The 60,948-nt window shown below is 49.0% G+C and overlaps 2 protein-coding genes across 3 annotated transcripts in view; one reads left to right on the plus strand and one right to left on the minus strand.

Moving 5' to 3' along the window:
* Nucleotides 1–5,099, plus strand: part of LOC119966604 (tripartite motif-containing protein 14-like) — a 60,471-nt gene extending 55,372 nt beyond the window's left edge. For both annotated transcript variants that reach the window (XM_038798574.1, XM_038798575.1), the window contains one exon: nt 4,462–5,099. In XM_038798574.1, the coding sequence (XP_038654502.1) occupies nt 4,462–4,982 (521 nt within the window). In that variant the 3' untranslated portion in view covers nt 4,983–5,099. The remainder of the gene's footprint in view (nt 1–4,461) is intronic.
* Nucleotides 5,100–12,297: 7,198 nt separating this feature from the next.
* On the minus strand, nt 12,298–59,691 carry gars1 (glycyl-tRNA synthetase 1). The gene is made up of 17 exons (XM_038798576.1): nt 59,445–59,691; nt 49,801–49,902; nt 44,960–45,062; nt 41,021–41,162; nt 38,861–38,949; nt 37,768–37,844; nt 36,893–37,038; nt 33,711–33,860; nt 31,340–31,502; nt 30,545–30,709; nt 28,895–29,002; nt 26,133–26,278; nt 23,004–23,089; nt 19,097–19,206; nt 17,018–17,111; nt 14,884–15,074; nt 12,298–12,598 (listed from the first exon to the last, which is right to left on the minus strand). The coding sequence occupies exons 1-17, from the start codon at nt 59,664–59,666 to the stop codon at nt 12,482–12,484; spliced, it is 2,211 nt and encodes a 736-aa protein (XP_038654504.1). The 5' UTR covers nt 59,667–59,691; the 3' UTR covers nt 12,298–12,481.
* Nucleotides 59,692–60,948: the final 1,257 nt, after the last annotated feature.

The raw sequence follows: 60,948 nt of genomic DNA on the forward strand, positions 1-60,948 counted from the left end.
AGAGGATTTGAGTACAAGAGCAAGGATGCCTTGCTGCAATTAAACAAGGCCTTGGTGAGGCCACACTTGAGATATTATCATAGAGTAAGAGAGTCATTGAAGTCTACACCACAGAAAAGGCCCTTCGGCCCATCATCTCTGCGCCAGACAAAAACAACCGCATAACCATTCCAATCCCATTTTCCAGCACTTGGCCTAGCCTGCCTTGGCATCACCTCTAAATACTTGTTAAATGTTATGAGGGTCACTGCCTCCACCACCTGTGGGACTTGGTTGAAAGCCTTCTGAAAGATCTTTTATCCCCCGGCTCCGTTCTCAGTCTCGCTCTTTCTCACTCTCTGTTACCCTCCCGGCTCCGCTCTCAGTCTCGCTCTTTCTCACTCTCTGTTACTCTCCCGGCTCCGATCCCAGTCTCGCTCTTTCTCACTCTCTGTTACCCTCCCGGCTCCGATCTCAGTCTCGCTCTTTCTCACTCTCTGTTACCCTCCCGGCTCCGCTCTCAGTCTCGCTCTTTCTCACTCTCTGTTACCCTCCCGGCCCCGCTCTCAGTCTCACTCTTTCTCACTCTCTGTTATCCTCCCGGCTCCGCTCTCAGTCTCGCTCTTTCTCACTCTCTGTTACCCTCCCGGCTCCGCTCTCAGTCCCGCTCTTTCTCACTCTCTGTTATCCTCCCGGCTCCGCTCTCAGTCCCGCTCTTTCTCACTCTCTGTTACCCTCCCGGCTCCGTTCTCAGTCTCGCTCTTTCTCACTCTCTGTTACCCTCCCAGCTCCGCTCTCAGTCTCGCTCTTTCTCACTCTGTTACCCTCCCGGCTCCGCTTTCAATCTCGCTCTTTCTCACTCTCTGTTACCCTCCCGGCCCCGCTCTCAGTCCCGCTCTTTCTCAATCTCTGTTATCCTCCCGGCTCCGCTCTCAGTCCCGCTCTTTCTCACTCTCTGTTACACTCCCAGCTCCTTTCTCAGTCCCGCTCTTTCTCACTCTCTGTTATCCTCCCGGCTCCGCTCTCAGTCTCACTATTTCTCACTCTCTGTTACCCTCCCGGCTCCGTTCTCAGTCTCGCTCTATCTCACTCTCTGTTACCCTCCCGGCTCCGCTCTCAGTCTCACTCTTTCTCACTCTCTGTTATCGTCCCAGCTCCACCCTCAGTCCCGCTCTTTCTCACTCTCTGTTACCCTCCCGGCTCCGCTCTCAGTCCCGCTCTTTCTCACTCTCTGTTATCGTCCCAGCTCCACCCTCAGTCTTGCTCTTTCACGCGCTCTTTTGTCCTTGCAGCACATTCTCTGTCTCGTTCGTTCTTGCGCTCTTCTATCCTCCCGGCTCCGCTCTCAGTCTCGCACTTTTTAATCTTTCCTTGCAGCAGCTTCTCAACAACAAATGAGTTTAGCATTTTCCTGTGATGTCTCCTCCTGGATTCTTTTAAAAATCAGCTCACTGCCAGTAGAAGTGTTCCCTCGCAGGTCCCCCAATCCCCGAAGGTGAGTGAAGGCCCGAGCCTCACTGTGTATTTATCAGCTGCCCAATAGCTAGTGTGGCTGACTCCACTCCAGGAAGGTGTGTGAAGGTCCAGAGCCTCACTGTGTATTTATTAGCTGCCCAATAGCTGGTGTGGCTGACTCCACTCCAGGAAGGTGTGTGAAGGCCCAGAGCCTCACTGTGTATTTATTAGCTGCCCAATAGCTGGTGTGGCTGACTCCACTCCAGGAAGGTGTGTGAAGGCCCCGAGCCTCGCTCTGCATTGATCAGGTGCCCCAGGAGAGGAGTTCCCCCCCAGGTCCGGCTGTCTCTGTTCCGGAACGTGAGGAAGGCCCCGAGCCTTGCTCTGTATTAGTCAGCTGCCCCAGTAGAGCTGCCCCCCCCCCCCCCCCCCACACACACACACACACACACACAAGGGTCTGGTTGTCCTAGAAGGTGAGTTTTGTGCTGTTTGAAAAGAACTAGTGGGGAGATGAGGAAACTTTTTATAAAACTCAGTTGAGTTGCTATGATCTGGAATGCACAGTATGAGTGAGTGAAAGCAGTTTGAATCGCAACTTCTAAAAGACCACTGATAAATACTGCAAAGGGAAATAGTTTTATAAATTTCTTTATAAATTTGGAGTCGCCAACTATATTCCTTTTCCAATTAAGGGGCAATTTAGCGTGGACAATCCACCTAACCGGCACATCTTTGGGCTGTGGGGGTGAATCCCACGCAGACACGGGGAGAATGTGCAAACTCCACACGGACAGTGAGCCAGGGTCGGGGTTCGAACCCGGGTCCTCAGCGCCGCAGTCCCAGTGCTAACCACATGCCGCCCCAGGCAAAGGGAAATAATTACACATGTATGGGGAAAGAGCAATTGGGACGAATTGGATAGCTCTGCCAATGTACCAGCACAGGAATATTGGACCAAATGGCCTCCCTCTGTGAAGAATCATCCCGCGATAAACACACAAATACATGCATACATGAACAAATTATAGCTGGGAACGTGCACAGAGGTATCGGCTAAAACACACACACTAAGATATTAATGTAGACACAATCGGACATGGAGATTCTAGATGAAAACATCAGAGACAGATGCAGCGATATGAATTGTTATGGTCAGGAATGGGAATGCCCATGAAGAGACAGGCGTTTTGATTTGCTTCCTCCTTTATAAGCAGTGGCATGTTTCCCAACCCTCCATTTTGGTGTGATCCAATTTTATATTAATAATGCAGGTTCGGCTGGTGGTCGCAACATAATCTCCTGTACGTTCACGCAGTAAGAGAGGAATAGAGTCCAGAATCAAAATCCAATTGAGAAATTCCTTCGCAGAGGCCAGCAGGCTGAAGTCTGATGATGTATAATTTGCTTTTCAAGTGGAGTTGACTTCACATGAGAAGATAGACATGCAGATAGGAATCAGTCTTGTATGCGATGGTAGAGAAGTTCCAGTAGAAACGGCGTAGGTGAGACCAGGTATTCAATCTAGTCGGTGCTGTTGCTCCAAGATGTTAAAATGGCAGAGTGAGCTTTGGGGAGGCAATAGAACTAGTTCCACCAGCTTAGAGGGTCACGTCACATGACTGCCACCTCTTCCCAGTGTCTTTGACAAACGGTGTGCATCCACCCAACCCCAAGTACGTTCTCGAGATGGTGAAATGTTCAAAGCATTGAGTCTTTGAGGGGGGATTGTGGGGTCCTTTGTCCTGTCAGATGGATAGGCTCCAGCTGGCCAGCCTGGTTTATGAAATCCCTTTGTATAGTTCTCTTTGAATTTAGTCTCTGCAACCCACAATATATTGTCAGTGACTCTTCTGAGGTGTCGGTTTCTTTGAAATTGTCAGATTTTGTTCAGGGGTCACAGACATAGATTCAGCCATTTTAAAAGGCCTTTGTCCAGTTTTTTAAATTTTAGAAGTTGCCATGCTGATATCTATAGCTGTGTGATGGAACCATCAATTCACCAGACACGTGTTTCCGATGTGAATCTAGGCTTTAATCGACTTACTTCAGAGCCAGCCTGTTACCTGTCGATGAACTCATAGTGAACTCAGGCTGACTCTGGACACGGGTATTTATACAGCGGTACTAGGGGGAGGAGTCGTGGGCGGAGCCAAGGGTGGAGCCCAGTACAAGTTCCTGAGTGCTCCCAGCGCTACCCCTAGTGGTAGGATAGCGCTACTGCGCTTACAAAGACAGTGTGAATTAACATATATACATCTATATTACATTCACCACACTGTGATATTCAAAAAATATACAGGGTGATGTCTTAGCCTCTTTACTCAAGAGAAACTCTGAGATTCCTGGGCCAGTATTTGTTTTAACATTGAATTTGCAGCACAGAAAGAGGGCATTTGGCCCAACTTGACTAGGCTCATGTTTATCCACATGCCCCCTCCCATTCTATCTACTTAACAGCCTTTCATATTTCCTTTTCGCTCATATACCTGCCTAGATTCCTTTTGAAATCATTTAGGGGCAGCGCAGTGGTTAGCACAGTTGCTTCACAACTCCAGGGTCCCAGGTTCGATTCCCGGCTTGGGTCACTATCTGCGCGGAGTCTGCACGTTCTCCCCCGTGGCTGCGTGGGTTTCCTCCGGGTGCTCCGGTTTCCTGCCACAGTCCAAAGATATGCAGGTTAGCTGGATTGGCCATGATAAATTGCCCCTTAGTGTCCAAAAAGGTTAGGTCAGGTTGTGGGGATGGAGTGAAGGCGTGTGCTTAAGTAGGGTGTTCTTTCCAAGGGCTGGTGCAGATTCGATGGGCCAAATGGCCTCATTCTGCACTGTGAATTCTATGATTCTATCCCTTCCACTATTTGGTGGAATTTGTCTATAGTGCTCCTATTATTAAATTGTGCCTGTCTGGTAACGGGGAGTGGGTGGATCGATATGATTGATGGACCTGCTGATGGCGTTTACCTCTGGGCCACCTATTGAACATACCACACCTTCTGACCTCTTTGTGTCTCCCTCCCTCCCCTAGATCAGTGGTCGATTCTGTCCCTGGACCCAGATTCAGCCTATTGGCTCCTGAACGTCTCCGACGATGAGAAGACAGTCATGTTCGGGTACATGGGAGAGAACTCCTGGCACAACTCCAAGATGTTCGAGAACATGCATCAGATCCTGTGCGCTCAGAGCTTCACCGCCGGCTGCCACTCCTGGGATGTGAAGACTGGTGGCATTGCCTGGGGGGTGGGTGTTGCCTACGGGACCATAGAACGGGGTGGGCTGGACTCTTACTTCACCAACAGCAATAAGTCGTGGTGTCTCTATTTCTATCGCGGTTCACTGACAGCTTGTCATAAGAACCAGCAGACTTTCTTAATCAAGTACCCAGCCATTAGCAGGATGCGCATCCAGCTGGATTACGAGGCCGGGACCGTGTCCTTTTACCAGGTCAATGAGAATCAGCAACACTTACACACGTTTAAAACCACCTTCACTGAGCCGGTGTTTCCAGCGTTCTCTTGTTCCGGCAACTCCTCCATAAAATTGTGTTAAAGCGGGAGATTCAATAACGGGCCCCAGTGATCACTTCAACCCAAATTCACCAAATGGGAAAGACAACATTTCATATTCTCCAGGATATTAGTCTCCAGTTATTTCGATAGAATTTGGGGGGGGGGGGGGGGGATGTGTTGGGGGGGGGGGGGGTGGGAATGTGTTGGGGGGGGGGGGGAATGTGTTGCGGGGGGGAATGTGTTGGGGGGTGGGGGGAATGTGTTGGGGGGTGGGGGATGTGTTGGGGGAATGTGTTGGGGGGTGGGGGAGGGGTGATGTGTTGGGGGGAATGTGTTGGGGGTGGGGGAGGGGTGATGTGTTGGGGGGGAATGTGTTGGGGGGTGGGGGGATGTGTTAGGGGTGGGAGGGGGGGATGTGTTAGGGGTGGGAGGGGGGGATGTGTTAGGGGGGGATGTGTTGGGGGTGGGGGGATGTGTTGGGGGGAATGTGTTGGGGGGTGGGGGAGGGGTGATGTGTTGGGGGGGGAATGTGTTAGGGGAGAGGGGGGGATGTGTTGGGGGGGGGGGATGTGTTGGGGTGGGATGGGGGATGTGTTAGGGGGGGGTGTGTTAGGGGGGATGTGTTAGGGGTGGGAGGGGGGATGTGTTGGGGGGGGGGGTGTTAGGGGGGATGTGTTGGGGTGGGAGGGGGGGATGTGTTAGGGGGGGGTGTGTTAGGGGTGGGAGGGGGGATGTGTTAGGGAGGGGGATGTGTTGGGGGTGGGGGGATGTGTTGGGGGGGGAATGTGTTGGGGTGGGAGGGGGGGATGTGTTAGGGGGGGGTGTGTTAGGGGTGGGAGGGGGGATGTGTTAGGGGGGGGTGTTAGGGGGGATGTGTTAGGGGGGGGGGGGGGGGTGCGTGATTCCAGAATCGTACCCTGTCCCATCAGGGAACCGGTGGGACGGTTACATTCAGATTGCCTCTGGCCCACTGCTTTGACCTCGCGCCAATGCACATCCGGTAAAAACAGTCAAATGTCTGTGACTTTCTGTTCAGACGTATTTTTGGCAAGTCGCACTTTGGCTTTGAGAAAATCTTAGAATGGCGATGGCACCTTTTAAAGTCCTGCTGCACGTCACAGGAGTGCGACAGGGTAGAATATGACCCCCCCCCCCCCCCCCGGCCACAAATGGTGCCGTTAGGTTAGACGGCCAAAGACCTGGTCAAAGAGGTAGGTTTTGAGGAGCATTTTGAAAGCGGTAGAGAGATTGAAGGAGCCCCTTGGCAGCTGAAGGCAGGCCTACCCTGGTGGAGTAATGAAAATTGGGGATGTCCAGGAGCCCAGACTGACAGCAGCGCAGGTATCTCAGCGCTTCGCGGGGCTGGATTAGTCAAGTGGCAGAATGACCTCTGACCTACACATCTTTTTGGCGGCAGCCAATGCTTGATTAGCATTTTGACCTCTGAACCACAGAGATCCCTGGGGACGGTCAAATCGAATGAGATGGGCACGGGTGGAAATTCCCCGCCTCCCGCCCGCTGCTCAGGATTGATCAGGCAAAGGCTGCGTGACCAAGACACGTGCAGTTCCTTTTTTTTTGTTTGTTTGTTCTTTTTAAAAATAAATTTAGAGTACCCAATTCATTTTTCTAATTAAGTGGAATTTATCGTGGCCAATCCACCGACCCTGCACATCTTTGGGTTGTGGGGGCGAAACCCACGCAGACACGGGGAGAATGTGCAAACTCCATACGGACAGTGACCCAGGGCCGGGATCGAACCTGGGACTTCGGCGCCGTGAGGCCGCCGTGCTGCCCCACACACGCGATTCCTGGAGGACGATTTGACAGCGAGGAGGAAATGAGACGGTTGAGGTGTTGGGGAAGGATACGGACTCCGCAGTGACTGTTTTCAATAGGGCCAGATGGCACCATTCTGTCAGAAACATTCACAAACTTCCAGGCGATCTTGGAGGTCTGGCACTGGAAGGAGATTAGTCAAAGGGCCCCTTTTCAAATGGATTAGGAATCACTGACTCCATCGAATTTAAGATCAATAACTAGTGCTCATGGTGAATGCACAGTGCTTATAAGAAAAAGGATGCTACAAAAGGTATAAATTACACACAATTGGCTACCTGTCAATAAAATACCCTAACATTTCTAGACTCCGTCAAATCTGAGAACGTTGCTCTGCAGCAGGGTGGCACAGTGGTTCGCACTGCTGCCTCGCAGCGCCCAGGACCTGGGTTCGATTCTGACCTTGGAAACGTATGTGTGGAGTTTGCATGTCTGTGTGGAGTTTGCACGTTCTCCCCGTGTCTGCGTGGGTTTCCTCTGGGTGCTCAGGTTTCCTTTTATTCCAAAGATGTGCTGGTCAGATGGATTGGCCGTGCTAAATTGCTCCTTAGTGTCCAAAGTTAAGGGTGGGGTTAAGGGGCTAGGGAGGGGGAGTGGGCCTGGGTAAGGTGCTCTTTCGGAGGGTCGGTCCATACTCGGTGGGCCAAATGGCCTCCTGCACTGTAGGGATTCAATGATTCATCGCAATGTGGTTCAACTAAGAGTTGTGGGTAGAATAGTTCACACTGGGGTCAAAGGTTATCATTCCTAGTAATATATATGGGAGGTTTAAATTCCGGAAGAACCTGTTCTTGATAATCCAGTGGTGTGTTGATAATAATCATCTCTAATTTTGATGGAGGAATCTTTCCGACACACAAGACAATATTATGAGCTTGATTTGAGTTTGATTTATTCCCCATTCCGATATCCTGTCTGGATGGACGAAGTGGGTTTTTCTTTTACTGAGCTCCATCACTGTCTCTGTAACTGATGGTGCCATCAGCAGATTTCTCTGCTCCAGATATTTTTACTGATGCTTTTTGCCAAGTAAGCTCTGTAATATGCTCTGAGATGTTCTGTACAACGTCTGCCATCAAGATTTTCTTTGGTAAATAAACTGAGTCATTAAATGCATCTCTGTGTCTGTACTAAATGGAAAACAGATCAAGAAAGATCTTGGGCGAGATTCTCCATTGGCTAACGCTGCAATTGGGAAACGGGATTGGGCGGAGAATTGGCTCCGATGCCAAAACTGGGGTGGGCGGCAATTTGACGCCAAAGTGTAATTCTCCGTCACCTTGACAGCGGCGTCAATGCGTTCCGGAACGCACGTACACTAAACACCGTTTCCATATCATTCGGGGGCCCGACCCGGTATTCTCCGAAGCTTCCGCGATGCTCCGCCTCCAATGGCCGAGTTCCCGAGTTCACTTGTGCTTTTAAAAATCGTGAAACCGGCGTCGTGGCTGCTGAAGAGCAGAGGCGGGGTTACAGAAAATGTCCAACAGTTTGCTGACAGTTGTGCCACTGGTCGGGGGGAGTGGCGGGGGATGGCCAGGAGGTGGGCTGTGGGGTCGGGGTGGATGGGCACGGAACACCATTGCCGCAGCTGGCAAGGCAGCCATGCGGCTGCGCACGCCGCCAACAGCCCACTGTAAACTTAGGGCGATGGATCGACTCCATATCCTTTTATAGAAATCTAGCAAAAATCTATCTCTCAGATTCAGTTATTAATTGAGCTAACATCTCATGTCTTTGAAGAGAGTGCTACACTTCTACCATCTTTTCTGCGAAGCATTTCCCAACTTTCCTCCCCAAATGGTCTGTCTCTTGTTACAATCTCTTGTGCTTAGACTCCCCACGTGTGGAGATTCTCCCGAGCTACCTCATCAGTTCCTTTCAAAATCCTAACAAAACCTCAATTCAATCACCTTTTCTATTCCAGGTAATCGACCTGGTTTCGCCCAGTCACGAGGCAAAGGTTGAGAGTCCCAGTGTTTTACTTGTAGACGTGCAATCTTCAGGAACAGACAAAAAGCTTCAGGCCTATCCAGGGATGTAAATTACAGAATCACAGAATTGTTTCTTCTCCTTTAACAACAGAATGGTTGTGGCACAAAAGGAGGCCATTCAGTCCGTCATGGTCAGCCATGATCATAATGAATGGCGGAGCAGGCTTGAAGGGTCCTGGTTTGAGACTATTCACACCTCTTTAACCTGTGATTATCCCTCTCTCCATTTGCTCCGTCTGGACTTGTATAGACTTAATTATCTGCAAAGACTCACATTCAAAGTATTGTCTTGCATCATTGACTTTGTCTATATATGTGGTTGTGGAACCCAGCTCTTCATTCACCTGATGGAAGGAGCAGTGCTCCGAAAGCTAGTGATTCGAAACAAACCTGTTGGACTTTAACCTGGTGTTGTAAGACTTCTTACTGTGTACACCCCAGTCCAATGACGGCATCTCCACATCAAGATTATGAGGGGCATAAATAGAGGACGGGCAGGCACTCTTTCCCAGGGTGGAGGGGTCAGGCACCTGGGGGTATAAGTTTACGGTCTGTGGGGCAAAGTTTAGAGAAGATGCGCAAGGCAGATGTTTTTTACACAGAAGGTGGTGAATGCCTGGAATGTGTTGCCAGGTGAGGTTGTGGAAGCAGATACATTAATGCCATTCAAAAGGTATCATGACAAACACATGGATAGGATGGGTATAGAGGGATACGGCACAAGGAAGTGCTGAGGGTTTTGGCCAAGGGTGGTATCATGACCGGTACAAGCTTGGAGGGCCTGTTCCTGTGCTGAATTGGTCTTTTGTTCCAACATATTTTCTCGAGTGCTCTATAAAATCTGGGGGATTCCTCCCTGACTCCCAGAGGTTGGCCAAAATGATTAATTGGGAGGCACACACGCAATGCTCCAACCACCTTCCCTGCACAGTGGCATCAGCCTCAGCTAGAAACTTCTACAATTCCCTCACTGTTTCAGTGAAATCCATACTCATCACAGGAGCCAGTAACTTTCCACCAGTCGACAATCCTCTGCACAAGTAAAACCTCCTGACATCAGGCCTGGTCCTAAACGTGCTCAGCTTATACACACATGGGCCCAACCTGTCTTGTTAAACCAATTTGTCCAGAAGCAATCTCGACCATTCAAACAAATCTCCCCAAAGTTTATACTTGTATAAAGCCATCCATACCCAGCAGCACAAACCTAGAAACTGAAATTGTTGCAGTGGACCGTCCAATGAATCCATTCCAGGACAAGGGAAAATGTTTTATTGACTGTAAGTCAACAGTTTGGTCCAGTTCTGGGTCCCGCACTTTAGGAAGGATGTGAAGCCATTGGAGAGGGTGCAGAAAAGATTCACACGAATGATGAGAAACTTCAGTTTTGAAGCCAGATTGTAAAAGTTACAGTCTGTAACTCACTCTCAGGTATCCATTACTCTATATATAAACCACCCGGACCCCTCGACTAGATTCCAGTCTGTAACTCACTCCCAGGTATCCATTATTCTATATATAAACCACCCTGAACCCTTCGATTAGATTCCAGTCTGTAACTTACTCCCGAATATCCATTATTCTATATATAAACCTACCTGAAGCCCTCGATTAGATTCCAGTCTGTACCTCACTCCCAGGTATCTGTCATTCTATATATAAACCTACCTGAACCCCTCGATTAGATCCCTCGATTAGATTCCAGTCTGTAACTCACTCCCAGGTATCTGTCATTCTATATATAAACCTACCTGAACCCCTCGATTAGATTCCAGTCTGCAACTCACTCCCGGGTATCCATTATTCTATATATAAACCACCCGAACCCCTCGATTAGATTCCAGTCTGTAACTCACTCCCGGGGTATCCATTATTCTATATATAAACCACCCTGAACCCCTCGATTAGATTCCAGTCTGTAACTCACTCCCAGGTATCTGTCATTCTATATATTAACCTACCTGAACCCCTCGATTAGATTCTAGTCTGTAACTCACTCCCGGGTATCCACTATTCTATATATAAACCATCCAAACCCCTTGATTAGATTCCAGTCTGTAACTCACTCACAGGGTAACCATTATTCTATATATAAACCACCCTGAACCCTTGGATTAGATTCCAGTCTGTAACTTACTCCCGAATATCCATTATTCTATATATAAAACGTCCTGAACCCCTCAATTAGATTCCAGTCAGTAACTCACTCCCAGGTATCCACTATTCTATATATAAACCACCCTGAACCCCCTCGATTAGATTCCAGTCTGTAACTCAATCCCGGGGTATCCATTATTCTTTATATAAACCACCCTGAATCCCTCGATTAGATTCCAGTCTGTAACTCACTCCCGGGGTATCCATTATTCTGTATATAAACTACCCTGAACCCCTCGATTAGATTCCAGTCTGTAACTCACTCCCGGGTATCCATTACTCTATATATAAACCTTCCAAACCACTCGATTAGATTCCAGTCTGTAACTCACTCCCGGTATCTGTTATTCTATATATATAAACCACCCTGAACCCCTCGATTGGATTCCTGTCAGTAACTCACTCCCGGGTATCTGTTATTCTATATATAAACCACCCAAACCTCTCGATTAAATTCCAGTCAGTAACTCACTCCCCCGTATCCCTTATTCGATATATAAACCGCCTGAACCGCTCGATTAGATTCCAGGCTGTAACTCACTCCCGGGTATCCATTATTCTGTATATAAACCACCCTGAACCCCTCGATTAGATTCCAGTCTGTAACTCACTCCCAGGTATATGTTATTCTATCTATAAACCATCCTGAACCCCTCGATTAGATTCCAGTCTGTAACTCACTCCCCGGTATCCATTATTCTATATATAAACCACCCTGAACCCCTCGATTAGATTCCAGTCTGTAACTCACTCCCCGGTATCCATTATTCTATATATAAACCACCCGAACCCCTCGATTAGATTCCAGTCTGTAACTCACTCCCGGGTATCCATTATTCTATATATAAACCACCCTGAACCCCTCAATCAGATTCCAGTCTGTAACTCACTCCCAGGTATCCATTATTCTATATATAAACCACCCGAACCCCTCGATTAGATTCCAGTCTGTAACTCACTCCCGGGTATCCATTATTCTATATATAAACCACCCTGAACCCCTCAATCAGATTCCAGTCTGTAACTCACTCCCAGGTATCCATTATTCTATATATAAACCATCTAAATTGCTTGATTAAATTTATTATTCATCATTCTGTACGCGTAAGTATCAGTTTTAAAAGGGAACTTTGAAATATGAGCACCCATTAGGGAGGGTTATTGTGGTAAATGTGGAGTTAAAATTGAATGGGAGAAGTTTTCTCAGTTGGTTGGTGACCTTTTCTCCAATCATTCAGTAAATTGCTCAGAAACTTTAGTGCCTGTTACCGGTCATTAAAACTGAACAGTGTTCCTACAGAGTTGGTAATCCGTTGTAAAAGCAACTAGAGTTCAGGGTTGGCAGAGCAGAAAAAACACAAGCAGCCAGTTGATTATCAGGTTTTACTGTACAGAATCTTATTTAATTCTTCCATAATCCTGCAGTGTCGGGCTGGCGTTCCATGGGAAGAACAGTCACTGGGTCGTGAAGGTCCTTTCAATCTGGCCTGTGCGACCAGAGCTCACTGTTTCCGGGCTGTACGGAGGTGGAGTTACTGGGAGACCACATTCAAATTTCTTTCTTGCTTGTTTCCTGCCCTTCAAACAAAGGGTACTTGGCCTCGATATCAGCCCAGGTCAGGGAACCATTGGCTAAATCTCGGACAACTTGTGGCAGTTCCGAAACCTGCAAAGAAAAAGTCAAAACAATGAATAGTCCGAGTGGAGGGGCTCACGCTCAGATTCATTTCTCCAACGTCAGCAGGCGCTGGCTCAGTCCGAGAAATACATCATCCAGGTTAAAACTGAGGCAGGCCTGGCTCAGCTCGCGTGAGTGCCATCGACACCAGACCCCTGCCAAAAGGCAGCATTGTTCGGAATCACTTCAACTATCTGATGCCGTATTATTTTACAGAGGCTTTTAGACAATGCTAAAGGTATAGGAAGCAAGGGCAGCAAGGTGGTGCAGTGGGTTAGCCCTCTTGCCTCACGGCGCCAAGGTCCCAGGTTCGATCCCGGCTCTGGGTCACTGTCCGTGTGGAGTTTGCACATTCTCCCCGTGTTTGCGTGGGTTTCACCCCCACAACCCAAAAGATGTGCAGAGTAGGTAGATTGCCCACACTAAATTGCCTCTTCATTGGAAAAAATGAATTGGATACTCTAAAGTTTAAAAAAAGGGTATAGGAAGCTGGAAGGAAAACACTGAACGAGGACTAAAGTTAGAAGAGAGAGCTGGTGTGATAGAGACATAGGCCAGGATTCACTGAGCCTCCACGCCGCAATCACACTCGGTGCGGGGACGGAGAATGGGGCGTCAGATCCGCGATCGGGTTCGACGTCTTTCCCCGATTCTCCAGGGACCGAAGAATTGCTGCCCATCGCACCCGTGCAGTTGACGCAGCGCCGGTTGGGGGCTATTGAAAGAGGCCCCCGCGACGATCCTCCGCCGACAACTGGCCGAGTTTTGGATGATGGGATTTCCCACTCCACCATACAGAGCGTCAGCAGGGAGCGCATTGCTGCCAATACGGGCAGCACGGTAGCACAAGTGGACAGCACTGAGGCTTCACAGCGCCAGGGTCCCAGGTTCGATTCCCCGCTGGGTCACTGTCTGCACGTTCTCCCCGTGTGTGCGTGGGATTCCTCCGGGTACTCCGGTTTCCTCCCACAGTCGAAAGACGTGCAGGTTAGGTGGATTGGCCATGCTAAAGTGCTCTTATTGTCCAAAAAAAAAAGTTAGGAGGGGTTATTGGGTATGGGGGTAGGGTGGAAGTGAGGGCTTAAGTGGGTCGGTGCAGACTCGATGGGCCGAATGGCCTCCTTCTGCACTGTTCTAATGTTCTATGTTCTAACACTGGCTGCCTGGCAGCCCTTTAACTCTCCAAGGAGCATTCATTAACTGGGGACGAAGCTCCTGCCCCTCAATCGGGAAGAAGCCAGGACTACAAGCAGTCCCCAGGTTCAAAGTCCGGTAGTCCAGGACCAGGTAAATGGTGGGTGGTGGAGGGGGAGTCCTCACAATGGGGAGGGGATGTGAGGCCCAAGCGGGGTGAGGAGGGGAAAGGGTTTCTTAATGGATGCCACTGAAGGAAGTGCAGCCCCCCGCAGTCTGAGCAAGGTGACTTTCCAGACGTCTCACCAGCCCCAAAACACCTGCTGTCAGCCTCAAGATTGAGGCTGGGCAGGAAGCACTTCAGGCCTCATGTGGGGCAAGTGCCCTAGGCCTGGGCTTCATCTGTCACCTTGTAACATTACGGACAGGCAGGAGGGCGCTGCAAGGCCAGCCAGCAATTTTACAGAATTTTAAAGCAATTATACACATCCGAATGAGGAAGGAACAGAGGGGTCAGGGGACAGGGTGTATGCTTGTATAGAGAGTCATAGAGTTTTACAGCACCGAAAGAGGCCCTTCGGCCCATCGTGCCTGTAGCGGCCATCAAGCACCGATCTACCTTTGTCCCGTTTTCCAGCACTCTGTCCGTAGCCTTGTGCGCTACAGCATCTCAAGTGCTCATCGAAATACTTCTTAAATGTTGTGAGGGTTCCTGCCTCTACCACACTTTCAGGGAGCGAGTTCCAGATTCCCAGCACCCTCTGGGTGAAAAAGATTTTCCTCAAATTCCCTCTAAATCTCCTGCTCCAGTTTAAATCTCTGCCACCTGGTTATTGACCCGTCCACTAAAGGGGAAATGTTCCCTCCTACCCACTCTGTCTATGTCCCTCTTGTACACCTATGTACACCTTGCATAGCTGCCAGCAATGAGCAAGCAGCCCGCTCCTCTGCAAAGCAGTAATACACCACTTCCCAAGCTCTGCAGTCAATACTCTGCTTCCCAAGCTCTGCAGTCAAAGCTTCCCCATATCTGGACACCCTCAACTGTATTAGTAAAGTAGGTGTACACCCAGCGATGGAAGAGGGGGGGGGGGGGGGGGGAGAGAGATGTGAACAGTGAAGCTGCTCCTAGCACCTACCTCAGCACGGATCTGCCGCATTGAGTCGCGGTCCCTCAGCGTGGCTGTGTGGGGCACCTTGTTCACCGTGTCAAAGTCAATGGTTATGCCAAACGCCACACCAATCTCGTCTGTTCTGGCGTATCGTCTGCCAATGGAACCGGAGGAGTCATCCACTTTGTGGGAAACGCCATGTTTGGTGAGTGCTTCAGCTGCAAGGGGGGGGGGGGGATCATTAGGAGAGGGTAACAGACACAGTAAACACCACAGACACCTAGTTATCTCCTTTGTAACATCCCCGCGGCCTCAAACTGTATCCCTCCCTCAATTATAATGTTCACAAATCAGGGCTAACTCGGCTGGCCCTCTCTGCCTCAGTTACTCAGCAAACTCTAGTTTACATATAGATTCATTACATCACAAAAATGATCACATTAAGCAGTTAAAAATATTCATTCTCAGGACATGAGTATTGCTGGCAATTGCCTAATTGCCCCTGAGAAGATGGTGGTGAGTTGCCTTCTTGAAACGCTGCAGTCCATGAGGTGTAGGTACACCCACAGTGCTGTTAGGGAGGGACTTCCAGGATTTTGACCCAGTGACAGTGAAGGAACGACAATATTATTCTATGGCAGGATGGTGAGTGACTGGGAGAAAATCTCCCAGGTGAGGGTATTCCCAGGTATCTGGAACATTTGCCTTTTTAAGCGGCTGATGCACTTGGAGCATTTAAATAGTAACCAAGACTCACCTCCATTCACTGAGTTGCCAGCACCCTTTTAAAAAGGGACACGGTTTATTCCCAGGGGCTACATGTACAGTGGAAACAGCAGAAATCTTGAGTGAGATCTACCATAAGGTAAGAAATTATGGGATGGGCCACCTGCCTGTTCGAGCCTGCTCCACCATTCAATAAGATGTTGGCTGATCTCACTGTGGTCTCAGCGCCACCTCCCTGTCTGCCTCTGCCACTGCAACCCCCCCCCATCCGGCCTCCCAGAACCCTGAACTCCCTTCTCTAATGACCCAATCTCCACTGCTCTCTGGCAAAATTTATTTGCTTAAACTAAAAGATCCCTTAAGTTTGAAACTGGGGGGGGCAGCACGGTGGCACAGTGGTTAGCATTGTTGCCTACGGCGCTGAGGACCCGGGTTCGAATCCCGGCCCTGGGTCACTGTCCGTGTGGAGTTTGCACATTCTCCCTGTGACTGCGTGGGTTTCGCCCCCACAACCCAAAAGATGTGCAGGATAGGTGGATTGGCCACACTAAATTGCCCCATAATTGGAAAAAATAATTGTTTACGCTAAATTTTTTTTAAAAAGAAAAAAAAAGTTTGAAACTGGGCCCACTAGTTCTCGGGGCAGCACGATAGCACACTGGTTAGCACTGTTGCTTCACAGCTACCGGGTCCCAGGTTCCGTTCCCGGCTTGGGTCACTGCCTGTGCGGAGTCTGCACATCCTCCCCCTGTGTGCGTGGGTTTCCTCCGGGTGCTCCAGTTTCCTCCCACAGTCCAAAGATGTGCAGGTTAGGTGGACTGGCCATGATAAATGAAATGAAATGAAATGAAAATCGCTTATTGTCACGAGTAGGCTTCAATGAAGTTACTGTGAAAAGCCCCTAGATTGCCCTTAGCATCCAAAAAAAAGGTTCAGTGGGGTTACTGGCTTATATGGGTCGGATGGGCTTGAGCAGCGTGCTCTTGCCAAGGGCCAGTGCAGACTCGATGGGCCGAAAGGCCTCCTTCTGCACCGTAAATTCTATAATACCCCAATGAGGGGTGTCATCCTCTCAATGTCTACCTTGGCAAGTCCACTCAGAATCTTCCAGGCTTCAATAAGATCACCTCTCATTCCTCTAAACTCCAAACAGCAAATACCCAACCTACTCAACCTTTAACTCCTTCATCCCAGGAATCAACCAAGTGAACCTCCTCTGAACTGCTTCCAAGAATATCCCTTGTTAAATGAGAAAACCCCAGAGTAGACATGGAGAACAGGGCTCGAGCAGCCGACGTCTCCGCTCCAATCACTGCTTTACAACAACCTCAATCAACATCAGAGACACCCAATAGATCAGAGGCCGATCGAACAGATTTGAATTGAGTCGTTCACTAGTTAATATCAATGTGCTCTTTAAAAATTGACTACTCACCAAGCTCTTTCACAAATGGAGCAAACTCCTGGTTCTGACTGAGGGGCAGAACAGAACATTTATAGGGAGCCACTGTTGCTGGGAAGCTGAAGTACTGTCAACAGAAATGGAAGGCAGGGTGTGAACATTACATCGTTAACAGAACAGGGACCTGAATTCAGGCTTGTACTGGTGATATTCCAACAACCCCACATCACCAGCACATTTCCCGGTCTCACATTCCCCCCAATCTCTATATTTTCTTGCTAAAAATCTACTGAAGGGTGATGCCTCTCACTGTGCCAGCCCGTCTCTCTCTCTATCACTCTCCCTCTGTAATTGAAAATATGGAAGATGTGTCGTTTGAAAAATGGAAGTCTGGCAATACCTGATCCAAGAAACATGAGAGAATGTAGGGGGAAATCCCTCAAAGGGTTAACAGCAGCCGCAGAAGAGGGCTGTGAAATGCAGATAGATAGCCTTGGTCAAACAGGCTTAGCAAACAAAGCAGGCAGATCTTTCAAGTCATAACCAAGTGGATTTTAGCATACAGCTAAAAGCAATGTTCCACACTTTCATTGAAATTAACCATTTTAGTAAGCAGCTGGAAAGGAAAGGATGAGGTTTTCAGTTGAATTAGGTGACAATGTACAGGTGTGAAGCTCTGCTGACATCCGTTAAATTAAAGAAAACTGGAGACAACCTGTCTACAAGAACACAAATTAGACCCAAATCAAAGTCAAAATTAGAAGCTGGGGACACAATTCGATAATAAAACTACAGAAATGACAGGAATCAAAAGTCACACCATCTTTGAAATCAAAGCATTTTTGAACATCACAAAGGAAACAATGTAATCAGATCTATGAGACGAGGTCATGCTCAAAATTAATACTTAATCGTGTTAGAAAAATTTAGATTAAAGGTACCTTTTACAATCCAAGTGAAATAAAAGTTACTTTACAATGAAGTCATAAAAACATAATAACTGTTAAAAAAATATATATACCCTGAGAAAGGGGCAGAGAAGAAGAGAAGGAACAAGAGTCAGCTCAGAGTCAGCTCTCATAGCTCGGTCATGGGAAAGGGACAGAGCAAAACAGCCGAGCTAAAACAGCTAATACATCTGAGAAAGACCAAAAGCTAAAGGAGAGAGAGAGACAGCTCTCACAGCTCGGTACATGGGAAGGGTAGAGCATAGCAACCGAGCTCACCAGCGAATGCGTCTAAAGAAGACCAGATTTTAAAAAGTCGATTGATTGTCAAGTTGGGCCTGAAGGTCCCTTCAACCAACCAGAAGGATCCAGAAGCAAGATCCTTTTACCTTTCTGTAAAGACAGTGACTGCATCTTTTAAAAGAAAAATATATAATAATAAAATAACTTAAAATTTTTAACCTGAAACAGTGGTTATTCCTGAGCCTACTTTACTTACTTAGCAACGCAGGACCCAGGACATCGACACTACTAAGTGGTAAGTAGGTAAAATTCTTCTATGAAGATAGGGGTATACCGGGGGATAACTTGAAAATATAGTTTGACCTGAATAGCACCCACCTAAGTCTGCATAGGAGTCAGGGAGTGAGAATCCCTGTTCACCATTTAGAATGTCGGCCCTTTTTTGGTATAGGGGACTTTTAAGAATAGTGGTGAGTTTTCAACAACACCTCTTGGTCTGCCCGTCTCTCTCTCTCGGTCTGCCCGTCTCTCTCTCTCGGTCTGCCCGTCTCTCTCTCTCTCGGTCTGCCCGTCTCTCTCTCTCTCTCGGTCTGCCCGTCTCTCTCTCTCGTTCTGCCCGTCTCTCTCTCTCTCGGTCTGCCCGTCTCTCTCTCTCTCGGTCTGCCCGTCTCTCTCTCTCGGTCTGCCCGTCTCTCTCTCTCTCTCGGTCTGCCCGTCTCTCTCTCTCTCTCTCGGTCTGCCCCGTCTCTCCTTCGGTCTGCCTGTCTCTCTCTCTCCCAGTCTGCCCGTCTCTCTCTCTCTACCCATCTCTCTCGCTCTCGCTCTCTCCCGGTCTGCCCTCCTCTTCCCTCCCTGTCTGCCTCTTTCTTGGATCCTTGGTCTCTAATATTAAAGATTGTGCAGAGAGAACGTATGGACTTACCGTTCTCTGCTCGTCCCCATCTCGGATGTGAAAGGTGTGCTCAAAAACCGAGTACATGATCCTGCCGATGCCGAAGGACGGCTCAATCACACTGGGAGTAATTTCCTCAACTGAAGCACCAGGAACAAAAAATAAGATTCATTAGTGCGAGAAAGTAGGAAAAGGGGAATTCGAGGAGAGCGGGTAAAACCTGCTTCCCTCCCACAGAACCTCTGAAAATATTCCCTTCTGCCCCAGTCTCCCCCGGGCCATTTTAGATTCAGCTTCAGATAAAGTCCCACTCCTGATGCTATATCTGAACATGGTCCACCCATCGCATTCATATTTGTGGAGTCTCGCTCCGCACAAAATGACATTTGCCTGCGGAGCTTCTACATTTACTTTTTTTAAAATAAATTTAGAGTACCCAATTTATTTTTTTCCAATTAAGGGGCAATTTAGCGTAGCCAATCCACCTAGCCTGCACATCTTTGGGTTGTGGGGGCGAATGTGCAAGCTCCACAAGCACAGTGAACATAGAACATACAGTGCAGAAGGTGGCCATTCAGCCCATCGAGTCTGCGCCAACCCACTTAAGCCCTCATTGCCACCCTATCCCCGTAACCCAATAACCCCTCCGAACCATTGAGGACACTAAGGGCAATTTATCATGGCCAATCCACCTAACCTGCACGTCTTTGGACTGTGGGAGGAAACCGGAGCACCCGGAGGAAACCCACGCAGACACGGGGAGAACGTGCAGAGAGAGTGACCCAGCGGGGAATCGAACCCGAGACCCCGGCACTGTGAAGCCACAGTGCTATCCACTTGTGCTACCGTGCTGCTCAGGGCCGGGATCGAACTTGGGACCTGTGCTAACCACTGCGCCACTGTGCTGCCCTGAGCTTCGTACATTTAGAAACAAACTGATTGTGCACAAAGTTCCGGATGGAAGCGCGAGTCTTTCAGTCTGGCGTCTGTGTTCACCGTATGTGTGAGGCTGTTACAAATATATGGAACCCAAGCCACAGCACAAAGATGAATTATTTTACATGTGTCATTTGTCAAGAACAAAGCTATCAATGATCATAATGTTGGGGAGCGGCACACTGACATCTTCCCATCTTTAGATAACTCTGAACTGGGGGTGTACATGTATAAAGGACAAGATGATAAGACAGACAGCTAGTGACCATAAATTTATATCAATCGCAAGAAAATCCTGTGCAGGAATTCTCACTTCAAGCTTCTATGTCCCAGAATATATTTTAAATGACTATCTTATCACCTACATTAATATTGTGCTGTATCTGGAGCCTGCCACCTGACATCTACTGGAAAGTGATTCAGTATGTCAGACTTGGGGTATGTCAGACTTGGGGTATAACTGACAGGTTTGGAAGCAGAGATGGTTTCAAATATTCACCAGCAAAGCATTACAGAGCTACTGAGGAACAAAGAACAAATAAAAGTACAGCTCAGGAACAGGCCCTTCGGCCCTACAAGCCTGTGCCGGCCATGCTGCCGCCTAAACTACAATCTTCTACACTTCCTGGGTCCGTATCCCTCTATTCCCATCCTATTCATGTATTTGCCAAAATGCCCCTTAAATGTCACTATCGTCCCTGCTTCCACCACCTCCTCCGGCAGCGAGTTCCAGGCACCTACTACCCGCTGTCTAAAAAAACTTGCCTCGTACATCTCCTCTAAACCTTGCCCCTCGCACCATAAACATATGCCCCCTGATAATTGACCCCTCTACCCTGGGGAAAAGCCTCTGACTATCCACTCTGTCTATGCCCCTCATAATTTTGTAGACCTCTATCAGGTCGCCCCTCAACCTCCATCGTTCCAGTGAGGACAAACTGAGTTTATTCAACCTCTCCTCATAGCTAATACCCTCCATACCAGGCAACATCCTGGTAAATCTCTTCTGCATCCTCTCCAAAGCCTCCACATCCTTCTGGTACTGTGGCAACCAGAATTGAACACGATACTCCAAGTGTGGTCTAACTACGGTTCTAACAGCTGCAACATGACTTGCCAATTCTTATACTCAATGCCCCGGCCAATGAAGACAAACATGCCATATGCCTTCTTGACTACCTTCTCCAACTGTGTTGCCCCCTTCAGTGACCTGTGGACCTGTACACCTAGATCTCTCTGACTCCATCTGCCATCTGTCCGCCCAAGTTTCCAAATGATCCAAATCCTGCTGTATCCTCTGACAGTCCTCATCGCTATCTGCAATTCCACCAACCTTTGTGTCGTCTACAAACTTACTAATCAGACCAGTTACAATTTCCTCCAAATCATTTATATATACTACAAACAGCAACGGTCCCAGCCCTGATCCCTGTGGAACATCACTAGTCACAGCCCTCCAATCAGAAAAGCACCCTTCCATTGCTACCCTCTGCCTTCTATTACCTCGCCAGTTCTGTATCCATCTTGCCAGCTCACCTCTGATACCGTGTGACTTCACCTTTTGTACCAGTCTGCCATGAGGGACCTTGTCAAAGGCCTTACTGAAGTCCATAGACAACATCCACTGCCTTAACTGCATCAATCATCTTTGTGACCACCTCGAAAAACTCTATCAAGTTAGTGAGACACGACCTCCCCTTCACAAAACCGTGCTGCCTCTCGCTAATACGTCCATTTGCTTCCAAATGGGAGTAGATCCTGTCTCAAAGAATTCTCTCCAGTACTTTCCCTACCACTGATGTAAGGCTCACCGGCCTGTAGTTCCCTGGATTATCCTTGCTACCCTTCTGAAACAAAGGAACAACATTGGCTATTCTCCAGTCCTCCGGGACGTCACCTGAAGACAGTGAGGATCCAAAGATTTCTGTCAACATAGAACATAGAACAGTACAGCACAGAACAGGCCCTTCGGCCCTCGATGTTGTGCCGAGCAATGATCACCCTACTCAAACCCACGTATCCACCCTATACCCGTAACCCAACAATCCCCCCATTAACCTTACACTACGGGCAATTTAGCATGGCCAATCCACCTAACCCGCACATCTTTGGACTGTGGGAGGAAACCGGAGCACCCGGAGGAAACCCACGCACACACAGGGAGGATGTGCAGACTCCACACAGACAGTGACCCAGCCGGGAATCGAACCTGGGACCCTGGTGCTGTGAAGCATTTAGGCTAACCACCATGCTACCGTGCTGCCCCTAAGGCCTCGGCAATTTCCTCTCTTGCCTCCTTCAGTATTCTGGGGTAATCACATCAGACCCTGGGGACTTATCTGCCTTAATATTTTTCAAGACGCTCTGCATATTGTTTTAAGAAGCCCTCCTGGATGCTCCTTACAACCTCTGCCCCGTCCAAGCCCCTAGCACTAAGTGAGTCCCAGTCAATATTGGGGAAGTTAAAGTCTCCCATCACAACAACTCTGTTGCTTTTACTCCATTCCAAAATCTGTCCACCTATCTGCTCCTCTATCTCCCGCTGGCTGTTGGGTGGCCTGTAGTAAACCGCCAACATTGTGACTGCACCCTTCTTATTCCTGATCTCTACCCATATAGCCTCGCTGCCCTCTGAGGTGTCCTCCCGCAGTACAGCTGTGATATTCTCCCTCACCAGTAACGCAACACCCCCACCCCTTTTACATCCCCCTCTATCCCGCCTGAAACATCTAAATCCTGGAACGTTTAGCTGCCAATCCTGTCCTTCCCTCAACCAGGTCTCTGTAATGGCAACAACATCATAGTTCCAAGACAACATCACAGTTCCAAGGAGACTATGAACAATGTGATGCTGCGCCCAGACACTATTTACAATCAAAGGAATTTACGCCATTGTCTGTGAGGAGTGGGCGGGAAAGAGATGGTAAGGTAAAGTGTAGGACAGCCCGAGGGTTAATTTGGAAGTAAGAACACAACACTTCAACAAGACAAAGACACTGACCGTGCACAGTCTTCTGAAACCTTTTCACCCCAACCATGTTCTTGTTCAGCGTGAAGCTTTTCCCTTCTGACTCAAAGGTGAACACCCTGGAAAGAGAGATAAAGAAGGATAAAACAACACCAGACCCGCACACTGCAAACACCTTTAACAAGTTAGCCAGCCCAGGATGAAAATATTTCACACTGCTTAGCCAACTAGTGTGTGCTGTGTTCAACTTGGCAGTTCAAGCTCTACAGATACAGGGGGGGGGGTGAATACACTTATATCTTTCATCGCTCCTTGCTGGGCAGGAGAGCTTATTTTTTGGAGTAAGTTATGACAGAGAGAGTGGGGTGGACATCTGAAATGGACAGTCAGAGGCTGATCACAATGGTTATTTTGAGAGCAAGTCTGGGTCAGGCATCAAATACGAAAACTAATGGGAGGGCATTTTTAAATTCATTCCTGAATGTGGGTAACACCGGCATGGCCAGCATTTATCATCCATCCCTAACACGACTGAGTGGCTTGTTTAACCATTTCTGTGACAATAGCTTGTACCTGTATATACGTAGCACCTTTAATAGAATAAATCCTCCCAATGTCCTGCACCACAGTGCGACAAAGCAACATTTGACACACTTTGGTAAAAGAGAAGCTTCTTAAAGGAGGAATGTAACGGTGTAGCCAGGGTATTCCAGACCTTAGGGCTCAGGCAGCTGAAAAGCCACGGACACCAATGCCGGAGTCATTAAAATTAGGGACGTGGTACTGGCTGCAGGCTGACAAGAGGGAAACGGACAAATAGGCCAAAAACGGGAAATATCAGATAAGGCCCTGGCTGGAATCTATATTGACTGTCTGCCAGATCGCTCAAGTCAGCACAGAAACTTACTATCTCTAAACAGGAGGCCGTACGGCGGCGCAATGGGCTAGCACTGTGGCCTCACGGCGCCAAGGTCCCAGGTTCGATCCCAGCTCTGGGTCACTGTCCGTGTGGAGTTTGCACATTCGCCCCGTGTTTGCGTGGGTTTCACCCCCACAACCCAAAGATGTGCAGGGTAGGTGGATTGGCCATGCTAAATTGCCCCTTAATTGGAAAAAATGAATTGGGTTCTCTAACATTTTTTTTTTTTTAATTATCGCTAAACAGAACTTTATGATTACCCAATTACAGTATTTATCACGTTAATAAAAATGGACAAAAGACCACGCTATGAATATGTAACTAACTTAGAGGCAGTAAAGATCAACTTTGCAACAGGAAGGATGACAAAGAGGCCATCAGACTCCATAATGGTCTAATAGCTGGTTGGACAAGAGTGCTTCAGTGGACAATGGGTCTTTATCAAATGGGCAGCACGGTAGCACCAAAGGTTAGCACAGCGGCTTCACAGCTCCAGGGTCCCAGGTTCGATTCCCGGCTTGGGTCACTGTCTGTGTGGAGTCTGCACGATCTCCCCGTGTCTGCGTGGGTTTCCAACCGCGCAACCTCAAACAAAAAACCATTGTTTGGAGCAAACTACCCAGCCTTCCGACCGTTGTTTGCAGAAAACTACCCAGCCTTCAGAGCAGCGAAAACAACACCACACAACCCTGCCATGGCAATCTCTGCAAGACGTGCCAGATCATCAACATGGATACTATCATTACACGTGAGAACACCACCCACCAGGTACGCGGTACATACTCGTGCAACTCGCAGAGCAGAAACTTATTGCCAAGTTCCGCACACGAGTACGGCCTCAACCGGGACCTTGGGTTCATGTCGCATTACATTCATCCCCCACCATCTGGCCTGGGCTTGTGAAATCCTACCAACTGTCCTGGCTTGAGACAATTAACACCTCTTTAACCTGGGGTTACCCCTCTCTCCAGTTGCTCCATCTGGACCTGTAAAGACTTAATTATCTGCAAAGACTCGCATTCAAAGTATTGTCTTGCATCTTTGACTTTGTCTATATATATATATATATGTATATATATATGTTTCTGGAACCCACCTCTTCATTCACCTGAGGAAGGAGCTGCGCTCCAAAAGCTAGTGATTCGAAACAAACCTGTTGGACTTTAACCTGGGTGTTGCAAGATTTCTTACTGTGCTCACCCCAGTCCAACGCCATCATCTCCAAATCAGGTTTTTTTTTAGAGTTTAGAAGAATATGAGGTCTGACGGAAATATTCAAGATTCTGAAGGAGCTTGACAGGAAAGACACAGCTTTCGCTGGTGGGCAATATAAAACACAGTGGTGGGATATGGGGACAATGGTTTATGAGTGAGATGAGGAGAAATTACTTCACGCAAAGGTGTGTGAATCTTTGGAATTTACCCAGAGACTTGTGGATGCCTCATCGTTGACTATATTTAAGGCTGTAACAAGGGATATGGGGAGCAGGCGGGAAAACAGAGTTGAAGATCAGGCATAGTCTTCCTGAAAGGCAGAGCAAGCTCGATGGACCGAATGGTCTCCTCCTATCTCTTGTGTTACCTCAGACATGGGTGGGAGACTGCCAGGGTTTAATGACAGGCTTGCCGCTAGTTAGAACCGGATATGTAAATGAAAAGGCCCAAACTGGTAGCTTAACACTGGAACATCCCATCCTCGCTGTCAAGCTCAATAACAAACCTCGCTGTTTGTCCTTTTCAACCTTTATGGCCCCAAGCCAAAAATCCTCTGTGTGCCTTGCTACTCTGAGGTAGAACAAGATGATTTCGATTTGCCACATACATTTATTCCATCAAGAACCTGAATCAGCCAAGAAATTTACAGTATCATAGAACCATAGATTCCCTACAGTGCAGAAAGCCATTCGGGCAATCGAATCTGCACTTACCCAGGCCCAATCCTCCACCCTACTCCTACAATCCCATCCAAAGGCCAATTTATCATGGCCAATCCACCTAACCTACACATCTTTGGGCTGTGGGAGGAAACCGGAGCACCCGGAGGAAACCCACACACACACAGGGAGAACGTGCAGACTCCACACAGACAGTCACCCGAGGCCGGAATTGAACCCTGGTCCCTGGCGCTGTGAGGCAGCAGTGCTAACCACTGTGCCGCCCCCTGGGTATAATGCAGGTGATTGTTCCCCAAACTAACCGAGTCCTTGCCATGCCAGTTATCCGCATAGATTTGGGAGACTTACCCCTTTTCATTCAGCTCTTTCTCTATATCTACGACGTAACATTCGTCACAGATATTCAAGTACTCCATCACAATCTTGGCCTCCTTCTTGAACTCCTTGCCAATGGCACCCTTGTTGGGTTCGAACTGAACTATGTTGACAGTTTTGTGTACTGAAGTTAAGGATAAAGCATCATGAATTCTGAATGGACGTCCGCTGCTGAAACAATTAACCGGTTCCTTCACCTTTCGTCAAAGGGAGCTTTAGATAGGGAGCTTTTTAAAAAAATGAATTTTGAGATTTCAGGTATCGCGTACCCATTGGATGCAATTTGATCAGTCGTGGAATCAAGGCTCCCTCTACACTGCCCCAGGCAAGGCACCCAGGAGCTGTCCGACACACAGCCAGATAACAATGTCCCAAACAATGCTGCATGGCTGTGAGTGAGATTGCTGAATTCATACCAATCCAGAGACAGTATCCTGTGGGTAATGCCCAATAAGAACTGGATGGACACACAAATTCTCTCTCACACACACACACTGTAATGAGAGGGGCACAGTCAGTGCAATCTCCCTCTCACACACACTGTAATGAGGAGAGGGACACAGTCACTGCGATCTCTCTCTCTCACACACTGTAATGAGGAGAGGGACACAGTCACTGCGATCTCTCTCTCCCTCTCACACACACTGTAATGAGGAGAGGGACACAGTCACTGCGATCTCTCTCCCTCTCACACACACTGTAATGAGGAGAGGGACACAGTCACTGCAATCTCTCTCCCTCTCACACACACTGTAATGAGGAGAGGGACACAGTCACTGCGATCTCTCTCTCTCTCACACACACTGTAATGAGGAGAGGGACACAGTCACTGCGATCTCTCTCTCTCTCTCACACACTGTAATGAGGAGAGGGACACAGTCACTGCGATCTCTCTCTCACACACACTGTAATGAGGAGAGGGGCACAGTCAGTGCAATCTCCCTCTCACACACACTGTAATGAGGAGAGGGACACAGTCACTGCGATCTCTCTCTCTCTCACACACTGTAATGAGGAGAGGGGCACAGTCACTGCGATCTCTCTCACACACACACTGTAATGAGGAATGGGAGACAGTCACTGCGATCTCTCTCTCTCACACACACTGTAATGAGGAGAGGGACACAGTCACTGCAATCTCTCTCTCTCTCTCACACACTGTAATGAGGAGAGGGACACAGTCACTGCGATCTCTCTCTCTCTCTCACACACTGTAATGAGGAGAGGGACACAGTCACTGCGATCTCTCTCTCTCACACACTGTAATGAGGAGAGGGACACAGTCACTGCGATCTCTCTCTCACACACACTGTAATGAGGAGAGGGGCACAGTCAGTGCAATCTCCCTCTCACACACACTGTAATGAGGAGAGGGACACAGTCACTGCGATCTCTCTCTCTCTCTCACACACTGTAATGAGGAGAGGGGCACAGTCACTGCGATCTCTCTCACACACACACTGTAATGAGGAATGGGAGACAGTCACTGCGATCTCTCTCTCTCACACACACTGTAATGAGGAGAGGGACACAGTCACTGCGATCTCTCTCTCTCTCTCACACACTGTAATGAGGAGAGGGACACAGTCACTGCGATCTCTCTCCCTCTCACACACACTGTAATGAGGAGAGGGACACAGTCACTGCGATCTCTCTCTCACACACACTGTAATGAGGAGAGGGACACAGTCACTGCAATCTCTCTCTCTCACACACACACTGTAATGAGGAGAGGGGTACAGTCACTGCGATCTCTCTCTCTCTCACACACACTGTAATGAGGAGAGGGACACAGTCACTGCGATCTCTCTCTCTCACACACACACTGTAATGAGGAGAGGGGTACAGCCACTGCGATCTCTCTCTCTCTCACACACACTGTAATGAGGAGAGGGACACAGTCACTGCGATCTCTCTCTCTCTCACACACACACACTGTAATGAGGAGAGGGGTACAGCCACTGCGATCTCTCTCTCTCTCACACACACTGGAATGAGGAGAGGGGCACAGTCACTGCGATCTCTCTCTCTCACACACACACTGAAATGTGGAGAGGGACACAGTCACTGCGATCTCTCTCTCTCTCACACACACTGTAATGAGGAGAGGGACACAGTCAGTGCGATCTCTCACACACACACTGTAATGAGGAATGGGAGACAGTCACTGCGATCTCTCTCTCTCACACACACTGTAATGAGGAGAGGGGTACAGTCACTGCAATCTCTCTCTTGCACACACTGTAATGTGGAGAGGGACACAGTCACTGCGATCTCTCTCTCTCACACACTGTAATGAGGAGAGGGACACAGTCACTGCGATCTCTCTCTCTCTTACACACACTGTAATGTGGAGAGGGACACAGTCACTGCGATTTCTCTCTCTCTCTCACACACTGTAATGAGGAGAGGGGCACAGTCACTGCGATCTCTCTCTCTCACGCACACTGTAATGAGGAGAGAGTAACAGTCACTGCGATCTCTCCCTCTCTCACACACACTGTAATGTGGAGAGGAGCACAGTCAGTGCGATCTCTCTCTCTCTCTCACACACACTGGAATGAGGAGAGGGGTACAGTCACTGCGATCTCTCTCTCTCACACACACTGTAATGAGGAGAGGGGTACAGTCACTGCGATCTCTCACACACACACTGTAATGAGGAGAGGGGCACAGTCACTGCAACCTAACTCCGCTGAACCCTCAGTCTGGGTTCCTTGCTGTTTGAAGGATATGGGCTCCTTCAGAGCCTTTTCAGCCACAAGAGGCACTTTGGTTGCTCTAGAATGACAGGCAAGGTCGTAGCACGATCGATCAGCACAGCCAACTATCTCGATCCAGCCCTGCAGAGAGAGAGAGTGGGGAGAGAGTGGAGGAGAAAGGGAGAGAGAGAGATAGAGAGAGAGAAAGAGTGGGGGGAAGAAAGGAAGAGACAGTGTGTGAGAGGAAATTAGAGTGCAGTAGGTGTCCCTACACCACATGGACAGACTGCAGCGGTTCAAGAAGGCGGCTCACCACCACCTTCTCAAAGACAATTAGGGAAGGGCAACAAACGCTGGCCTAGCCAGCGACACCCACACCCCATGACCAAAACATTATAAAAATTATTGCAATGATGGCTGCCTGGGCGGAATGACCTGATATTCATTGAGGGCCAGGGTCGGCTGTTCAGTTCTATGGGTCTGTTCCTCTACTCAGTGAACTGATGGCCAGTACCTATCTCCATTTATCCTACTCCGGCCACTGAGAGCTTCACCCAAAAAGAAAATCTACTGGTCACCGTCTTGAAACTCAGTGCTGGGTTGCATCCAGCTGGGACGGCGCGGTAGCTCAGTGCTCAGCACTTTCGCTTCACAGCTCCAGGGTCCCAGGTTTGATTCCTCTCCCCGTGTCTGCGTGGGTTTCCTCCGGGTGCTCCGGTTTCCTCCCACAATCCAAAGGTGTGCAGGTTAGGTGGATTGACCAAACTAAATTGCCCGCAGTGTTCTAAGGGGTTGGGTGGGGTTACTGGGTTGCGGGGATGGGGTGGATGAGTGAGCTTAAGTGGGGTGCTGTTTCCAAGGGCTGGTGCAGATTCGATGGGCCAAATGGCCTCCTTTTGCACTGTAAATTCTAGGTCTATGTCTATCCCGCATTGGAGAATGCAGGTTACTGCGGTAAAGTTACAGCAAATAGATACTGGGGCAGCCACTCCCAGTAGGGAACGCCGCACAGTTCTGGGATGGGGGCAATGCCAAAGCTCCACGGCTGCCCTGGATCTCCAAGCAGTTGAAGATGAAACTCTGGGAACAATTCAGGGTGGGGTTTGGAGGGGGCAAGTGTAAAAAAAAGACAGCGCCAGGGACCCAGGTTCGATTCCCGGCTTGGGTCACTGTCTGTGTGGGGTCTGAACGTTCTCCCCCCGTCTGCGTGGGTTTCCTCCGGGTGCTCCGGTTTCCTCCCTAAGTCCCGAAAGACGTGCTGTTCAGTAATTTGGACATTCTGAACTCTCCCTCCGTGTACCCGAACAGGCGCCGGAATGTGGCGACGAGGGGATTCTCACAGTAACTTCTTGCAGTGTTAATGTAAGCCTACTTGTGACAATAATAAAGATTATTATTATTCTCCACCAATTTCCTTTCAACATTTCAATACTGATGATTGGGGTAAATAGCCATTTGACCGACTGGGGGCAGCAGCCAATAAAGGGTTAAACCTTCACGAGGTGATGGTGAAGTTTAAAAAAAACAATGGAAGTGGTTAGCTCGCAAAAGGTGAGATGGTTAAGGGGCATTTGCTTACAGAGACACCAATAAGAATCAAAACTCTTCTGTTGCCCACCCTCCACCCTCAGGGTCCTCTCTCAAAGGCTCAGATTGGCCTGCACCAACAGCAACTGTGCTTACGTAAGAGGTTTTGGCCTCCGCGTCCCAGCAGTCACAGGCGTAGTGCGCCATCTCATTTTCCATGTGCTGCCGAAACCGCAGCTTCTCTGCCGACAATCCCACCTTTACCAGGAAGAGGTAAATCCTTCCGATGAAGTATCCTAGCACAGTGTTGTTGATGATTCCCTGCAGTGGGAGACAAGGAGCCCGCTTCTGGTTAGTATGCGAGTGAAGGAATACAGGGGGTCATTCCAATGCATCTAGAGTGCCAATCCCACACCTTCCCAACACCTGTCCAATCCTCCCAGAACTTCCGACCCTGCACTCCCCTCCCCTGCAACACTACATTCCCAGGGTCCGTTCCAGGACATCTTCTGTGGGGCAGCACGGTAGCACAAGTGGATAGCACTGTGGCCCACAGGTTCGATTCCCCACTGGGTCACTGTCGGTGTGGAGTCTGCACGTTCTCCCCGTATGTGCGTGGGTTTCCTCCGGGTGCTCCGGTTTCCTCCCACAGTCCAAAGATGTGCAGGTTAGGTGGATTGGCCAGGATAAATTGCCCTTAGTGTCCAAAAAGGTTAGATGGGGTTATTGGGTTACGGGGATAGGGTGGAAGTGAGGGCTTAAGTGGGTCGGTGCAGACTCAATGGGCCGAATGGCCTCCTCCTGCACTGTATGTTCTATGAAGGAGTCTTTATCACTTTCCAATCTAACAAACTGTCCCTTTTTCAGGACAGTGTTCAGCCTGGCCCTGACCCAGTTCAGAGCGTGCGTTGTCCGGACCTGAACACACACGTGTTCAGAAACAAACCTTACCTGTTCCACAGCACTGCCAAGCCGCTGTTTTTGTGCTGGCTGCCCGCTGGTCTGGGCTTGGCCGGAGTAGAGCAGTATCTGCAGATCAGCCACAGCGCTGAACTTGGGGTGAATCTTCTCATTGGGATCCACAAAGTGTTCGATTTCCGCCATCGTGAATTCCCTGAAATGTAAGAGGGATATTTAGTCATTACTGAGAAATTCTCTTCGTAAACTTCAACCCGGTTCAGTCTCCTTCTCTCTCCAATAAAACTCAATCACATTGTGTAGGTTTTGTGCAGCCCAGATCATAGAATCGCTACAGCCCAGGAGGCTGCCATTTGGCCCATTGTGTCTTCACCAACCCTCCAAAAGAGCACCCTATTGAAGCCCACTCCAAAGCCCTATCTCTGTAGCCTCACCTAACCGTTGGACACTAAAGGGCAATTTAGCACGGCCAATCTATCTAACCTGCACATCTTTGGACTGTGGGAGGAAACCAGAGCACCCGGAAGAAACCCACGCAGACACGGGGGGGAACGTGCAGACTCTACGCCAGTGACCCACGGTCAGAATTGAACCTGGGTCCGTGGCGCTGTGATGCAGCAGTGCTAACCATTGTGCCACCAACAGGACAGGCCTGTTGAATTTACCTGGGCAACTAACAAATCACCAGATTACAGAAGTTAGTTTCACAATCAGGGCACGATGGGTTTTGAGCTCAGGACTAGAACAGGCTCGCATAAGGGTAAGGAACATAGAAATAGGAGTAGGCCATTCAGCCCTTTGCAACTGTTCCACTAATTGAATAGCTCGTGCTTTGCATTGAGATCAGCCACATAATAGCAACCATTTTTTACAATAGCAATTAATTTTTTTCATTTAAGGGGCAATTTAGGGTGGTTAATCCACCTGCCCTGCACATCTTTGGGTTGCGGGGGCAAAATCCACGCAGACACGGGGAGAATGTGCAAACTCCACACGGACAGTGACCCAAAGCCGGGATCGAACCTGGGACCTCGGCGCCGTGAGGTAGCAGTGCACATAAGAGCAACCAGAAGAGCATTTTGCAGGTAGTTGGAGGGGGAAGAGAAGGGTGGGATGAAAAGGGTGGGATGAAGAGAAGGGGAGAGGAAGAGAAGGGGAGAGGAAGAGAAGGGGAGAGGAAGAGAAGGGGAGAGGAAGAGAAGGGGAGAGGAAGAGAAGGGGAGAGGAAGAGAAGGGGAGAGGAAGAGAAGGGGAGAGGAAGAGAAGGGGAGAGGAAGAGAAGGGGAGAGGAAGAGGAGGGGAGAGGAAGAGAAGGGGAGGAAGAGAAGGGGGAAGAGAAAGGGGGGAGAGAACAGGGAGAGAAAGAGAAGGGGGAGAAAGAGAAGGGGGAGAAAGAGAAGAGGGGGACGAGGGAAGAGATGGGAGGGAAGAGATGGGAGGGAAGAGATGGGAGGGAAGAGATGGGAGGGAAGAGATGGGAGGGAAGAGATGGGAGGGAAGAGATGGGAGGGAAGAGATGGGAGGGAAGAGATGGGAGGGAAGAGATGGGAGGGAAGAGAAGGGAGGGAAGAGAAGGGAGGAAGAGCATGGGGAAGAGAAGGAAGAAGAGAAGGGGGAGAAGCGGGGGACGAGAAGGCAGGGAAAATAATGGAGGGAAGAGAATGGAGGGAAGAGAATAGAGGGAAGAGAATGGAGGGAAGAGGTGGGGAAAAGAATTGGGGGAGGGGGGGAAGTGATGGGGAAAATCCTCCGGGTGCTTCCGGTTGCCTTCCACAAGTCCCGAAAGACGTGCTGTTAGGTAATTTGGACATTCTGAATTCTCCCTCAGTGTACCAAACAGGTGCCGGAATGTGGCGACTAGGGGCTTTTCACAGTAACTTCATTGCAGTGTTAATGTAAGCCTACTTGTGACAATAAGGATTATTCTTATTAATTTTTTTTATTTTATTTTTTTAAAATTTAGATTACCCAATTATTTTTCCAATTAAGGGGCAATTTAGCGTAGCCAATCCACCTACTCTGCACATTTTTTTGGGTTGTGGGGGCGAAACCCACGCAAACACGGGGAGAATGTGCAAACTCCACACGGACAGTGACCCAGAGCCGGGATTCGAACCTGGAACTTCAGCGCCGTGAGGCAGCTGTGCTAACCACTAGGCCACCGTGCTGCCCTTTCTTATTAATTTATTATTAAAATTATTATTATTAAAGAAAGAGAAGGGGGAAGAGATGGGGAAGAGATGGCAGAAAAGGGAAAGGGGAAAGATGTGGGACAAAGAGAACGGGGGAGGAAGAGAAGGGGGCAGTGAGGGGGCGGCATGGTTAGCACTGCTGTCTCACAGGGAGTCTCTGAGATGAGGGTGAGAGTAAAAAGCCAACAACAGATGAGAAGGAGCTAATTTACCTGACACGGATGAGTCCTGATCGTGGGGAGATCTCATTCCGAAATGAATTCCCTATCTGAGCAGCAGCAAAGGGAAGCTTTCCCTGATTGAATTCCAGCAGTCGTTTGAAGTTGAGGAAGATTCCCTGAGCTGTTTCCGGCCTGAGGTATCTGGAAATGCAAAGTGGGTGATTTTAAAATTGTTTTTTACATGGCAACTCTACTAAAAGAAACCTAACGTGTTGGAAGAGAAAGATAAATTGACATAAACACGCCTCCAGTTTCTGCTGCATTGTTCCAAGGTTTTCCCGGCAATACGTTCAATACAACAGTTAGTCATCGGCAAGAGAGACTGGGTGAATGTACAGTCCTTACACTGTACAAAGTGAGTATATGGGATTGTACAGCCCTCCCACGTACACAGTGGGTGTACTGAAATGCACAGTCCTTACACTGTACATAGTGGGATAGAGGATTGTACAGCCCTTGCACACTACACTGCGACTATATGGGAATGTACAGTCCTTACACTGTACACAGCGAGTATAAGGGAATGTACAGTCCTTGCACTGTACAGAGTATATGGGAATGTACAGTCCTTATACTGCACACAGCGAGTATTTGCAAATGTACAGTCCATACACTGTACACAGTCAGTATATTGGAATGTACAGTCCTTACATGGTACACAGCGAGTACATGGGAATGTACAGTCCTTACACTGCACAAAGTGAGTATATGGGAATGTACAGTCCTTATACTGTACACAGCAAGTATTTGCGAATGTACAGTCCATACACTGTACACAGTCAGTATATTGGAATGTACAGTCCTTACATGGTACACAGCGAGTACATGGGAATGTAGTCCGCACAGCTACACAGTGGGTATACTGAAATGCAGTCCTTATACTGTGCACAGTGGGTATATTGGAATGTAGTCCTAACACTGTGCACAGTGGGTATATTGGAATGTACAGTACTTATACTGTACACAGTGGGCACATGGAAATGTACAACCGTCACATGTACATAGTGGGTATATTGGAATGTACAGTCCTTACACTGTACACAGTGGGTATATGGGAATGTACAGTCCTTATACTGAACACAGTGGGTATGTTGGAATGTACAGTCCTTACGCTGTACACAGTAAGTACATCGGAATAAACATAAGAACATAAGAACTAGGAGCAGGATTAGGCCATCTGGCCCCTCGAGCCTGCTCCGCCATTCAATTAGATCATGGCTGATCTTTTGTGGACTCAGCTCCACTTTCCGGCCCGAACACCATAACCCTTAATCCCTTTATTCTTCAAAAAACTATCTATCTTTACCTTAAAAACATTTAATGAAGGAGCCTCAACTGCTTCACTGGGCAAGGAATTCCATAGATTCACAACCCTTTGGGTGAAGAAGTTCCTCCTAAACTCAGTCCTAAATCTACTTCCCCTTATTTTGAGGCTATGTCCCCTAGTTCTGCTTTCACCCGCCAGTGGAAACAACCTGCCCGCATCTATCCTATCTATTCCCTTCATAATTTTAAATGTTTCTATAAGATCCCCCCTCATCCTTCTAAATTCCAACGAGTACAGTCCCAGTCTACTCAACCTCTCCTCATAATCCAACCCCTTCAGCTCTGGGATTAACCTAGTGAATCTCCTCTGCACACCCTCCAGTGCCAATATGTCCTTTATCAAGTAAGGAGACCAAAACTGAACACAATACTCCAGGTGTGGCCTCACTAACACCTTATACAATTGCAACATAACCTCCCTAGTCTTAAACTCCATCCCTCTAGCAGTGAAGGTCAAAATCCCATTTACCTTCTTAATCACCTGTTGCACCTGTAAACCAACTTTCTGTGACTCATGCACTAGCACACCCAGGTCTCTCTGCACAGCGGCATGCTTTAATATTTTATCGTTTAAATAATAATCCCGTTTGCTGTTATTCCTACCAAAATGGATAACCTCACATTTGTCAACATTGTATTCCATCTGCCAGACCCTAGCCCATTCACTTAACCTATCCAAATCCCTCTGCAGACTTCCAGTATCCTCTGCACTTTTCACTTTACCACTCATCTTAGTGTCATCTGAAAACTTGGACACATTGCCCTTGGTCCCCCAACTCCAAATCATCTATGTAAATTGTGAACAATTGTGGGCCCAACACGGATCCCTGAGGGACACCACTAGCTACTGATTGCCAACCAGAGAAACACCCATTAATCCCCACTCTTTGCTTTCTATTAATTAACCAATCCTCTATCCATGCTACTACTTTACCCTTAATGCCATGCATCTTTATCTTATGCAGCAACCTTTTGTGTGGCACCTTGTCAAAGGCTTTCTGGAAATCCAGATATACCACATCCATTGGCTCCCCGTTGTCTACTGCACTGGTAATGTCCTCAAAAAATGCCACTAAATTAGTTAGGCATGACCTGCCCTTTATGAACCCATGCTGCGTCTGCCCAATGGGACAATTTCTATCCAGATGCCTCGCTATTTCTTCCTTGATGATAGATTCCAGCATCTTCCCTACTACCGAAGTTAAGCTCACTGGCCTATAATTTCCTGCTCTCTGCCTACCTCCTTTTTTAAACAGTGGTGTCACGTTTGCTCATTTCCAATCCACCGGAACCACCCCAGAGTCTAGTGAATTTTGGTAAATCATCATTAGTGCATCTGCAATTTCCCTAGCCATTTCTTTTAGCACTCTGGGATGCATTCCATCAGGGCCAGGAGACTTGTCTATCTTTAGCCCCATTAGCTTGCCCATCACAGTCCTTACACTGTACACAGTGGATATATTGGAATGTACAGTCCTTACGCTGACAACAGTAGGCATATGGGAATGCACAGTCCTTACGCTGTACACAGTGAGTATATTGGAATGTACAGTCCTTATACTGAACACAGTGGGTATATTGGAATGTACAGTCCTTATGCTGTACATAGCGAGTACATCGGAATGACAACACCTTACACTGTACAGTGGGTATTATATAATCACATAGCATAAGTGACACAGGGACAGGACATTTGGCCCAACCAATGTTGGTATTTATGCTCCACTGGAGCCTCCTCCCTTCTTTCCTCATCCAAGTCTATCCGCCTAACCACCTATTCCTTTCTCCCTCATGTGCCTGATAAGTCTCCCCTTGAATAGATTGATATTATTGCCCTCTATTCTTACCCTGACATGTTGCCTCCTGGTCCAATGGATGTCTGGAACATCAGATTGAAGGAGATGGGAGGAGAAAGATCATTCCCGGTGACTGGGGACTTGACGTTGTATCTCACAAACAAATCCGCCAACTCCTGCTGACTGTAATTATCCAGCTAATAAGGAAAATAAATACAATTAATCACCATTCCTCTGTGGTACCGATTTGGCTGAGGAAGTAATCATACCCAGAGCTCGCTAAGGTTAGTGGAAGTCTGGAATTCATTTCCCCCTGTAGTAGCTGTGATAACTGAAGCTTTCAATATTAAGGACGGTGTGTTTTTGTTGGGTAAGGGCAATAGGGATATGGGGTAAAGTAATTGAGATTAACAGATTGTTCACGGTCTAACTGAATGGCGTAGCAGATCTGAAGGTGCTGAGCGGTCTCCTTCTGTTCCTCAGGCATGAGGTGGACCCCTTGTTCTTCTAACACTAGGGCCTTTGGAGACCATGTTAATCAATGGAGCAGGAAAGCTGCACCCCAGTGCAAGTGTACCCCTTCAAAGTAAGGAACGTAAGGGCAGAGCAAGAGAGACAAAGGAAATTAGTGAAACCCACACTCCAACAACACAGCCTTCAATCAGCCGCAATCTTATTGAATGGCGGAGCCAGCTCGAGGGGCCGAATGGCCCACTGCTGCTCCTACTTCTATCTTCGTAAAGCCAAACTGCGTTGCGCTGGCACCCAATAACGGCATGCGACTCTCAGTGCACCTTGGATGAGATAGTTCATGCGATGGACTAACGGGAATGGACGGTGCCGAGTGGTGTCGGAGTAAAATAACAGGGTAAATAGCGGATGAAAGAAAGGTGAGAGATTAAGGTGAGCGAAGCAGTTCCTGGTACCTGAGTGATGATGCTTTCCATCTCGGCTTTCTTCGCGGCTGAGCATTTCTTGTCAGACATCAGTTTCTGCAAATGAGCTTCAACGGAAGATGATTAAGGAGCGTCAAACATGTGCTGGCAACTTCGCTTTTACACATAAACACTGGATCGTCTAACCACACATGATAGAAATCTGCTGCCAATGAGTGGTACGATGTCTCTCGGCCTTCTTTCAATGGTGCACTGATAGCACAGTCCATCTCGATTGTCTGTGCACTCGGCACCAAGCTACCAGTCCAAAGTCCTGTCGCGTTTATATTTAGGAACATGGCTTAGGAGCAGCTGTAAACCATTTGACCCTTCAAGCCTGCCCCCACACAATGGGAACATCCGCCCGGTATCCACTCTGTCAAGCTCCCTCAGCATCTTCTATGTTTCAGTGAGATCACCTCTCATTCTTCTAAACTCATCTTGCACAACCTTTCTTCATAAGATAACCTCTTCATCCCAAGAATGAGCTGAGTGAACCTTTTATGAACTGCTTCTAATGCAGTTAAATCCTTTGTCAAATAAGGAGACCAAAACTGTACACAGTATTCAGGATGTGGTCTCCCGAAGACCCTGCACAACTGCAGTAAAACCTCTCCGCTTTTATATTCCATTCACCCTGTAACAAACACCAACAATCCATTGCCCTTCCTAATCACCTTCCTGGGGCTGGACGGAGTGGGAAGGGGCAGCTCTTTGGGGTAAGGGAAGGGGAGGAGAGGTGAGGTCGTCAAGGAGGAGGATGGATATGGCTGGGCATTTGGGAAGGTTGTGGACGTGGGGAGGAAGAGGCTGGCCAACGGCGAACGCATGGGCTAGATGTCGAAGTGCTCTAGCAAAGGATCAGCACGGGCATGACCGACCAAACTGGCTTCATTCTGGTCCATATTATTGAGAAATTCAGGAAGGCAGGGAGAGTGCCGACAATTTTCTGCTGCATCTCCCATCACCAGAGTCAACCAGGGCTCAATGCTGCTTCCAAGCACCAGGAAGGTGGATCGTGGCGATTAGACAACCAGATCACTCATAGCCTGACGTAACCCGCACACAAAATGGAAACCATTACCTTTCAACAGATGGTCAGCACGGAAACATTCGCCGTTCTTTAGGTCCTTCACCATGTAGTCAGCAAACTTATCCACATGTCCCGATGTTCTGCAACATAGGTCACAAAAGTTCAGCGCCAGAAAGTTCGCAAAACCTCAGGCAGGATCTTCCAAAACCCCCCCCCCGCGACATGTATTGCAGCAGTGTCCATGGCCTGCCATTGGCCGGCGGGGAGATCTCCCGATTCCACGGCAGGGGGTTGCCGTCGGCGGAACCGAACAATCCCGCCGGCGGGAAGGGCCGGAAAATCCCACCCCACACTTCCTTTCATAAAACCCAGCTGCCTTCTGAACCTGCAAACATTGCCCCTCTTGAAAGCAACGGGTTAAATGCAACCCTGTACTAACTCGATCAACGCCCATAGATTAATCTATTAAACACCAAATCTACAACACCTCCTGCACGCTATCTTTGCAATTCAGGTATGAAATCCACAGACCAGAGTGGTAGCCGTGGCTCAGTGGGTTTCACTCTTGCCCCGGGTCAGAGGTGTGCGTTCAAACAGGGGCCGGATAATCTCGGTTGGCGGGCCAGCTGGTTTTCTGATGCAGAGCGAGGTCAGCAGCGTGGGTTTAATTCCCGTACCGGCTGAGGTTAGTCATGTAACCCCGCCTTTCTCAACCTTGTCGCTCGCCTGAGGTGTGGTGATCCTCAGGTTAAATCACCGTCAGTCAGCTCTCCCCCCTCAAAGGGGAGAGCAGCCCATGGTCATCTGGGACTTTGCCGACTTTACTTAGTTAACTTGTGGGTTCAAGTCTCACTCTGGAACTGAGCACAGAATCTAATCGGACGCTCCAGTGCAGTACAGATGGAGTGCTGCACTGCCTGAGGCACAGGTCCTTTCGATGAGATGTTAAACTGAGGTTCCCAACGGCCCTCTCAAGTGGATGTAAAAGCTTCCACAGAGCTGTTACGAAGAAGGGCAGGGGAGGTATCCTGACGAATAATTATCCCTCAACCAACAGCTCCAACAAAAGCAGATTACCTGGTGAAATTTTCATTTCTGTTTGTGGAACTTTGCTGTGCATAAATTGGCTGCTGCATTTCCCTCATTACAAAGTAAGGAAAGGACTTCACCAGCTGTAAAGGGTTTTGAAAGGCTCGGTGTGGTGAAAGGTGCTATAGAAATGAAAATACATTTCTTTAGCACTTCTCATTTATATATAAACAGTGAGAGAGGCAAAAGTAGACATTGGACCAGTGAATGATGATAGATTGGAGTGGTTGGGGTTGTTTCCCTTCGAGAAATGAAGGCGGAGAAGGGACTTGATAGAGGTTTTCAAGATCCTGAGGGATATGGACAGGGCAGTTAGTGAGAAACTGTTTCGATTCAAGAGAGCATCAAGAACTAGAGGGCACAGATTCAAAATAATGGGCAAGGGGGGTGAATGTGATGTGAGGAAACATTTTTCCACCCAGCAGGTAACTGGAGTCTGGAACAAACTTCCTGAGAGAGTGGTGGGGGCAGGTTCGATCGTATTCAAAAGGGAATTGGATTGATAAACCGAAAAGAGGGAATGTGCAAGGTTATGGGAATAAGACAGGGGAGTGGGACTTGGTAGAATTCTCTTTCAGAGAGCCAGGGCATACTCGATGGGCCGAATGACCTTGTTATGCACTGTAAAGATTCTATGATCACCACCCACCCTTGCCTTGTAGCATTATTCCTTCTGTTCTCCAATCGAATTAAAGATTGGAGAAGCTGGGACAATTTTCCTTGGAGGGGAAGGTTGAGAAGAGATCTGACAGAGGTCTTCAAAATCATGAGGGGTCTGAACAGGGTAGATATAGAGAAACTGTTCCCATTGGTGAAGGATCGAAAAAGAGGACACGGAGTTAAGGTAATTGGGCAAAAGAAGAAATGACGACACGAGGTAAAACCTTTTGATCCAGCGAGTGGTTTGAATCTGGAATGCGCTGCCTGATAGTGTGGTGGACGTTGGTTCAATTAGGACTTTCAAAAAGTGGATAACTATCTGAAGAGAAAACCTTTGCAGGTCTACCGGAAGAAGAGGAGGAAGGGAGATTAGTGGAGTTGCCCTTGCAAAGAGTCGACACAGACGCAATGGCCTAAAGGCCCACTCCTTCTGTTTTCTTATCATTCTATGAATCTACTTACTTCAGGACAGATTCGGGAGTCAGCATCGTGCAATCAATCTCCAGGATCTGCTCCTCCTGGATGAAGTGCTGCCGCCAGGTCTGGAGGATGTTGTTCTTCAGAGCACAGCCAACAGGACCAAAGTCGTACAGTCCACTCACGCCTGACCAAAGAACAATGAGATCCCGTTTATCCCACTGGCGCAGGATCCCCCCCCCCCCTGTCACCGCGCACCATGTTTTCTCCCACACCCTCCCCAGAGATGGGGTTCTGGTCAGGTACACACTGCAAAATTCCCAGCCTCTGACCTATTCCTGCTGTTTTATATGGTTGATCCAGTTCAGCTTCTGGTCAATGGTGGTTTGGACGGGCACCATGGTCGGCACAGGCTTGGAGGGCCGAAGGGCCTATTCCTGTGTTGTACTTTTCTTTGTTCTTTGTAATCCTCAGGATTTTCATAGTGGGAGATCCAGTCAATGAAGATGACATTGAATGTCAAGGAAAGGTGGTCAGACTCTCCCTGTGGGAGATTGTTATTGCCTGTCACTTGTGTGCCACGATGTTATTTGCCATTTATCAGCCCAAGCCGGGCTGCACGATAGCATAGTGGATAGCACAATTGCTTCACAGCTCCAGGGTCTCAGGTTCAATTCCCAGCTTGGGTCACTGTCTGTGCAGAGTCTGCACGTTCTCCCCGTGTGTGCGTGGGTTTCCTCCGGGTGCTCCGGTTTCCTCCCACAGTCCAAAGATGTGCAGGTTAGGTGGATTGGCCATAATAAATTGCCCTTAGTGTCCAAAATTGCCCTTAGTTTTGGGTGGGGTTACTGGGTTATGGGGATAGGGTGGGGTGTGGGCTTGGGTAGGGTGCTCTTTCCAAGAGCCGGTGCAGACTCGATGGGCTGAATGGCCTCCTTCAGCACTGTAAATTCGATGAATTCTATGAATGTTGTCCAGGTCTTGCTACACGCGGACACAGACCTCTTCAGTACAGTATCTGAGGAGTCTCAAATGTTACTGCAAGTCTGCAATCATCAGTGCACATCCATTTTTGAAACTTACAATGGAAGTAAGCTAATCGATGATGCAGCTGAAGATGATTGGGCTGAGGACACTATCCTGAGGAACCTCTTCAGCGGTGTCCTGGAGCGGAGATGAATGACCTCCAACACCCACATGCATTTTCCTTTGTGCCAGGTATAACCCAAACCAATGGAATTTCCCCAATTCCCACTGGCTCCAGTTTAGCTAGAGCTCTTTGATGCCATACTGGGTCAAATGCTGTCTTGATGTCATGGGAAGTCACTCTAACCGCAACATTTCAGCTCTTTTAGCCATGTTTGGACTGAGGCTGTAATTAGGTCTCTGATCAGCTGAGGCAGTGGGTCATGGGTCAAAGAGGAAGTTTTCCTGATCTCTGGGGTGCAGTGCCACACCTGGGCAGACTATTTAGCCCAAGCTTTCAGGGTAATATGTAAATCTGGCACCAGGGGGCAAAACCAAAGCCATGAAAGCCGCTGGCATACTGCCCGTCGGGGAAGGGATTGGCCACAGCAACCAGGTCTGGCCTACACGTGCCCACTGTCCCACACCTGATGGTTGACTCTGTGTCCTCAAACCAACAAGGGGAAGCAATGGCTACTGTCCTCAGCCTTGCTACTCACACTCTTAGCCGGTCACAGGTGAATAGTCAGCCCTGTTGTCCCTTCAGGGACCTTACTTTGTTACTCTTGGAGCAACAAAGAGCTGATATCTACCAGAAGGAATTGAAGGATTGAATATTTGCCTATTGATAGATTTTTATATCATACGAACAAGGTTCATATATCACACAAACTGGTTCAGTGAATGCTGACTCCCTGCATTATCTTCAAGAGGCAGTTGGATTTGGATTTTGTTTATTGTCATGTGTACCGAGGTACAGTGAAAAGTATTTTTCTGCGAGCAGCTCAACAGATCATTAAGTACATGAAAAGAAACGGTAATAAAAGAAAATACATAATAGGCCAACACAAGATATACAATGTAACTACATAAGCAATGGCATCGGATGAAGCATACAGGGTGTAGTGATTAATGAGGTCAGTCAATAAGAGGGTCATTTAGGAGTCTGGTGACAGTGGGGAAGAAGCTGTTTTTGAGTCTGTTCGTGCGTGTTCTCAGACTTCTGTATCTCCTGCCCGATGGAAGAAGTTGGAAGAGTGAGTAAGCCTGGGAGGGGTCTTTGATTATGCTCCCAGGCCGTGGGAGGTGTAGATGGAGTCAATGGATGGGAGGTGGGTTTGTGTGATGGATTGGGCTGTGTTCACAACTCTCTGAAGTTTCTTGCGGTCTTGAGCCAAGCAGTTGCCATACCAGGCTGTGATGCAGCCAGATAGGATGCTTTCTATGGTGCATCTGTAAAAATTGGTATGAGTTAATATGGACATGCCAAATTTCCTTAGTTTCCTGAGGAAGTATAGGCGCTGTTGCGCTTTCTTGGAGGTAGCGTCAACTAAAGTAGACCAGAACAGATGTTTGGCGATGTGCACCCCTAGGAATTTGAAACTGCTAACCATCTCCACCTCGGCTCCGTTGATGCTGACAGGGGTGTGTACAGTACTTTGCTTTCTGAAGTCAATGACCAGCTCTTTAGTTTTGCTGGCATTAAGGGAGAGATTGTTTTCGTTACACCACTCCACTAGGTTCTCTATCCCCCTCCTGTATTCTGACTCGTCGTTATTCGAGATCCGGCCCACTATGGTCATATTGTCAGCAAACTTGTAGATGGAGTTGGTACCAAATTTTGCCATGCAGTCATGTGTGTACAGGGAGTATAGTAGGGGGCTAAGTACGCAGCCTTGCGGGGCCCAGGTATTGAGAACTATTGTGGAGGAGATGTTGTTGTTTATTCTTACTGATTGTGGTCTATGGGTTAGAAAGTCGAAGGTCCAGTTGCAGAGGGAGGAGCCAAGTCCTAGGTTTTGGAGCTTTGATATGAGCTTGGCTGGGATTATGGTGTTGGAAGGCAGAGCTGTAGTCAATAAATAGGAGTCTGATGTAGGAGTCCTTGTTGTCGAGATGCTCTAGGGATGAGTGTAGGGCCAGGGAAATGGCGTCTGCTGTGGACCGGTTGCACGTTATGCGAATTGCAGTAGATCAAGGCATTCTGGGAGTATGGAGGTGATGCACTTCACGACCAACCTCTTGAACCTTCATCACAACTGAAGTCAGGGCCACCGGATGGTAGGCATTGAGGCACATTGCCTCGTTTTTGTTTGGCACCGGTATGATGGTGGTCTTATTGAAGCAAATGGGGACCTCGGAGTAGAAAAGGGACAGGTTAAAGGTGTTCACGAACACATCTACCAGCTGGTCTGCGCAGGCTCTGAGTGCACGACCAGGGATTCTGTCTGGGCCCGTCGCCTTCCGAGGGTTCACTTTCAGGAAAGCCGATCTGACTTCGGAAGCTGTGATGGTGGGTATGGGTGTGTTATGGGCTGCTGGGGAACTCGACAGCGGATCATTGCTTTCCTGCTCGAACCGAGCAGAGAGTTCATCGGGGAGGGGTGTGCTGCTGCTGGAGATACTGCTCGGCTTCACTTTGTAGCCCATTATGTTTAGGCTTTGCCACAAACGCCGAGAGTCTGTAACGCTAGTCTGTGACTCTAGCTTGGGTTGGCTGCTGTCTGTGACAGATGCCATTACAGAGGAGGTAAGTGGCTTTATAGAGAACATTTAGTCAATGTGATCTCATTGTCTGAAGTTTGGAAGGGGGGGGGGGGGAGCACAACAGAAATGTAACAATCTTTTTCCCCTTATTGGCCCTTGATTATTTCTCTTCTAGGGACTGCATTGTAGCGGAGAAAAGGATCTCCAGTCACCATAGTCTGAGGCAAGCTCGTCGGCTAGCTGGCCTTTCCCTGTCTACCAATTTTGTATGTTTGGACAAATGTCCAATTGCCCTGAGATTGGTCCTCCTACCTCCATATATAGCAAAAGCCTGATCATAGAAGAACCTCCTCTTTAGTGTGTCCTCCATTTTCCCTCGGTCAACGATGTCATCCTTTGGCTGCAGAGCCAGCTCCTGTGGAGAAAAGGACAAATGGAGAGCGGTTTGTAGGTGACTGAAATACGAATTAGTCAGTGAGGCAAAACAATCGCTGTGATTGCAGGATGTTTCTCTCTGAATCATGCAGGGTACAACACACATCAAATACACAGATGGGTTTGTTTAGAACTGACAGAAGTGAAAACTGCACTCCAGTGAGTGTACCACACGGCAGCGAGTGTTCACTCAGTAATTCTCATATACCACACGACAGTGAGTGTACACTCAGTGATTCTCATATACCACACGGCAGTGAGTGTACCCTCAGTGATTCTCATATACCACACGGCAGTGAGTGTACCCTCAGTGATTCTCATATACCACACGGCAGTGAGTGTACACTCAGTGATTCTCATATACCACACGGCAGTGAGTGTACCCTCAGTGATTCTCATATACCACACGGCAGTGAGTGTACACTCAGTGATTCTCATATACCACACGGTAGTGAGTGTACACTCAGTGATTCTCATATACTACACGACAGTGAGTGTACACTGTGATTCTCATATACCACACGGCAGTGAGTGTGCACTCATTGATTCTCATATACCACACGTCAGTGAGTGTACCCTCAGTGATTCTCATATACCACACGGCAGTGAGCGTACACTCAGTGAGTCTCATATACCACACGGCACTTAGTGTACACTCAGTGATTCTCATATACCACACGGCAGTGAGTGTACACTGTGATTCTCATATACCACACGGCAATGAGTGTACCCTCAGTGATTCTCATATACCACACGGCAGTGAGCGTACACTCAGTGAGTCTCATATACCACACGGCAGTTAGTGTACACTCAGTGATTCTCATATACCACACGGCAGTTAGTGTACACTCAGTAATTCTCATATACCACACGGCAGAGTGTACACTCAGTGATTCTCATATACTACACGGCAGTGAGTGTAACCTCAGTGATTCTCATATACCACACGGCAGTGAGTGTACATCAGTGATTCTCATATACCACACGGCAGCGAGTGTTCACTCAGTGATTCTCATATACCACACGGCAGTGAGCGTACACTCAGTGATTCTCATATATCACACGGCAGTGAGTGTACACTCAGTGAGTCTCATATACCACACGTCAGTGAGTGTACACTCAGTAATTCTCATATACCACACGGCAGTTAGTGTACACTCAGTGATTCTCATATACCACACGGCAGTGAGCGTACACTCAGTGATTCTCATATACCACACGGCAGTGAGCGTACACTCAGTGATTCTCATATACCACACGGCAGTGAGTGTACATTCATTAATTCTCATTGCCGAATACTCCAAGTCAGCCACCCCCGCCTTGTCCATCACGAAGAAATGGCGCGATGAGGGATTGTGTCAGGGGGTGAGGGCCATTATTCGAGGGTATGTGGAGCGGAATGGCATGGGCCAGGTCTCAGCCTCCAAGCTGTGGGAGGACTTAAGGCGGTAGTTAGGGACAAATGTATCTCAATCTGGGCACATAGGGAGAGGGTGGAGCTAGAGGAGAGAACAAGGCTAGTGGATGAGGTTTTGAGGATGGATCAGAGGTACTCCGTTGTGTCAGAGGAGGGGCAATTAAAGGATATCTCCAGATGAAGTTTGGGTTGGTGTCCACGGGGAAGGCAGTAGGGCAATTGCAGAGGGTCCAGAGGGGCAGTGTACAAGCACAGGGAAAAGGCGAGTCGCAGTCTGCCCACCAACTGAGGAAGCAGGCAGTGACAAGGGAGATTGGTTGGGTGAGAGATGAGTTGGGCATGGTGGTGGGGTATCTGAGGCCTTCTACAGAGGGGAGGAGGATGAGGAGGGTCTAGGGCGGGTTGGAATTCCTATGGTGGAGGAGGGGAGGGTGCAGATATTGGGGGCCCTAATTGGGCTGAGGGAGATGATGGACTGCGATGGATCGAGACAGGCGGGGAAGGCCCAGGAGCGGGGCTAGTTCCAGCAGAATTTTACAGGAGGTTTAGTGCGGCACGGTGGCACAGTAGTTACCTGCCTCACTGCGCAGGGAGCCGGGTTCAATTCCTACCTTCGGTGACGGTTTGTGCGGAGTCTGCACGTTCTCCCCGTGTCTGCGTGGGTTTCCTCCGGGTGCTCCGGTTTCCTCCCACAGTCCAACGGTTAGGTTAACTACCGCCTTAAGCTATGTTAAAATTACCCCTTAGTGTCCAGAGTTACGGAAATTGGGCGGGGGAGTGGGCCTAGATAGGGTGCTCTTTCAGAGGGTCAGTGCAAATTCGATGGGCCGAATGGCCTCCTTCTGCACTGTTGAGATTCTGTGATTCTATGAGTTGGGGCCTCGGCTAGTGGGGATGTACAATGAGGTGAGGGGTAGGGGCGAGCTCCTACCCACATTGTCGCAGGTGCCCATTTAGCTGATTATGAAGAAAGATAAGGACCCGGAGAAGTGTGGGTTGTACCGTCTGATATTACTGCTCAATGCTGATGCAAAGTTGTTAGCGACGGCGTTAACGTCACGCTTAGAAGATTTGCGCCGGGGGGGGTGATAGGGGAGGACCACACGGGATTTGTGAAGGGGCGGCAGTTGTCAGCGAATGTGTGTAGGCTGCTCAATGTCATTATAATCCCTCGGAGGAGCAGGAGGGAGTAGTGGTGGCAATGGACACGGAGAAGGCTTTTGATCAGGTGGAGTGGGTGTATCTGTTGGAGTGCTGGGTCGGTTCGGGTTTGGTCGGGGGTTCGTGCACTGGGTTCAGCTCCTGTACAGGCGCCGATGGCTAGTGTCCGGGCTAATTGGTCAAGCTCTGGGTACTTCGGGCTGTATTGGGGGATGAGGCAGAGGTGCCTGCTCTCCCCGTTGCTTTCCGCTTTGGCAATAGAGCTGCTGGCAATGTCACTCAGGGTGTCGTGGGGTTGGAAAGGGATTGAGTGGGGCAGGTTTGATTAACTATTATTGGGCGGCAAATATCACAATGGTGAGGAAACGGGCAGTGGAGGAGGGAACGATGTGGGGGCAGATGGAGGCAGTATCATGTCGGGGGATGTGTTTGAGGGCACTGTTGTTGGCGCCCCTTCCGTTCTCGCCGGTCCGGTACTCTGAGCCCAGTGTCAACAACAGCATTGCGGGTTTGGAACCAGTGCAGGCAACACCTGGGGCTAGAGTGCATGTTGATGTGGGCACCGATATGTGACATCACAGGTTTGTGTCGGCGTGCCTGGACGAGAGGTACCAGGGGTGGCACCAGGTGGGGATAGAGTACTTTAGGGACTTGTTTATGGGGGACAAGTGTGCAGGTCAGGAGGATTTGGAGGAAATGTATGAGCAGCCTAAAGGGAATGGTTTCAGATACCTGCAGGTGAGGGATTTTGTGAGGGGAGGGGTGCCATTCTTCCCAGGGCTGCCGCCTCCAGTGCTGCAGGATAATCTGTTACAGGATTATATTGGAGAGGGGATTAGTGTCAGAAACATTTATGGAGAGCTGATGGAGAGGGAAGGTGCTCCGGTGGAGGAGATCAAGCGCAAATAGGAGGAGGAGCTGGTATGGGAGATGGAGGCCGGGACATGGGTGGAGGCTTTGCCGGCGGGGGGGGGGGGTGAATGTGTCCTCGTCGTGTGTGCGGTTAACCCTCATCCAGTTTAAGGTGGTGCATGGGGCCCACATGATGTTATGAGGATGAGTTGGTTCTTTACGAGGGTGGAGGATCGGTGTGGGCGCGTGCGGGGGGGGGGGGGGGCCCGGGAATCACATCCACGTGTTCTGGACATGTCGGAAGCTGAGGGGGTTCTGGCAGGGGTTCTCAGATGTCACGTCCGAGATTCTGGGTTCGGGGCTGGTCCGGAGTCTGGAGGTGTGCCGATATTTGAAGTGTCGGAAGATCCGGGAGCCCAGGTGGGGAGAGAAGCCGATGTATTGGCCGTTGTCGCCCTGATAGCCCAGAGACGGATCTGGTTGTGCTGGTGGGACTTGGAGCTGCCGAAGGCAGGGTGTGCGAGAGTGACCTGGCAGAACTCCTGCATTTGGAGAAGGTCAAGTTAGCCTTACGGGAAGTGGAGGAGGAGTTCATCTTGAGGGTTGGGAGGGGGAGGGAGATAAGGGGGTAGAATTAAGAGGGCAGGGTGTGTTGGGGTTTGGGGATCAGGGGATGTTGGGGCCTGTGTTCTCAGCTCCTGCTGATGTTTGGTCTTCTGATATTTTCATGTACAAATGCAAAATGTCTTTAATAAAAATACTTTTTTTTTAAAGTTCATGATGCGGACTGAAATGAATGAATGAAATGAAAATCGCTTATTGTCACGAGTAGGCTTCAATGAAGTTACTGTGAAAAGCCCCTAGTCGCCACATTCCGACGCCTGTCCGGGGAGGCTGGAATTGAACCGTGCTGCTGGCCTGCTTGGTCTGCTTTAAAAGCCAGTGATTTAGCTCAGTGAGCTAAACCAGCCCCAAGAATCCAGAAACCAATGTCTTTGCTCTTCCTCATGTTTAATTGGTGGAAACTGCAGCTCATCCGAGATCGGAATGCTGGGAAGCAATGTAGAACATCAAACATGATGAAAGGTCACGAGAGGGGTCGGCAGGATAAAGTTGGATGTGGTCAGTGCAGAAATGGGGCCTAACCTGGTGTGTTCAGATGAAGTTGCCAAGGTAGATAGGAAATGAGGGGTGGAGGGTAGCACGGTGTGAGATTTATTACAGGGCTTTCGCTGGCTACAGTTAGGTATGTAAGAATAGTGTCATACAGGCAGACAGTGGTTCATACCTTAGCCTCTAGGATTCTTTTACGGGCCTTCAGCTCTGCCACAGCTTTATCGACATCCACCTGTGGAGAATTCTCTACTTTCAGCTTCCGAACAAGTTCTCCCTGGAAAGGAACAGTAGAGAGCTGAATGAGAACATTCTGGGTCTGCGCAGATCCACAGCTGGAGGCTGCGGATTTCAACAATAACTCTTCCACGCGACGAGAGCAACAACGTCACTTTACAGAGAGCCAAGACTGATACACACTGTGCGCGAGCAGTGGAAGGAACCAATGCTCAATGTGCTGATCGGCTGCTGATCAAGTTTACAACAGTTTTAAGGGCAGTTCTTTTGGAGAAGAGGTTCTGAAAAAATGTATGAAAAAATCCAGTTAATCTTGGGAATGAGGGGGCAGCACAGTGGTGCAGTGGTTAGCACTGCTGCCTCACGGCGCCGAGGTCCCAGGTTCGAATCCTGGCCCTGGGTCTCTGTCCCTGTGGAGTTTGCACATTCTCCCCGTGTCTGCGTGGGTTTCGCCCCCACAACCCAAAGATGTGCAGGTTAGGTGGATCGGCCATGCTAAATTGCCCCTTAATTGGAAATTATATAGATTTTTTCAAATCTTGGGTTGAGTTGGGCCTAGTGGATCAAGTGTCAGCATAGGAACATTTAGAAAACGGTGTATCATAAGGGTGAGGTTGACAAGGACAGGGCAAGGGATGAGCAATAAATGCTGGCCTAGCCAGCGACGCCCACATCCCGTAAATGAGGTTTTAAAAAATCTAGAGTAAGAATAATTAACCGAGGAAAATCCAACTTCAACCAGGTCATAATGGAAACCCACGCAGACATGGGGAGAACGTGCAGACTCCACACAGTCATCCCAAGCTGGGAATCGAACCTGGGACCCTGGAGCTGTAAGACCACAAGACATAGGAGCAGAATTAGGCCACTCGGCCCTAAGAGTCTGCTCCGCCATTCAATCATGGCTGATATTTTCTCATCCCCATTCTCCTGCCTCCTCCCCATAACCCCTGATCCCCTTATTAATCAAGAACCTATCTATCTCTGTCTTAAAGGCACTCAGTGATTTGGCCTCCACAGCCTTCTGCGGCAAAGAGTTCCAAAGATTCACCTCCCTCTGGCTGAAGAAATTCCTCCTCATCTCTGAGTTAAAGGATCGTCCCTTCAGTCTGAGGCTGTGTCCTCTGGTACTGGTTTTTCCTACGAGTGGAAACATCCTCTCCACGTCCACTCTATCCAGGCCTCTCAGTATCCTGTAAGTTTCAATAAGATCCCCCCTCACCCTTCGAAATTCCGAGTACAGACCCAGAGTCCTCAACCATTCCTCATACAACAAGCTCTTCATTCCAGGGATCATTCTTGTGAACCTCCTCTGGACCCTTTCCAAGGCCAAAACATCTTTCCTTAGATACGGGGCCCAAAACTGCTCATAATACTCCAAATGGGGTCTGGCCAGAGCCTTATACAGCCTCAGAAGTACATCCCCAGTCTTGTATTCTAGCACTCTCTATCTAGCATTGTGGATAGCACAATGGCTTCACAGCTCCGGGGTCCCAGGTTCGATTCCGGCTTGGGTCACTGTCTGTGCGGAGTCTGCACATCCTCCCCGTGTGTGCGTGGGTTTCCCCCGGGTGCTCCGGTTTCCTCCCACAGTCCAAAGATGTGCAGGTTAGGTGGATTGGCCATGATAAATTGCCCTTAGTGTCCAAAATTGCCCGTAGTGTTGGGTGGGGTTACTGGGTTATTGGGATAGGGGGAGGTGTTGACCTTGGGTAGGGTGTTCTTTCCAAGAGCCGGTGCAGACTCGATGGGCCGAATAGCCTCCTTCTGCACTGTAAATTCTATGATATGAATGCTAACATTGCATTTGCCGTCCTAAATGCCGACTGAACCTACACGTTAACCGTAAGAGAATCTTGAACAAGGACTCCCAAGTCCCTTTGTGCTTCTGATTTCCTAAGCATTTCCCTATTTAGAAAATAGTCTATGTCTCAATTCCTCCTTCCAAGTGCAGAACCTCACACTTTTCCACATTATATTTCATTTGCCACTTCATTGCCCACTCTCCTAGCCTGTCCAAGTCCTTCTGCAGCCCCCTTGCTTCCTCAATACTACCTGTCCCTCTACAGATCTTTATATAATCTGCAAACTTAGCAACAGTGCTTTCAATACCTTCTTCCAGATCATTAATGTATATTGTAAAAACTTGTGGTCCCAGCACAGACCCTGAGGCACACCACTAGTCACCGGCTGCCATCCTGAAAAAAAACCATTTATCCCCGTTCTCTGCCTTCTGCCAATCCTCTATCCATGCCAGGACCTTACCCTGAACACTATGGGCTCTTAACATATTTGACAGTCTCCTATGCGGCACCTTGTCAAAGACTTTCTGGAAATCTAAATAAATCACGTCCACTGGTTCTCCTTCATCTAACTTCCTTGTTACCTCCTCAAAGAACTCTTAACAGATTTGTCAGATATGACCTTCCTTTGACAAAGCTGTGCTGACTCAGTCCTATTTTACCATGCATTTCCAAGTGCTTTGCAATCTCATCTTTAATAACAGTCTCTAAAATCTGACCAATGTACAAAATCAGGCTAACCAGCCTATGATTTCCCGTCTTCTGCCTCCCTCCCTTTTTAAACAGCGGTGTTACATTAGCCACCTTCCAGTCCTCTGGGACCCATCCTGCCTCCAGGGATTCCTGAAAGATCATCAAAAATGCTTCCACAATTTCCTCAGCTATCTCTTTTAGGATCCTGGGGTGCAGTCCATCCGGTCCAGGTGACTTATCCACCTTCAGATCTTTCAGTTTCCACAGAACCTTCTCCTTAGTAATGGTCACTGCACTCACCTCTGTCCCCTGGTTCTCCTGGAGCTCGGGCATCCCACTGGTGTCTTCCACCATGAAGACTGATGCAAAGTAACTATTCAGTTCATCTGCCATTTCTTCGTTTCCTATTATTACTTCTCCAGCCACATTTTCCAGTGGTCCAATATCTATTTTTGCCTCTCTCTTATCTTTTATATGTTGAAAGAAACTAGTCTTATCTTCTTTATATTACTAGCTAGCTTGCACTCGTACTTCATCCTCTCCCCCCTTATTGCTTTTTTGTTGTCCTCTGCTCACTTTTAAAGGCTTGCCAATCCTCTGACTTCCCACTAATCTTCGCCACTTTGTATGCTTCTTCTTTTACTTTTATGCTGTCCTTGACTTCCTTCGTCAACCATGGATGCCTTGTCCTCCCCTTAGCATGTTTCCTCCTCCTTGGGATGAATTTCTGTTGTGCCTCCCGAATAACCCTCAAAAACTCCTGCCATTGCTGTTCCACTGTCTTCCCTGCTAGGCTCCTTCTCCAATCAACTCTGGCCAGCTCCTCCCTCATCTCTTTGTAGTTACCCTTATTTAATTGTAATACCGTTACATCTGATTGCAGCTTCTCCCTCTCAAACTGCAGGGTAAATTCTATCATATTGTGGTCACTGCTCCCTAAGGGTTCCTTCACCTTAAGTTCCCTAATCAAGTTTGCCTCATTACACATCACCAAATCCAGAATTGCCAGTTCCCTAGTAGGCTCTGTCACAAGCTGCTCCAAAAAACCATCTCTTAGACATTGCACAAATTCCTTTTCTTGGGATCCACTACCAACCTGATTTTCCCAGTCCACCTGCATATTGAAGTCCCCCATGATTATTGTAATATTGCCTTTTTTTACATGCCTTTTCTATCTCCTGATTTATTTTCTGCCCCACATCCTGCCTACTGCTCGGGGGCCTGTAATAACTCCCATCAGGGTCCTTTTACCTTTGAATCATGAGGAGAATCGTGCAGAACCTCATAAGGACACAGACAGGACAAGAGGCAGATGAAATTTAATACCGAGAAATGTGAAATGATTTATTTTAGTAAGGACACAGAGTTCTAAAGTGGGTTCAGGAGCAGAGAGACCTGGATTGATACGGTGTGAATTATTGAAGGTAGCTGAAAAGCTGAATAAAACACATGGCTTTATCAATAGGGGACGGAGTACAAAATATAGCACAGAGTAATGGGAAGACAGAGATTATATTACAGCACAGTGTAACTGGGAACATAGAGGAGATGGTATTGCAGCACATTGTAACTGGGAACACAGAGGAGATGATATTACAGCACACAGTAACTGGGAACACAGAGGAGATGATATTACAGCACAGTAACTGGGAACACAGAGGAGATGATATTACAGCACACAGTAACTGGGAACATAGAGGAGATGGTATTACAGCACATTGTAACTGGGAACACAGAGGAGATGGTATTACAGCACTGTAACTGGGAACACAGAGGAGATGATATTACAGCACAGTAACTGGGAACACAGAGGAGATGATATTACAGCACATTGTAACTGGGAACATAGAGGAGATGATATTACAGCACATTGTAACTGGGAACACAGAGGAGATGATATTACAGCATATAGTAACTGGGAACACAGAGGAGATGATATTACAGCACATTGTAACTGGGAACACAGAGGAGATGATATTACAGCATATAGTAACTGGGAACACAGAGGAGATGATATTACAGCACATTGTAACTGGGAACACAGAGGAGATGATATTACAGCACAGTAACTGGGAACACAGAGGAGATGGTATTACAGCACACTAAATGGGAACACAGAGGAGATGGTATTACAGCATATAGTAACTGGGAACACAGAGGAGATGGTATTACAGCATATAGTAACTGGGAACACAGAGGAGATGTTACAATACAGGGTGGCATGGCTGCTCCATCAGTGGTTAGCACTGATGCATCACAGCACTGGGGACCCGGATTCAATTCCGGCCTCGGGTTGTTGCCTGTGCGGAGTCTGCACGTTCTCCCCGTGTCTGTGTGGGTTTCCTCCGAGTGCTCCAGTTTCCTCCCACAGTCCAAAGACGTGCAGGTTAGGTGGATTGGCCACGCTAAATTGCCCCTTATTGTCCAGGGTTATGGGGATTGGGCGGTGGTGTGAGTCTAGGTAGGGTACTCTTTCAGAGGGTCAGTGCAGACTTGATGGGCTGAATAGCCTCTTTCTGCACTGTAGGGAGTCTCTGAATCTACAGTGTAACTGGGAGCACAGGGGACATGATGTTACAATATCTCAAAAAACAGATTTCCTAATCATTTGCACAGTGCTATTTGTGGGAGCTTGGTGTACATCGACTGGCTGCTGTATTTCCAACATTACAATAGTGACTACACTTCAAAGGCTGTAAAGCACCTTAGGTGGTCATGAAAAGCACCACAGAAATGCCAGACTTTCCTTTTGGATTAAACATCCTTCACAAAAAGACTGAAAGGAAGAGAACGTGAAGGCGCAGAAGACACATCACTGAAATGGGCAGGCAGACAGCGATTGTGTGTGATCACTAATGAGGGAGTGCAGTAAATACAGAAAGCAGTCTGTGTCATTGAGCAGGGCGAGGCTGCAGCTCTCTGCTGGAGGAGGGAAACGTGGCAGGGGGAAGGAGGGAGGGAGGAATCTGCAAACGGAGACTGCAGCAGGCAGGATGTGCCGATATCCTCCATCTGCGTTTACATTGCACTGAGGAACTGCAGGAGCAGCCGTATAACCTCAGGCACACTCGGCTAGTTCAGAGCAGCTCCGTCGCAGGTCTGAAGGAGAAGAGGGTGGAGCAGAGTCTGACCTCGAACAAGAATCTGAGCTCCTCACTTAAAACGTGGGAGACAACTACTTGACAGGACTTCAACACCCTGGTTGGGTTAAAAATATTACCTTGATCAATCTGAAGAGACATGTTACACTCATGAGCTGAATGGATCGATTCCAAACAGCACAACACAATCACAATGCCCCTAATCACTGCTATCAAATGTTCTGATGCTTAGCTTTTCCCACTCAGATAGGAGACTGCTCGGAACTCAGCTTTCACTCCCATTACACAGAAAAGGAACAAGGAGAGGTGCAGCACGGTGGCACAGTGGTTAGCACTGCTGCCTCACTTGGACGTGGAGAGGATGTTTCCATTTGTAGGATAAACTAGAACCAGAGGACACCATCTCAGACTAAAGGGACGATCCTTTAAAACTTCAGCCAGAGGGTGGTGAATCTGTGGAACTCTTTGCCGCAGGAGGCTGTGGAGGCCAAATCACTGAGGGTCTTTAAGACAGAGATAGATAGGTTCTTGATTAATAAAGGGATCAGGGGTTATGGGGAGAAGGCAGGAGAATGGGGATGAGAAAAATATCAGCCATGATTGAATGGCGGAGCAGACTCGATGGGCCAAGTGGCCTAATTCTGCTCCTATGTCTTATGGTCTCACGGTGCCGAGGTCCCAGGTTCGATCCCGGCTCTGGGTCACTGTCCGTGTGGAGTTTGCACATTCTTCCCGTGTTTGCATGGGTTTACCCCCCCCCCCCACAACCCAAAGGTTTTTTTTTATTTTGTTTTTTTTTTAAATTTAGAGTACCCAATTACCTTTTTCCAATTAAGGGGCAATTTAGCGTGGGCAATCCACCTATCCTGCACATCTTTTGGGTTGTGGGGGCGAAACCCACGCAGACACGGGGAGAATGTGCAAACTCCACACAGTGACCCAGGGCCGGCCACAACCCAAAGGTGTGCAGGACATGTCGATTGGCCACGCTAAATTGCCCCTGAATTGGAAAAAATGAATTGGGTACTCTAAATTTATTTTAGAAAAAGAAAAGAATGGATGAAAACAAATGTTAAAATCATTAATGCTAGAAGGAAAAGACTTTTGCCCCTAAAACGTATGACGAAAAACAGAAAAATGTGCCACTGCAGAACCAACATTTCTAACAACTGAATACATCAATGTCACTGTGAGCAGATGGGACTGTTGTTATATTAAGGGAGATAGTTGTCCAGTCAGGTTTACAGTGGATAGGGGCACAGACAGTACACTCCTGTCTCTGACTCAGCAGGCTGGTTATCCACTCCAGAGACTGGAGCACAAAATCCAGGTTGACACTGCCGCAGCGCAGTGCTGAGGGAGTGCAGCACTGTCTTTCCAATGAGAATTTAAATCTGCCTCTCAGGGGGACCCGAAAGATTCAGTGGTCCCACGGCACCATGCAGAGAGCAAAGGATTCCACCGCAGTGTTGGGGATGAATATTTAGCCTTCAGTCGATAGATTATCACATATCTGTGCGTGGAAGCTTGCTGCGCACAAAACTGTCTGTCACATTTCCTGCATTACAACTGTTATGGGCCAGTGTTTAGAGAACCCCAAAGTGTATCATGGAGTTCACCTGACCCACAACTTTTACTAGATTGTGGTATGGGGAGCACACGGCCCACTCAACAGGTATGGTACAGCAGAAATGGAAAAGTATTTTTTAAAGCAAAACAAATTTATTCTATGAACTCAAGTTAGCCTTTTTAAGACATACAGTGAACATCTTAGCAACCATTAATTCAAATACAACCCCCAAAGAATACAACACTAAGTAAACTGTAAACTGTCCTTTCAACATCCAGGAAACTTAAAAAAAACCCTTTAAACAGAAGCACATCAGGTTAAAGTCACTACTGCGAGCAGTTATTAGTTTTAAATCACCAAAGGATCGATTACAGTCTTTAGATTATAGAGGGAGGTTCTCATACACCTTCTGGCTGTGACTGCAGCTATCCAGCTCTGAAAACGAAACTAAAACACACCCTGCAACAGCCTAAAATGAAAGTAAAAAGCTGACAGACAGCCCAGCTCCACCCACTCCCTGACATCACTGCAATAATAAACACCAATTTCTTAAAGGTACTCTCACGACAGATATTTATATACACACCCATTTATAAACACCCATTTCTTAAAGGTACTCTCACATGACACAATAGTGATTACACTTCAAGAATACTTCACTGCCTGTCCAGCTTTATAGAACATCCTCAGGTTGTCAAAGGCACGGTATAAATAAAAGCAAGTATTTTATTGCATGTTATATCAAAATGCAAGAATTTGATTTTATTCTCCAACTCTGATTACTGATTGAATATTACAAATAGAAAAATAAATAAGCAGCATTAATGCAATGGCTTTGTATTTCTTTATTTATTCTTTTAATAATAATCTTTATTGTCACAAGTAGGCTTACATTAACACTGCAATGAAGTTACTGTGAAAAGCCCCTAGTCGCCACATTCCAGCTCCTGTTCAGTACACAGAGGGAGAATTCAGAATGTCCAATTCACCTAACAGCACGTCTTTCGGGACTTGTGGGAGGAAACCGGAGCACCCGGAGGAAACCCACGCTGATACGGGGAGAACGTGCAGACTCCACACAGACAGTGACCCAAGTCAGGAATCGAACGTGGGACCCTGGAGCTGTGAAGCAACAGTGCTAACGACCACCTTCTCCAGACATATCCCTGTGCCTGAATTCCCCCACTCCTGAAAGTACACAATGAATCTCCAGTGGGGGTCCGATGCCCACTTCAGGGGCGCCGTGCCCACTCCCCAGCCCCGTTTCCCAGGCCCCGTGCCCACTCCCTAGGCCCCCGTGTCCACTCTCCGGGACCCGTGCCCTCTCTCCGGCCCCCCTGCCCACTCCCCAGGCCCCATTCACCACCCTCCGGCCCATTCCACCCCCCCCCCCCCCCAGTGCCCCGTGCCCACTCTCTGGGTCCCGGTGCCCACTCTCCAGGTCCCAGTGCCCACTCTCCGGGTCCCGGTGCCCACTCTCTGGGTCCCGGTGCCCACCCTCCGGGCCCCGATGCCCACCCTCCGGGCCCAGTGCCCACTCTCCGGGCCCCGATGCCCACCCTCCAGGCCCAGTGCCCACTCTCCAGGCCCCGATGTCCACCCTCCAGGCCCAGTGCCCACCCTCCGGGACCCAGTGCCCACCCTCCAGGTCCCCGGTGCCCACTCTCCGGGCCCCGGTGCCCACTCTCCGGGTCCCGGTGCCCACTCTCCGGGTCCCGGTGCCCACTCTCCGGGCCCCAGTGCCCACTCTCCGGGCCCCAGTGCCCACCCTCCGGATCCCAGTGCCCACTCTCCGGGCCCCGGTGCCCACTCTCCGGGTCCCGGTGCCCACTCTCCGGGCCCCGGTGTCCACTCTCCGGGCCCCAGTGCCCACTCTCCGGGCCCCAGTGCCCACCCTCCGGGACCCAATGCCCACCCTCCGGGACCCAGTGCCCACCCTCCGGGACCCAGTGCCCACCCTCCGGGACCCAGTGTCCAACCACCGGGCCAAGTACCCACTCTCCGGGCCAAGTGCCCAACCCCGGGTCCGGTGCCCAGCCTCAGGGCTCGGTGCCCAGCCTCCCAGTGCCCACCCTCCGGGTCCCGGTGCCCACTCTCTGGGTCCCGGTGCCCACTCTCTGGAGCCTGGTGCCCACTCTCCGGGGTCCAGGCCCCGATGCCCACCCTCTGGGCCCCAGTACCCACTCTCCGGTACCAGTGCCCACCCTCCGGGACCCAGTACCCACTCTCCGGGCCAAGTGCCCAACCCCGGGTCCGGTACCCATCCTCAGGGCTCGGTGCCCAGCCTCCCAGTGCCCACCCTACGGGCCCGGTGGCCACTCTCCCAGTGCCCACTCTCCGGGCCCCGGGGAGCCCGGGGCCCACCCCCCGCTGCCCCATGCCCACCCTCAGCCTCTCCCCCCGCGGACTCTCCTACCTGCTCCCGCACCGCCTGTCTGAGCGGCGCCAGGACCTGCTCCTCGCTGCCCGCGTCTCCTTCCATCCCGGGAGCCATGCGCTGCCACAGCGGCTTTAGCTTCTGCTTCTGGAGGCCCGGGACTGACACACACACCGTCCGGCACTGGCACCACGTTCCCGGTAACAGCGAGTACCAAGCGGCGGCGGCGGCGCGACTGCGGGCGGCCAACCGGAGCAGCATGAGCCGGGGCCGGGGAGAGAGCAAGGGGGCGACAGCGCTGCCGCTGGAGGGAGGCTGCACTGCAGCAAGTGGCTGATGTAATCTGGGAGTGGGGAGAAACAGCGCTGCGGCTGGAGGGAGGCTGCACTGCAGGTGGATGATGTAATCTGGGAGGGGGAGGAGACAGCGCTGGAGGGAGACTGCAGCAAGTAGATGATGTAATCTGGGAGTGGGGAGAAACAGCGCTGCAGCTGGAGAGAGGCTGCACTGCAGCAAGTGAATGATGTAATCTGGGAGTGGGGAGAAACAGTGCTGCCGCTGGTGGGAGGCTGCACTGCAGCAGGTGGTTGATGTAATCTGGGAGTGAGGAGAAACAGCGCTGCCGCTGGAGGGAGGCTGCACTGCAGCAACTGGTTGATGTAATCTTGGAGTGGGGAGAAACAGCGCTGCCGCTGGAGGAAGGCTGCACTGCAGCAGGTGGTTGATGTAATCTGGGAGTGAGGAGAAACAGCGCTGCCGCTGGAGAAAGGCTGCACTGCAGCAGGTGGTTGATGTAATCTGGGAGTGGGGAGGAGACAACGTTGCCGCTGGAGGGAGGCTGCACTGAAGCAACTGGATGATGTAATCTGGGAGTGGGGAGAAACAGCGCTGCTACTGGAGGGAGGCTGCACTGAAGTATGTGCTGGCCTTGGAAAGGGTCCAGAGGAGGTTCGCAAGAATGATCCCTGGAATGAAGAATTTGTTTGAGGACTCTGGGTTGTAATCATTTGAGTTTAGAAGGATGAGAGGGATCTTTTGAAATTTACAAGATACTGCAAGGCCTGGATAGAGTGAAGGTAGAGAGAATCATTGTCTGTGTGGAGTCTGCACGTTCTCCCCGTGTGTGCGTGAGTTTCCTCCGGGTGCTCCGGTTTCCTCCCACAGTCCAAAGATGTGCAGGTTAGGTGGATTGGCCACGATAAATTGCCCTTAGGTCCAAATTGCCCTTAGTATTGGGTGGGGTTACTGGGTTATGGGGATAGGGTGGAGGTAGGGTGCTCTTTCCAAGAGCCGGTGCAGACTCGATGGGCCAAATGGCCTCCTTCTGCACTGTAAATTCTATGAAATCTATGAGAATGTTTCCACTTGTCGGAAAAACTCGAACCAAAGGACCATCTCAGACTAAAGGGACGATCCTTTAAAACAGAGATGAGGAGGAATTTCTTCATCCAGAGGGTGGTGAATCTGTGGAACTCATTGCCACAGGGGCTGGTTTAGCACAGTGGGCTAAACAGCTGGCTAGTATTGCAGAACAAGGCCAGCA

The sequence above is a fragment of the Scyliorhinus canicula genome, chromosome 5 (assembly GCF_902713615.1).
Source record: "Scyliorhinus canicula chromosome 5, sScyCan1.1, whole genome shotgun sequence".
Classification (NCBI taxonomy): domain Eukaryota; kingdom Metazoa; phylum Chordata; class Chondrichthyes; order Carcharhiniformes; family Scyliorhinidae; genus Scyliorhinus; species Scyliorhinus canicula.

Coding starts and splice junctions, on each gene's coding strand:
- gars1 (XM_038798576.1), bottom strand. CDS start 59,666: ATGCTGCTCCGGTTGGCCGCCCGCAGTCGCGCCGCCGCCGCCGCTTGG. Junction 26,279..28,894: donor AAAAGGCTCTGAAGGAGCCC/ATATCCTTCAAA, acceptor ACTTCAGTACAC/AAAACTGTCAACATAGTTCA. Junction 12,599..14,883: donor TGCGGCAGATCCGTGCTGAG/GTAGGTGCTAGG, acceptor TTTTCTTTGCAG/GTTTCGGAACTGCCACAAGT.